The sequence below is a fragment of the Theobroma cacao genome, chromosome 7, assembly GCF_053813885.1.
Source record: "Theobroma cacao isolate CCN51 chromosome 7, ASM5381388v1, whole genome shotgun sequence".
Lineage (NCBI taxonomy): Eukaryota > Viridiplantae > Streptophyta > Magnoliopsida > Malvales > Malvaceae > Theobroma > Theobroma cacao.
In genome coordinates, this window is record NC_142645.1 from 14,898,948 (window position 1) to 14,971,036 (window position 72,089).

A 72,089-nucleotide genomic window follows, 5' to 3' on the forward strand; every position below is an offset into this window, starting at 1 on the left:
AAGCACTGCAAACGAGAATCACAGGCAAGACTAATACCACTTGTCTTGGCTTAGCACCATCTCTGCAAGCACACATAGTCTCAGAGTGTAGGTCTCCATTTGACCTTAAATTAGATCAACATCCAAAATTCTCAACATCAAACGAAACACGAACCCACAATGAGGCCATCATGCCTTATATATCTCACATTCCACAATCCACACCATAGATTACTTTTATGGACTCATAAGCATCTTTTGCTCTATATCTCATATAAGAGTCCATAACTTTTCAAGGTATTGAATATTTCTAACCTTTCATGGGGTTCAATGTCTAAAGTGAGCTACTTTTAAACGTCTATCACATCCACTAGACCTCCTAGTCTAGGCTCAAATAATATAGGGCATTATGTGGCTTACATTAAGGCATACAATACACAACACGCATATTCACATACATTTTTGTTCGCTAGCCTAGGCTAGTTCATCGAAGCATTTATATTCATACAAACTATTCTAGTACCATGGTAGCACATTAACAATGTGATAAACATCACATGCTTTTCAAACAAAACCCACTCACAGTAATAGTTAAAGGTGTGTTCCATTGCCAAGCTCCAATTCTTAGTCTCCAACCATCCTTTAGCTCACCAACGAGTTAGGTAACTCCAATTTCCCCTTAAACACATCAAAGCATCCAAAACATATATATTTCCTAGCTTTCAAAAATATTCAGCTTTTCAAAAATAACACAATTCAATATATGAGCTCAAATCCTTCAATAATGAGCTAATTCTTACCTTAGTGGCTGGGTTGCCCAAATCTCAACTCTAAATCCCTAACAAACCCAAGAGAGAAAATCTCACCAAAGCTAGACCAAATCGATGCTGATCTATTAATTGATTAAATTGAAAATTAATCGTTTTACATCTAGAAGCATTTCTCAAGCTCCAATCTACTCCAAATAGCTCCAAAAATCAGTTTGGGAGGTTTGGGTTTCAGGGGTTTGAGAAAGAGCATTTTTCTTTTGTTTTTAAAATGAATTAATAGCCTTCATCCCCTTATATTTTTGCATTTTTGAGTTGATCTATCAATAGATGGGAGGCATATATCAATAAACCCTTCTAAACATTTTGGGCGTTGACTTTCATCTATCGATAAATTCCTCAAATCTATTAATAGATTTTACCTTAGCCTCTTTTTTATTTTTTTTGTTTGACCATCTATTGATAAATTCCGTAGATCTATCGATAGATGCTTCTGACTTTGGTTTCCTTTAATTTCATATGGCTATCTATTAATAGATTCCGTGAATTTATCAATAGATTTCATCCAAATCACTTCATTTGGTTCCTGGGTGGACATCTATCTAGAGTCTAGGTCAATCTATCGATAGATGTTTGTTCAAATTGCCCTCCCAAGCCTTCTATCTTTCATCTATTGATAGATGTAAAACATCTATCGGTAGATCATACCCAATTTTCAGATTTTTCACTTTTTCAAGTGTCTGAATTCATCCTCAAGGTCTCCAATTCACTTTCCTTCTGTCAAAACACTTCAAATCATTCATATTACTTGAAATCCTTCATACATATACTTAATTATATGATCAAATCTTGATCAAAATATCAAACTTCAAGATTTGCCAAATATATTCATAAAAATTTGCCTAAATGTCATTAGGCATGCTTCCATATACTCAACACATTTAATCTATCATTGGAAGTCTTCAAGACACAATATAGTTCATAAATCATTCTCAGTTAACTTATTTTACACAAAAAATTGAGGGTGCTATATTAATGCTTCCACATTTTGAAGTATTTCTACTTTATGATTCATCAGCATCACTCTATACATACATATGCAAAACTTTATACATGCATGTGCAAAACTTTTTGTGTCTTCACCATTTTAAAAAAATATTTAGTGACTGTGATTTTTGTATTTTACCTTTCTGTTATCTTTATTTTCTTCTTTCAAAGTGTCCTATTTATTCCAATATTTAAGTCTCCTAATGACATTTAACTATATAATTTCTATTTTTTCATAGAAATTATGTCTACTTGCAAAAAAATTAAAAAAAAGCAATATTAACAATAAACTCTTTTGTTGGAATATGGGTGTTCTTCAAACCAACACACTAATAAATCCATAGCTCAATTGTAGACTTTTTGCTCACAATTTGTTCATGAACATGCCACTGAAATTCAATTGCCAGTTACATAACAAAGTACTTTCTCCTTTTTGTTTCAAGGCACCAGCCTCTGCCATACAGTTTAATTATAACTTTTGTATATAACTGCAATGCTGGCAATACATTAGTAAAATCACTTAACTTTGACACTTTTTTTTATAACAAAAGGCACTCTATGGCTACAAAATTAGCTTCAGAGCGTTTGTAGCAACAACACTATATGATACTAATAACAATATACAATAGTCCATATCCTCTTATAAATTTCTTTCCATACCTTCTTCAACCCAAATCTATCTAATAATCAATATAACAACTAATTCCTAAACATATTGATTTTACCCTAACACAACACACGTGCATTCTAGTGTAAATATAAGAAAATGGTTTATGCAATCATATGGATTTTTTGGTAATCCATTTTAATTAAGCTAGTCATGTTAATACCACCTAATACAATTAACATGTTTAAACATAATTAATTGACTCAATGATAAATATGTTAATAATTTAACAGGTCTAAAGAAAATTAGATGTGCTAGAATTATTTAGGTTAACCCAATAAAATCGTTAACTAATTAAACTTGTCAAAACCAAATCATATAAAAGTGAAATGAGTCAACTCATGTCAACATGAAGTTTATCGTGTTACAATCAAGTTAATATTAACAATTACAGAATTATGCAAAATTCAAATTCGAACAAACATAGAATCTATCAAGGGGATTAAAGCACAATAAAATTAAGATATATAAATATAATGTCATCTAATTATTATTAATATCTAGATATATAAATTAATTTAAATTTTATTTCTTTAGGAATTGTTAATTATATTTAATATTTGATGTTTTTATAATAATATGCAAAACAAAAATAATAAACGTGGAAAGAAAGATATGAAGTACAAATATATGCTGCATCGAAGTGGTTACAAGTGTATGTTTCCCCAACAAAAGAAGATTTGCGTATCCATTTCCCCTTCCATCTTCGTGTTGATGGTCAACTCATATGCAGACACAATGTTTTCTTTGACAGTATATATAAAAATTTGTGGTGTTATAATCAAATGACATGATTGCAGCACAATTGTAGACAAAATCTTAATTTGCCAAACTACGTGTTATTTACAACTTTTGCTGTCAACACAAATTAGATATGAAAACTTTTATATTGGACATAACCATTAATGGAACATAAAAGTTTTATTGTTTTAATTGGATTTACATAATTATCGTACAAATTAAATCCAAATTCACTTAATTACATATTGTGTTGCTAATTATCGTATGAATACAGTTACACAAATTAAATCCAAATCCACTTAACTACATACCGCGTTGCTTTGTGAATTATGCAACAAATTGTCAACCTAACCCATCTTGAATTGACAATGAATCTCGTTCAAATTTACATACCCAAAACAGAGCAACGAGGGTGGGTACAAGAGTAGACATGCCAAAATTGGACACTATTAATTCAAAGCATCCACAAGTTTGAGTGTGCATCTTTTCATCGTAACGAATCAGATATAGCTTGAAAAATATATAAATATAGAATAGAAATGGTAAGTGAGCTTGAAATTGGGGCCAACCAAGGGCTGTGAATACCATCTAAGTTTTGACTATGATAGTTGCTTCTATATTAAGTCACTATTTCAGTAGGCAATAAATTCAAAATAAAAGGAAAAACAAAGAGGGCAACTGGAGGTGAAATAAGCTTTTTGAACTTGGGAGAATATGAATGCAGGTGCAATGAATAATTAATTAATATTTGGAATTATAGATATTTAGTAATCCTCCTGGATATCCCTCTATATATTGCTTTCAAAAGGGGATCCCCAATTTCATGGCATGACCCTTGTGGCCTTTCTTGTATTTATATATATAAAGAGAGTAGAATGGTGATTGAAGAATCAGATATCTGAAGGAAAAAAGAAAGAAGAAAACAGAGAGAAGTACTGTTTTTCTCTCTGTTTTTTTGTTTTAGTCCTTGAATTCATCACTAACAAGAGTGAGCGCTCTAAGCAAAAAGTTCAGCTGGAAATCAGATATGGGTAAAGGAAGAGCTCCATGTTGTGATAAGAACCAAGTGAAGAGAGGTCCATGGAGTCCTGCAGAGGACTTGAGGCTTATCACTTTTATTCAGAAACATGGACATGAGAACTGGAGGGCTCTCCCTAAACAAGCTGGTCAGTCTCTTTTGCTCTTCTTCTCCCTCTCTCTCTGTCTCTCTTTCTCTCTCTCTCTCTCTCTCTCTCTCTCTCTCTCTGTGTCAAATCTGGATATCGTTATCATAAAAATATTCCAGGAGTCAATGTTGTTCATAGCTTCAGGCATGGAAACAACATTTTTTGATTTGTTCTTGACTTTGATCTTGGTCATTGAATTAACCAACGGAATTTATATTTTGTTCCATCATCACAAAATTCAGAACCCTACGTTATATTTTATCGATAGTAACCAATTACTCTATTCTGTTAGTCTTTATTCATAACTTTTCTCTCATCCATTTCATTCTCGTCCAGTGGGTACAAGGTGGTGGCGGTGGTCATCGCCATCGTCATGTCTCAGTTTTTAATTTTTGATTATTATATGTATAAATTTTTTTTTTATAATTGAGAGAAAGGAGATTCGAACCCTTCTCTTTAAGCAGGAGATAATACATCAACCAATGAGCCAAATACTCGAATGCATGAATAAAATTTGAAATATATAAATTTATAATTTTTTATAATTCCCTTTAATCACCTTTCATGTAAATCCAAAGTTTGCCACTATTCATATATTTTATTTCTTCCAAACCATGTTTGTTAAACCACCCTGTTGAGAAGAAGGCATTGCAGAGTCTGTAAAAGTGTCGCTGTTTGTTCGAATAAGGTGTGGCTGTTGACTGTTTCATTGTTTATAGGTAATAAATATTCACGAGGCAATGATTGGAAGGCAAGTTTGAAACCTTTGCAGTAATGAAATACTTATTCAAATCCGCAGATACTGCCAATTCTTTGCTACTTCTCAACCATACGCTACATTAAGCTTCTGATACAGTGAATTTCTTCTCTTTTATGGTCACCTTGCAAACTTTGAAATGTCATTTGCAAAAAATAAAAACAAAAATCAACCCAGTCCCTTCTTTAATGTCATTCCATATGAGCATGTATATGTCATTATCCGGGATATTTCTACTTTTCGGAACACCTTCGTATTGGTGAAGGAAAATCTTAATCAACAAAACAATCCATCCGAATTAGTTGAACGAAATGTTTGAACTCTTCATACTTGTTTGTTTTTGAATAAGAAGCTTCCCTTTTTACTATTCTGGCATTAATTTTTTCTACATTAACTTTATTTGGTTGGTGTTTGGCCAGTTTTGTTGAAATGAAAAGGTCAATGCAAAGAACCTACTTTCCCTTTGTTTGTCCTAAACCTTGTCAACCCTCACATCTTTCACGAGTTAGGAAATTTTCTACCTGAAGAATTGAGGGTCAACATCAGATTGTCTCAAGGCCTCTAGTAGCTTATTGTTGCTTCCGTTTTTGTTTAACATTTAACAGAACTTTCATTTTGTTTAGATTCAAAGTGGAAGAACTAATAGAAAGCCAGTGACTTCCACCATATGGAATAAGTTTTTCCAAGCACTTAGTTTTTGATACCAGATAAAAGAATGAATTGATTCTTCCTTTTTTAATGAGAAACCTTTGACATCTTAACAAACTGATGAATTTCTTTTGCTTTCCCTATCTGATATAAACATCCCAACGCACAGAAAGCTATGTTTCTTCCGTTTATCTTCATTAGTTGAAGTCTGAAGGCAAAAACATTGAATTGTCACCATTGATAATGTCATTGTCTCAACAGATAGAGAAACTGACAGGACTTTGGTTATTATTGCTTTAGCACACACGATTTCAGAGTTCACATGCTTTGTTTTCACTATGTTGTAGGGCTATTGAGATGTGGAAAGAGTTGCCGTTTAAGATGGATTAATTACCTGCGGCCAGATGTCAAGCGAGGGAACTTCACCAGAGAGGAAGAGGATACTATTATAAGGTTGCATGAGGGTTTGGGAAACAAGTGAGTTACAATTAGAAATATGCATTAATCTGACTTGATTTGGCATTTTTTCAGTTAGGAAGTACCCTTCCTTTTTTTCTTGTCAAGTTATCTTAATTCCTTATGTTACAATTAAATTAATTTCCAGGTGGTCCAAAATTGCATCACATTTACCAGGAAGGACAGACAATGAGATAAAGAATGTGTGGAACACTCATTTGAAACGGAGATTAGCTTCAAAGAATGGGAATATTCAGCAGACAGATGAATCCAAGGAGTCCTCCATGACCTCATCATCATCATGCTCCTCTATTACGTTTGTGTCATCATCAAGTGGCAAGAGAAATTTAGAGATTGACATTGAGCATCAATGGGATGAAGGATCTGTAAACAAAAAGCCCAGAGAGGCATTTGCTATGTCAGTATCAGACAAAGCACAAGACTTCAAAACAGAGCTGTCAAACCACAGCAGCCCATTCGAGGAGCCAAAAGAATTGTCGAGTTCTTCAATCTCGTCCTACAACTCCAACATCACCAATTCCAGTCAGATTGATGTTTCAAATCCAGAAAATCAAGCAGGTTCCCTGTTCAACTTTGCAGGACTTTATGATGCCAATAACGCATCAGAGGAAGTGAATAAGCCAGAGATCTTGGATACCGCCTTCGATATCCCATTGGAGTCTGATTTGGATTTTTGGGATATGCTGGATAACTTAGGGTCATTCCAGTCTGATGGGATTCAATTACATGAGATGGAGGGCAACCAGAGCTCAAACTTTGGGGAAGGATACGTCAAAGAAGCTGTAAATAAGAAGTGGTTGCATGACTTGGAAAATGAACTCGGGCTGGAAGTAACCAGGGATGAAAACCAAAACGATTTGTCAAATAATGCTGCTGAGCCACTAGTCCCTGAGATGTATGACATGCTGCTGAAGCCAGAAGCTGATATGGGAATGGGTCACTATCACGCCTGGTCCTCTTCACAACACAGTCCTGCAATCTGAAGCAAATTCAATCCAGCAGTTCCTTAGTGATGTTGACTATTTAGTAGGTTTTCCAAACTTAGTTCAGTTAATTAGGTCTTTTAAAAGAGTGGTGGATAATATAAAATATTCATCTCATCTTTATTTAATCATTTCATTGTAGTTTGAACCAAACCTTAAATTTTCTCCAAGCAAATGACTATACAACATCTCTAAGTGGGTAGGTGATGCTCTCCACTTGTTTTCTGATTCATGTCAGTTTAGCTTCTACAAATACAGTGCCTGTGCCTCTTTGTACATAATTGTTTTTTTTTAATGTGAATCCAATATACTATAATTTTCTCAGCCTTTTGACTAAAATCAGTACATGCTCTTATTAGTTATAATTACATTTTATTGCCGTGGTGAAGTCAATCAAATATTTATGAGTACTCATTTAATAAAAATTGGTATACGGGATTGATATAAGTAAAATACTAGTGAAATGGTAAAATATTGTATAGAAAAGTAAGGGAGATACTCATATGTCTCGGTTCAAGTCTTATTATATATAAGTTTGTTTATTTTAAAAATTTTTTAACTAATTCTTTATTTTTATTGTGTTCAATTAAAATCTTATATTTTATTTTAAATCAAATATGCCCTTATGATTAATGGTTAACTAATTGCATAAAACTTAAAAAAAAAAACTCTAAACTATTCATAAAAATTAATTCAAATAAACCTTTAGGATTTTATTATGTTCAATCAAATCCTTATATTTTTATTTTGAATCAAATAAATTCTTATAACTACTGATTAACTAATTATTGTTGGGTAAAATATCACTTATTATTTTATGTCACGTGGTATTGACGTGATATGTTGACATATCATAACACATAATGTAACATGTTGATATGGGATGATGACATAAACATGTGACAAATACGTCGACGTTATGCCAACTTTATATGGTTATAAAATGACAAGTGACATTTTAATTAATTGTCGACTAATGACAATTAGTCAACTGTTAGTTATATGTGATATGTTGACATGTCATAATACATAATGTGATATGCTGATGTGGGATGATGACACAAACATGTAATAGATTACTCTCTACATCAATATCACATCAACGTTATGTCAACTTTATGTGAGTATAAAATGATAAGTAGTGTTTTAATTAATTGTCGACTAATGATAATTAGTTAATTATTAGTTATAAGAGTTTATTTGATTTAAAATAAAAATATATGAATTTGATTAACGTAATGAAAGAATGAACACTTATTTAAATTTTTTAAAAATAGTTTAAGAATTTTTTAAAATATTATACTACAATAATCAAATAACCCAACGACACTTATGACACGTAAGAGTAGAACTGCTAGCTATCAAATAAAACTAACTCAAATAGGAAGACAGCTCAATTGGACCAAATGGAAAGACTGAAGAGAGACAAGTAATAGAATTCTACAGCTAGATTCAGCTCAACTATAACAAAATTACAAATTACAATTAAAAGAAAAATCAGACTACACCAAAACGTTAGGTCTTGTTTTGCTGTCATCATTTAAGATGATGGCTTTTGGTGTTTTGCTTTGAGAGGGAAATTTGGTGTGTTTAGATGTATTGACACTACCACTCATTACATGGAAAGCAAAATGTCAAGTACATCAATCGAAGTTAAAGTTGTGGTGAATTTGCAACAAAACAAAAGAGTAATTTTCTGGCTTTCACATTCAGGAGTCAACCAAGACTTAGAAAATCCATACCTTATGGTGTGAAATGGCCAATTTAAGTTGCACGGATGGGTGCTAACTAAAATATAAGGTGGACTAAAGTGGGAAAGGAGCTGAAAGCAGTCACGCAGGACAGGGAAAGATTAACTGCGTAGCATGCTGTAATGAAGGCCACTAAATTGAAAACAATAAATAAAAACAAAACACAAGACTAATGCTGAGCCATAGCCTGTAGGGAGGGGCCCCAAACATTTAGTCAAACCCCAGAGGCCATATATATCTCAGCCCCAGGTCAAGGACTTAAAGACAATCCCAACAATTGAAGGGTACTCAACAAATGTTCAAACTACCCCTTTTAAAAAGCTTCAAAGAGCCAAGGCAAAGAAGGATCTTTCAAAAGATTAATATGCCCTGTCATTGTTTGATTGAAACCTATACTGCTTGTAGGGGAAAATTGGCACTAGCATTTAAGTGATGGCCAATTTCTGACCAATAGCTCAGGAGCAGGTAAATCTGTATCAAGGACTCTTTGGTACATCTTCTAGCTTTCAATCCCATACAAAAATTAATTTAGTTGGTTTCATTAAAATGATATAAAAAATGTATGTCTACGTATCGTGCAAAAACAAGTATATTTTTGAGAATTTAACACTCTAACTTGCAGGTCTTAAATTCGAATGATAAAAATTGGAGGCAACAAGATTTATGAGAGAAGGGAGGATTACCTCCTATATATTGTGTAATCTAAAATCATATATTTTGTCTCTTGAGACATGAGATGAAATTAAAGCAATCCAAATTCATATATGCCTAAAAGAAAGAGGAGGGATCTACTTATATCAACATAACAGTTTTTTTGCTATATCTTATTTTATCTTTTTTATATAATTTATTTTTTGTGTTCAATTGTTTTATTTACATGCAAGAAAGCACCTTATAGGCTATAGAAATAAAAAATATAAACACGGTGAATTCGGTTAATCAATTTTAAATTTTTTAAATCAAACTGATATGATTTAACTAATTTAATTGAGGTTCTTAACCGAATCAACCATTTTAAAATGATTTAACTAAAGAGAATTAACCGATTTTTGTGGATTAATTCCATTTTAATTGACTTTTGTACACCCCTATTTGATCCTAAACAAAGTTTCAAATCTGAAACAATATAAACCCAAAAATTATGTTGAAATGATTACATCTTATATAAAATCTAAAATGATTATCAACTAACTTGAATTCGAAACAATTCAAGATGGCTTGAACCGCTTAAATGATCGAACTCGTCCGTTTGCCATCTACAAAAATGTACATCAATATATATAATATATGTATGTATGTTTTTCTACCTGTGTCATGGGTCTATGTATGTATTTTATGTATATTGGATTCTTACACCAAAGAGAATCCAAGTGCCCATGCATCGCTTTTTTTTTTCTTTCCCTCATTTCTCTTGAATATGAAATTCGAAACTCGTGTCCCAGCCTCTTCTAGGCCATTTCCATCTCTAAAATTGTTTAGTTTCGAGGGATTGAGGTGATGAAAATCAAATTTCGAAATACAGTGAGGCAAAATAGTATATAAAAGATTGCCACAAACTTTATTCTAACTGAAATCCCAAAATTAAATATATAAATCAAATAGGTAAAGATATTAAAGAAAATTTTAAAAAAAAAAACCTTGCCTAACAATTTTTACCATGAATTATGATTAACTTTTTTTTGGATTGATAAATTGAAATACGTTTAAGAAAAATTTTCTTAACAGTTAAAACATTTTAAAAACTTCAATTGAAGGTCTTATTTATAAATCTTAAATTAGAGATATTAAATTGATAGGGTAGTTTTTAAATTTCACAAGTGAAGTTAAAAAATTAATATGTATCGGACAAAAATATTTTAAAATTTTAATAAATTAATTAGTATTAAATAAATATATAACTCTTGTTTATGAAGTTTAAAAACACCATTGCAGTGTATAGAATACTAATTATTAAATTTATGAGGTAAGATGAGTACTTTTTGTATAATTCAAAACTTTTGTAAATCTTCATGTGTACACAAAAGAATAATGTTCTAATAAATAAATATTTTTGATATTTACACCAAGTAAGAGTAAATATAAAATTTCATTCTTCTTTAAGTACCAGAAAATTTTTTTTCTATCTCACATATCAAATAATTTTTTTTTCATCATGACGTGGCATGATTTGAAATTGATCATCTAAATGATCAAAGCTTGTAATTTTCAGAACGGTGGTCAAAAGAATCATCTACGTCATACTAATAGATTTAGTTGGTATTCCTACCTTACTATTACATGTAAGATGGATTTGATATATTCTCTAGACGTATATAGACGTAAAACCATTGTATATTGAATAAAAAGACATAATTGGTCACTATTCCAACTATGACTATATAACAAACTAAAGTGGGTAGGTGAAGTTCTTCACTATCAACCATTAAAACTTTATAGCATTAGCTTTCAATGGCTTTCAATGTCCCCACAATCTTGATTATTCAAGAAAGTAAAGTCCTATAACTTAAACTACAACCAAAAACCTTAGAGGCTTGAAATGAAAAGCCTTTCAAATCAAACTGATTAATGGCTCAACATAAATATCGTATGAAACATCTTACTTTTAATGACACTAAATTAACGAGTAAATTTAATTGGTACAAAATTTTAAAAAATTCCTAAAATTATTTTAAAAAATTTAAATAAGTCTTTATACTTTTATTACATTCAATCAAATCATTATACTTTTGTTTTGAGCCAAATAATCTCTTATACTTTTATTTTGAGTTAAATAAGCTTTTATAACTAATAATTAACTTAGTCAAAATTTCTATGTAACGTGGCACTAACGCGGTATGCTAACATATCATAATTGATGATAATGTTGCATGCTAACATATCATAATCGATGTTAAACCTCACTTTTTACTTAAGGTTAGATTTGTAACTTAACTTGGTGAGCTCTTAATTTGATGTTTTTGAACATGATTTATAGACCACTATAACTTAGAACGTGTATGTTTTAATAACCAAATATGTTCATTTGAAAGTTTGGACCATTAAAGGGCCAAAAAGAGGTATTTTAAACTTTCAAAATGCATTTTGGACAAAATCTATCAATACATGTTCATCATGTATTGATTGACGAAGCCTAGAAAAGGTTTATGATGAACATCTATCAATATATGATGAAAATGTATTGATAGATTCAACACAGAACAAAATCTATCAATAGATTAGTCGTAGATTTGAAAAAAAATAAGGGTATTTCAAACTTTTCGCACTCATTTAGGAGCCTTAAAACCTTAGACTTTTCCCCATTTGGCTAAAAACGTGTTTTTCAACAAAACCCAACCACCCTCTTCTCTTTTTTCTCTTTACTCTCATCCATATTAAACCTGAAGGATTTCAAGTATTTTAAATATTCTCAAGCTCAGATTTTGAATATAAGGACTTTTGGAGGTAAGGTTTTCTTATTCCAAACATCTAAACTCATGGTTTTAATTTTCTGAACTTATGGATTCCAAGAAATTCATTTTTCTCATAAAAACTTAGGTTTTTAATTAGTTTTGGAACTATCAAGCTCACCAAGGTAAAGTTGCTCTCAATTCTAACTAATAGTAGTTTAATCACTTGGTTAAAGTTAGATTTAGCTGTTGATTTTAGATTAAGGATTTAACGAAGAATGCTTATGGAAGGATAAATGGTTATTAGTCTAAGACATTATTAAAGAACAAGGTATTTACGATGGAAACTTTGTGATAAGTGTTGTTGAAGAAGTTTGAGATCTTGGAGAAGTAGAGCTACCAACGAAAGGTGCTATGAGGAAAGACACACTTTAGCAAGATGGGTAGATACAATGTTTTTAATTTTTTTGATATAATTAAGCTTGCTTATTCTACAACCTTGCATTAAAACATGTTTCGATGATTTGTGATGTGAAAGATGGTTTTAAGTATGTTTTGATGTAGGCTATATTTGCTATTTAAATATGTCTATTACGTATTTAGTTTTGTGCATGAGGAACAAGCACTTTGAACGTTTTGATATCTTAAAACTGAAATATTTGTCTATGATTGTTTGAACGAATTGATGATTTTGAATCTTTGAAATGAGAAATGATTTTCTTGGATGAGACCACGATACTTCAAGATGATGGATTAAGTTGATGACAATGATTTAATCTTGTTCAACCCCTTTGATTTTGTTGTTGAATGGATCCACCCCTTTGTGTTGGAAATGAACATTTGGACAATTGGAAACTTATAAAGATGTTTTAGTGGAGCTTAGTTAAATTAAGGACCCTAGCTAGCTACTGTCTAATTTTTTACTCACGTAAGTATATGTCTCGAGTAGATAATATAATGACAAGTAGAGTGTTGACCCCATAAAGAATTGATCTAAGATTTCACTAATTACTAGAATTAATACAATTCAGTCTTATTCAAACAAACAAAAGCAAGGAACTAAATATATTATAAGTTAACTAAATCTAATTAACAAGAATTTAAACTAAAAAAATCAAAGCAGTAATAAAATTGGATAAAAATAAACTCAAACAAGCCTAAGATTACAATATTCTTCACACTTTATCTAAATCGTACCTTTCTCTTTTAACTTATTTCAATGTGTTGAATTGCTAACTTAAAGTCCTTAATTATTTATAAGGTTCTCTCGAAACTCTTATAAAAATATATTTTAATCAAAACACTATATCATTATATGTATTGAAATTAAAATAGACTCATTAAGTTAAAGCTCTAATACTGGCTACATATGGCATATAGGTATATCTCTATCCTATACACAAATCAATTTATTCATCGAAGCAAATAAATATAAGCATATGCCATTCAAACCTTATCCTACACTAAACTCCTTTTCTCAAGTTATGCTTAAGTTTCCTGATCAATTTAATTGGTGATTAAGCAATTAAAAAAATTAAGAACAAATTGGAATAAACAATTCAATTCCACTGAAAATAAGCAAAAAAGAGATTAAAAATTTAAACTATATGTGAGTTCGATTGCAATCCTAGATAAAAGAAATTAACTACTCATGATGAAAATAAAGAACAAAAATCAATGGAGTTTACCCATCTCAAACAAAAGAAATAAGAAAAATAGAGAGAGAAAGAAAACTAGAGATTGGTGATCTTCAATCTTCCATGGTTGATCTTATTTTTCTACTTAAGTTTTTAGTGGCTAATCTCCGTCCAAAACAACCTAAAACTGATTTCCTCTAGCTTCCCCTTCAATTTGACTTCGTAAAGATGTATTTATAGGGTTCATAGACATAATTTCAGTCTTAATTTGAGCTCTGGTCTTCTAAAAGGCATCTTTGCAATCTTAAGGTGCCGCGACATTGATTTGTAGTGCATTTTTATCCTTCTGCTGAGCAGAACTGGGCAAAGTGGTAAACATGAAAGTTGTAGCTCTGCCTCTTAGCTTTTTAATGGTTTAACAATCATGTCATTTGGACTTTTGTATAGTGGGAGATATACTCTAAAAACCAAAACATGTGTAGAGGAAGTCTGCACTTAGAATGCACTTTCCTAGTCCAATTAAAAGTCTTTCAAAGCACACATTCAAAAGCACAATTTAATTAATAGTAGCTTTTCTTAAGCAATTTAACATTTAACTTAGCCTAAAATAATCTAAATTCAATTGACCCAACATAATTAACTATAATTAAATTAATAACTAAAAACAACTAAAATCTATGCTAAAACTAAAGAACCTAGCAACTTAATAGCTAAAATTAAGACAAAAAAACTCTATATCACAGAGTTATCACACATCCAAACTTAAAATTTGGCCAGTCTTCAAGCAAAACATAAAAAAAATGAAACAAAAGCGAAAGCAATTTAAATGATGAAATCAACATAAATAAACAAACTAACTAGAGACAAATAGTGCCAAATCAATGATATTGATAATTTTCTCAAAAATATATCTATAAACATCCAGATCATTCAAGTTCATATTTCAATTCAATTACGAGCTCATTCTTGAATGGATTTGTGTGTGTGTGTGTGTGAAATCTTTTACAAAAAACATCATACTTATTCGAATGAGTTTATGTTATTGCACAATTTTAAATTAGTGCTAGAACTCCATAGGTTTGTGTTTCTTCTCTCTTTCCACTAATGTAGATGAATACTAAGTTAAGGATCAATAGATATTTATTAAGCTTGTAATGTATGGCTAAGGTGAAGGTAGGATAGAGGATAATAATTTGGCTCAATTCACCCTAAACACACAATCATACTAGGACCTATAAATAGCTCTATTCTCATTCTCCACATACACCTTTTTTTTTTTCATTTTGAACTTTTCTTTTGTTTAACACTTTATTCTTCTTCTTCTTATTTTTTTTAATCACAATTTCACATCTCCAGACTTATTTCTTTTTATTATAGGTAAAGGGGTAATTTTTTTTTGTCAACAACTTCACCTTTTTCTACCTTTTTTCACATTTAGCTTAATGCATTTCCTGAAATGATATACATGCTTAAAAGTAAGGGTTGCCAAATTGGAAATTTTATTTAAAGGCTAGGCTCCTTTATTATGTGGTTAACAAAGAAAGGGGAATTAGGCTTAAAAGGGTATACTAGGGATAAAGATTTAATAAGGTTAGCTTGAAAAGCTAAAATGGTCCAAAAATGGCATAAATCATCTCTCTAACTAAGTATTGTTTAAGATTTCGCCTTGAGAGAGAAGCAAACAAATTCTAGAATTCTTAACATAATATAAAATTTATATCAATCTAAACAATCTCTAGATATGCATAATAATGCAAAGTAAAAGATAAAGTGCTCAATATATGTAGAAATCACATCCTAATAATGATATTAAACAAAAGATTTAACATTAATCAAACAATATCCATATTCACCAAGAGCTAAAGACAGAAGATAACTAAATTCTCATAATTGGATAAGGAAATTATTGAAAATTTTGGCACTATTTTTCTCTAGATCTAGAAATTTTCAAGGAAGCATAAAAAGTAAATGATAAACTAATCCTAATTACTTAAAATCTAAATAAGCATGCAAATAAAATAAAATTTTAAGTTTCCACAGAATATCCATTCGCAGAAAAATAAATTCACCCTCCAAACTTAAACTAAACATAGTCTTCAATATTTGAAAAAAATAAAAGAAAGGTAAAGAATACTCCCCTAGTGGTTGGATGAATTGAAGAAGCTTTAATCTTCCTCCTCATATTCATTTACACCAATGCTTGTGGTAGGCCTTTTTTTCACTGAAAATAAAAAAATAAAATAAAATAAAAATAATTAAAAAGATAACATATGAGTTTTGAAAGCTTGGGTTGCCTCCAAAAAAGTGCTTCTTTGTAGTCACTAGTTTGACTTTGACGGAGGTCTTCATTCACCATTTAAGGAGGTTTGAGTTTACATGGAAAAAGCCTGAGGTGTGAAAGTAGCCTTTTTCTAAGATGAGGTTATAGTGGTTTTAACTCAAGATTTAGTACTTGCTCAATCCAAGGTGGTGGAATAGGTTGACTTATACCCAACTTCTCAAATTGAGTTTTTCTGAAATAATTGCACTTTTGGTATAACCTTCAAAACATGTGTAACATTTGTGAGTTCTTTATTCTTGTCTTTTGTCGTTGCATCTAGTACCAAACAAGCTTAAAGGAGTTTTTTTGGATTTTTCATATCAACAGCCTCCTTAGGTAACTCATTAATTGTATCCAAAAAGGGAATGGGAGGCACATATGTCTTAACTTGTGGTGTTGTATACACTTCCTCCTTTTGCTTTATTTTTTCATCTCGAACTTGATTGCTTGAAGTATTTCCTGTTAAGAAGTTTGAGAATATGGTTCCTTGGAAAGCAAGTATATTCTCATGCTTAATTTCATTAAATTTGTAATGAAAGTACATTTTGATAATAAGACGAAGAGTTTGTTTTAAGTAAGCATTCATTATCTAGTTATTAAGGTACCATGATTCTATTGAGATATTAAAATACATTTGTAAGAAGAGTCATACATAGGAGACATGTATTTTAATTGAACCTAAAAATTGTTCATAGCCATATAATAAAGCTGGTCACTTTATTGTGTTAAGGCTATAGTGTCTAGATTACTTCCAATGAAATGAATGTGATTCACTTCAAGGGAATGATGAGTCTCAAATCATTGAAATGGTGGATTATGAGTATGACACTATAACATGGACTGGAATCATGTGAGAATCAAATTTAAGTTTAACCGTTACTTAAATTTTGATTTCACACTTATGCATTTGCTTATAGTAGAACCGTAATCCTAATGGATAGTGGACCTATGTTTAATCTCCTTAAAATCTTTGATTTGCCATGAGCATGATCATCATAAGTGTTGATCTAGACTTCGTATTTTGAGATTATAATCGAGATGAACATCTGAGAACATATATCCAAATAATGGAGTTCATAGCATTAACATCACTTTTAGTGTTTTTAGGAAGATTGGTTATTAATTTGGGCCCAGTGGATTGATGAATTAGTTACTCATCACATCTAGATTGTCACGACTCGGAACCTCCTCGGGCCCATGACAACCGTCGCAACGTTTCGATTGATACTCATTACCCGGAATACCAATCGAAACGCCGTAAGGCTTACATATCAGTTTTAAACAATTTTCAGTCGTTTTCGGCTCAAGTAAATCAAAAGACAAAAATATAGCATTTTTATATAAAACAATATTTATAGAAACATGTGTAAGTAATCTTTTGTAACTTAGAAGTAAAATAAATTCATACATACAATAATTTACAAAGTTATAATGTACAATAATAATTACAATGACAAGTGGCCCATAAATACACCAAGTGTTAGTGATAGTAACCTACTATCTATATGATAGAGGGGTCAACTGGAATCCTCCACAAAATCAGGTATCTACAAGCTACCACAGGGTTGAAATATTTGGAAAGGAGGTGGGTGAGATTTTGTAATCTCAATGAGTAAACATACATTATCATAAATATCTAAAGGCGAGTAAAATGGAGGCAAGTTTAAACAACAAATTACAAACCATTTCATAAGGTTTTCAATTTATTTCTTAAACCATAAAATATTTGTAATTTACCAAAACAGTTGTTAAGGCTTATAAATTTTATTAAAAACAAGGCTCAAGCCAAAACTAATCCTTGGGGATACCTTGGCCGAGGCATCTAACCGAGTCCGCCAAGGTTGTTAAGATATTTACATGTCAAACACATGTTAGTTTTGAAAACAAGCCGTTCCTTGGCGTTGACCAAGTTACACATTCAGTGGGGGTTCGACGTGAAGTGAGCTCTAACACTACCCCGAGAGTTACCCTCCTCGCCTCTACAATCGGAGTAACTATATAACCGGGTTTACCGTGCCCCTCTAATAGGCAGTCCACGAAAACCTGTCACTGCAGTGACTAAACCCACCAATTTTAATAAAATTTCAACAGTATAACGTGGCTTTTATTTATTTACCCACCCTGCATAGTAAAAGACAGCTTACATAAATTCCCAATGCAATTATAACATATAGCCACATATACTCATATATCATAAGCCATTCATAGGAAAATATATATTTCAAAATAATTGGCAGCCTCCAATTACTCAATTTCATAATCAACACAATATATTTTTATTTGTTACATTTATTTCTAAAATATAAAAAATCTCATTTTAATCTCATTTTCGTTTCATAAAATCCATGAAGAGCATTTAAAAATAAACTCTAGATAATTTATAATAATAATAGGTTTACTCACCATTTGTACAAACTAATTGCTTTTTAGGTGCCCTGATCACTATTCGTCGGGTACGACTTCCTTGCCTTCATCGGAAGGCTCTCCTCCTAAACACATTGCAAAATTTACCCAATTCACCACATTGATGTTAAATCACTATATAATTGACTTAAATTCTATACTAATGCATGGTATGAAATGCAATAGCCTAAAACGGCTTAAACGTGGTATTAACTTATTTTTGGCACTTTACCCGATAAATTGCTAACGCGCTCCATTTTAGCTCTAAATTGTCTCATTTTCTCTCCAACATTTCTAACCATTAAATATCAGCCAATAACCTTCTAAAATCACCAAAATCAGCTCACTTTCCTCCTTGGAAAATTCGGTAAAAAATGGGACATTTACTCGGTTAATTTTTCACTTTGTTTTGCTATCACATTTAACCATTTTTCATCATTTTCTCTTCATTTCTCTTAGAACAAAAATCAGTTCATCATCATTGTACATCAATGCATATTCGGCCAAGGGTGGGTATTGTGAAAATTTCATGCTTTCTTGCCCAATTTGATTTCTATACACATTTAACTAACTAAAACTATCAATTTAACTAAAAATCAAAACCTAAAAAATTCAAAATCTCTCCGCTTGAAATTCGGCCAGCCCTTGGTTTCAATTTTTGATCTCTCTCCTCAAGCATGCTAAATGGCAATAAAGGCATAGGAAAGGTAGAAATCAAGCTAAAGTCAAAAAATCTTATCGTTAGACGCATAAACAGACGAAAAACGCGATTTTCCCTTTAAATTTTCTAGTTTTCCTTTGGTTTTTCTCTTTTCTTCCTTTCCTCTCTATTTTCTCTCTTGTTGTCTCCTTATGGCCGGCCATCACTTAATATGGGGTTTAAATGGGCTGACTTTTCATTAAAATAATATTAAATTATTAAAAAGTGCTAGTGTCACTTTCCCATTGGCCCGTTTTTAAAATTTCATCCATTAAACTTCTATTTTTCACCACTTGAAATACCATAGTTATTCATACCAAAAATAAATAAATCCTATAATTTTGACAAGTTTTGGGTAGTGAAAATTATGGTTTTTACCCCGGGGTGACAAAATTACCGTTTTGCCCCTATGTTTTGAAAATTGCCGAAATTGAAATTTTTCACTTCCTATCATTAAATTATACTCCAAATAGTTAATCTTGATCAAAATTTCACTCCATGATCAAATTGTTATCTTAGGTGGCAAAATGACGATTTTGCCCTTGAACATCAAAATTTTCAATTTTTCCCCAAATGAACCCTCGAACTCCGAACAATCATTTTTAGTCATTTTTGGACTGTAAAATATTAAATTTCATCCTACGATTCCTATTTGAATTAGTTCGAGGTTAAATCAACTTAAGTGTACCGTTAGGTACAATATTGGGTTTCGTATATTCTTAGGAACTTTCCTAGCGTGATAACATGCTACTCAGTGCATGTATGTCATGACATGTGTTTATAGGGTCGGGTTTTACATAGATACTTAAAAGACTAGATCTAAAGTATTGAATCACTAATTGGATGCAATTTGAGACCAAGGGACAAAATTGACCTAAAGGGTAAAACGATAATTTCACCTTTTGTCATTGGATGGTTATGAGGGTTCACAATATAAGGTTTGCAACTAGACAACTAATAATTAATATCAAGTATTGAATTATTTCTTGCAATTATAGTTAATCTAATAGTGCAACCATGAATCTGTGGTGGAGTGATTTTAAGGTTAATAAGCTTGAATTATTTTTAATGAGATTAAGAATATTTCTAAGTTTATTGGAGCTTAGAATATTTATGTCCAAATAGATTCCCCACTTAGCTTCATAGAATTCAACTTGTTTAAGCTGCAATGCATGATTTAATTTGATTAATTAAATTATGTACAAAAATGGCATCTTTAGTATATTTGTTTTAATTTAGACAAGAAAATATGTTTCGTCTTAATTTAGACAAGAAAATATGTTTGTCTTAATTTAAGACAAGAAAAATATTTTTTGTATTAATCTAGACAAGAAAACATATTAGTCTCAATTTAGACAAGATAAAATATTTTTGTCTTAATTAAAGACAAGAGTTGTTTTAAATTAAGATAATGCTAGGAAGATTCTTGTAAAATGAATTTAGACATCCATATTGATGAAATGAGAGGCCATGCTTGACTATCACTCTTTCATTTATTATTAATTCTTTTTAAATAAAGATGGATAATAATAAATTAAGAGTTATTATTCAATAAAGAGTTTTATTTTATCAATAACCCTAAATGATACTAAAAGAATTAAATTATTTATTCTTTAATTTTAATTTTGAGAATTATGGAGCATGTTTGATGCTTCCATAACTCTCAATGGATGGTTAAGATTGATTCAAAGGTATTTGATTTTGATTAAATCTTTGAGGCAAGAGTTTTAATAAAAAAGAAAAGAGATTGGAAGAAAAGAAAGGTACGTACTTTTTTCTTGAAAAAGTTTCAATCGTCACTTCACTTCTCCTCCTCCAAACTTTGCCATATCTTTCTTCCTCTCTCCTATTCTTGGCTGAATTATTTTGAAAGAAAATAGCCATTAATATTTAGGAAGAAGAGAGAGACAAAATCGGTTGCCATCTTATAGTCTAGCATTTCACACTGCGTCCACTTAAGGTTCAAGTTGAAAGCATTCTTGAAGAATAAGTGGTAAATTTGTTTGGTTGAGAAATCATTCATTGGTTTGGTGGCGTCCAAAGATAATAATCTCAAAATAAAAAGTATGTTTTTTCTTACTTAATAGATTCTTACTTTTTTTAGGATGTAATTATGTTACTTGCAATAAGAATGATGAGTATTTCCACTTGTGTAATTGGATTGCTTGCTTTCTTTATAAAAGAAATTTTTTGAAATGCATGCTTTACACAATCACATCAATCTACTAAGATCCTACTCCAACATTTCCTTGATCTACTTTATCTCCACATTCTTGCCATTTACCTCATCAAGATGCTTACCATATTCTTTTCTTCTATGATTAGGCTCAGTGCCACTTGGTAAAGTTTCCTGAAGTCTATTGTTGACGTCATTAATAAGTTGACTCACATGTGTCTCAATATTTCTCATTAAGCTTCATTACTATAAATGATGTAAAGCCCGACCTTATAAAATACTATTCATGACATACATGTGATGATAGCATGATTGCATGCTAGGAGAGTCTCGAAAAATTTACAAAAGTCGGTGTTGTACCTAGAGGTACAACAAAGTTTATTTAATCCTCGAACTAGATCAAATAGGAATTTTAAGGTGAGATTAAGAGTTTCACAGTTTATGGATGACTTAAAATGGTAATTTGGAGTTTGAGGATCAATTTGGAGTCAAATCGGAATTTTCACTAACTAGGGGCAAAATGGTCATTTGCCACCTGGGGACAAAATGGGAATTTTAGAAAAGATTTTTTTTGATCCCATTTGACTTATTAGAGTATAATTTGACTTATTGAAGTATGATTTGAGGTTTAGAAGTGAAAAATTTTAATTTCGGTATAATTTGGAGTATAGGGGTAAAATGGTAATTTTGCCATCTCAGGGGCAAAATTGTAATTTTCCACCACCAGGATATTTTTTCCAGCACATGGTCTTCCTTGTCTTCATCTTTGACCCTTGACTAAACATGTGGTGGAGATAAAATGTTTAAATTTTTAAAATTTTAAAAACGGGCCAATGACATGATGCCATGTGTCATGCCTTTATTAATTTATTATTTTCCTTTTTAAAAGGCACAAAATCAGCCCATCTTCCACCCCATGGCCGGCCAAACCAGCAAGAAGAGAGAGAAAACAAAAACAAAACCCTAGAGAGAGAAAATCAAAGAAAAAGTGTGAATTTTCAAGGAAATTAAGTGAAAAAGGTGAGTTTTTTCTATTAAGCTTGAGTTTTCTTATTCCCAAGCATTTCTCTTTATTTTCCATGATTAAATTACATGTTTTCATGATGAATTAAATTCTGGAAAAATGGGTTAGGAGAGAGAAAGTTGTTGGATTTATTTGATTTTAATTTATGTTAGTGTTTTTAGTTAGTTTAGCATATTTAGAAACAAAACAACAAGAAAAGAATTTATTTTCTCCCCCAACCATTAATGGCTGAATTTACCATGTAGTGAGTGAGGATGAGTTTGATTTTATTCTAGGAGAATTGGTTAAGGAATGATGAATTATGAGCCTAGAAAAATAATGGGAATTTTCGGAGCAAAAATACGAATTTTTACCCACTAGGGGTATTTTCGTAATTTGCTGTTGGGACTGATAATTTGCACCACACTGAGGGACATTAAGTTAATTTGGGTGCAATTGAGGTATAGAAACTGAAAAGAATTAAATTGGAGTTTAAACGGATCCGTTAGGAATTTAATCGGGTGATAAGACGAATTAGGCCAATACCGGGTTTAGATAGTTACCAGTGCATTTTTGCATTCCATATCATGCATTGGTAGTCTAAATTAGTTTAATTTTGATTTAGTACCAACTTGGTAAAACTCTCGATTTTGTACTGTGTCAAGGTGGTGAGTCCTCCGATAAAGGCAAGGAAATTGCATCCGAGGACCAGTAGACAGAGTGCTTCGAAAGTCCGCATTCTAGACATTGTGAGTAAACTTACTGTCATTTTAATTATCTAGGGTGGTTTTTAAATGCTTTCATGAATTCTATGGAAAAAGGAATTTAAAAAGATAAATTTTCATGTTTTATGAATAAATGAGTTTCAATGAAATTAAATTATAAATTGTTTTGAAATTAATAGTGATTTTGAAAAATAGAGTACAGGGAGACTGTTAATTGTGGCAATTTGATTGTTTAAATTAACTGGCTTATGATAAATCGAGCATGATTGGCTAGTTGGCAATTGTATTGAAATGCGAATTGTTTGGTTACCTTGAAAAACTACGAATTACAAAATTGCCATATCATGTTATTGAGTTTTATTATATGGTGGATTATATATTAATTAATCACTGCAGTAGGGGGTTTCTGTGGACCAGCCTTTTAGAGGGGCACGGTAAACCCCATTATATTCTTACCTCGAACGGAGAGGCGCGTAGGGTATCTCCTGGGGTAAAGTTTAGGGTTCACTTCACGCTAAACCACCACGTGAGGGGGAACTCAGCCAACGCCAAGGAACGGCTATGTTTTCAAAACAAAAACATGATTTATGTGAAATGTGAATTTTAATAGCCTTGGCGGTCTCGGTAGGATGCCTCGGCCAAGGTGTCCCCGAGAATGGATTTATGGCACAAGCCTAGATTTTTATGAGATTCATAAGCCTCTTTACGTGTTTTGAACAAAATGTGTTCTAATGCTATAACCCAGTTTATGATGATTTACTTTATTGTCTCCATGTACTCAACTCTAGATGTTTAGGATGATGTTTGTTTACTCATTGAGATTTTATAATCTCACCACCCTCCTTTCCACCCATTTCAGGTTCAGTATAGACTGTAGATAGCTGATCTCATCGAGGATTACAGTGGGATCTGCATTTTCCAAACCGTAGGTTCAAAGTCCTCTTTACTTTTGTTTATTCGGGGGCACTCTTGTTATTGTAAATTAAATTAAATATTTTGGCTTACTGTATTTAAGTATGTATAAATTTATTTAGCTTTTACGTTATAAAAATTATTCACGTATAACTCTATAAATATTGTTTTATAAGAAAATAGAATATTTTACTTAATATTTCTTTTATTTTCTTATTATATTCAAATAACCATAATTTCGTTTTAAATGAAGATTTTAGACTTTTAAACTCATTTTGAATATGAATTGTGTGTTTTGTACTTGTATATTACGTTTTAGCTAGTTTTAAAATTTTTGAGAAAAATGATCAAAATACCCTTGTGAGACGAAAAATTAATATTTTATTTGTTTAAAGTTGGAAACAGCTTAAAATATTTTAGAACACGATATTTGACAATGGTTGCTCACAAGGGAACAGAGAAACTGATAGTAAAGCCTTGCGGGGTTTCGGGTTGACATTCCGGGCAATAAGTGTCTACCGGGACACCGCGGCGGTTGTCACGGGCTCGAGGGGAGTACCGGGTCGTGACAATTCGATTGGTATCAGAGCTTTTGGTTTTCAAGATCAAAGTTTTTAGTTTTAAAGTTGTTTTAAATATTTACAATATCAGTGTGGCCCCGGATTAAGTTAAGTTAGGTTAGGTTGAATAGAATGCATGCATTTGCATATAGAGCCTAAGGTTACCTAAACTTGCTCGTATTTTTTTATAGATTATAATGCCTCCTCGACGCGGACGCCCACCTCTCACTAGATCGGTTGGGAGGGGAAGAGGTCGTTCCCAACGTCATCAGCCAGATATAGTAGAGGAGGAATCAGCTGCATCTACCATTCGGGCAGCACCTGCTGCTGAGCAGGCCGATAGTCCTCCACATCCTCCATCTCCTCAGCCACCTACTGGTATTCCCGCCATGCCTACTGAGGCAACACAGGCATTGGCAGCTTTCTTTGCAGCAATGGCTGGTCAAGCTCAGACTGGTCAAGTTCCACCTGTAGTGCCTCTAGCTACTCATTTAGTTCCACCACCAATACAGGATGTATCCATTTCCAAGAAGCTGAAGGAGGCTAGGCAATTGGGTTGTGTATCTTTCACTGGTGAGTTGGATGCCACTGTGGCAAAGGATTGGATTAATCAGGTGTCCGAGACTCTTTCTGATATGGGATTAGATGATGACATGAAGCTGATGGTGGCTACGAGATTATTAGAGAAGAGGGCTCGTACTTGGTGGAATTCGGTGAAGTCCCGTTCCGCTACTCCTCAGACATGGTCCGATTTTCTCAGGGAATTCGATGGTCAGTATTTCACTTATTTCCATCAAAAAGAAAAGAAGAGAGAATTTCTGAGTTTGAAACAGGGAAATCTAACTGTAGAGGAGTACGAGACTCGTTTTAACGAGTTGATGTTATATGTGCCGGATCTGGTGAAATCTGAGCAGGATCAGGCCAGTTATTTCGAGGAAGGGCTCCGTAATGAGATCAGAGAGCGAATGACAGTGATTGGTAGGGAGCCACATAAGGAGGTGGTACAGATGGCTTTACGGGCTGAGAAGCTCGCAACAGAGAATAGAAGGATTCGGACTGAGTTTGCAAAAAGGAGGAATCCTGGTATGTCTTCTAGTCAGCCAGTAAAAAGAGGCAAGGACTCAGCGACTTCAGGGAGCACTACTTCTGTTTCCGTGACATCTCCTCGACCTCCATTTCCACCATCACAGCAGAGACCTTCGAGGTTTAGCAGATCTGCTATGACTGGTTCTGGGAAGAGTCTCGGAGGTTTTGATAGATGCAGAAATTGTGGGAATTATCATAGTGGGCTATGTAGAGGGCCAACAAGATGTTTCCAATGTGGACAGACGGGTCACATTAGGAGTAATTGCCCACAGTTAGGACGAGCCACTGTAGCTGCATCATCTCCACCAGCTCGCACAGATATACAGAGGAGAGATTCTTTTGGGTTACCACAGAGACAGGGAGTAGCCATACGGTCTGGTGTGGAGAGTAATACCCCGTCACATCCACCTTCGAGACCACAGACTCGTACCGCGACAAGAGTTTTTGCTGTGACAGAAGATGAGGCACGAGTCCGACCTGGAGCAGTGACAGGTACTATGTCTTTATTTGATAAAGATGCTTATGTTTTGATAGATTCTGGCTCAGATAGATCTTATGTGAGTACGACATTTGCATCAATTACTGATAGAAACCTATCACCATTAGAGGAAGAAATTGTAGTGCATACCCCTCTAGGAGAACAGTTGATTAGAAATACTTGTTATAGAGACTGTGGGGTAAGGGTAGGTGAGGAAGAATTTAGGGGTGACTTAATTCCTCTAGAGATCTTGGATTTTGATTTAATATTAGGTATGGACTGGTTAACTGTACATCGGGCGAACGTGGATTGTTTCCGAAAAGAAGTCGTTCTTCGGAATTCGGAGGGAGCAGAGATTGTGTTTGTAGGGGAACGTCGAGTATTACCATCTTGTGTAATCTCGGCCATCAAAGCTTCAAAATTAGTGCAAAAAGGGTATCCGACTTATTTGGCATACGTGATCGATACTTCAAAGGGGGAACCTAAGTTAGAGGATGTCCCAATAGTAAATGAGTTTCCTGATGTATTTCCTGATGATTTACCGGGAATACCTCCTAATCGAGAGCTTGAGTTCCCTATTGATTTACTTTCGGGTACCGCACCTATTTCTATTCCTCCATATAGAATGGCTCCAGTAGAGTTGAAGGAACTGAAAGCCCAGTTGCAAGATTTGGTGGATAAAGGTTTCATTCGCCCTAGCATTTCTCCTTGGAGAGCACCAGTCCTATTTGTAAAGAAGAAAGATGGCACTCTTCGATTGTGTATTGATTACCGTCAGCTGAACCGAGTGACCATCAAGAATAAATACCCTTTACCCCGGATAGATGATCTTTTTGATCAATTACGAGGTGCTATGGTATTCTCTAAGATTGATTTGAGATCTGGGTACTATCAGTTGAGGATTAAGGAGCAGGATGTACCTAAGACTGCCTTCAGGACGCGTTATGGGCATTATGAGTTTCTGGTGATGCCGTTTGGTTTGACTAATGCCCCGGCAGTTTTTATGGATCTTATGAACAGGGTGTTCCATCCATACTTGGATAAGTTTGTGATAGTATTCATCGATGACATCTTGGTTTATTCGAAGAATGATGATGAACATGCTGCCCATTTGCGCATTGTGTTGCAAACTTTGCGCGAGAGACAACTCTATGCCAAGTTCTCTAAATGTGAATTCTGGTTGAAGGAAGTGGTTTTCTTGGGACATGTGGTGTCCGGAGCTGGAATTTATGTCGATCCCAAGAAGATTGAGGCAATCTTGCAATGGGAGCAACCGAGAACGGTAACTGAGATTCGTAGTTTCCTTGGCTTAGCCGGTTATTACCGGAGATTTGTTCAGGGATTTTCTTTGATAGCAGCTCCTTTGACTCGTTTGACTCGTAAAGGAGTTAAGTATGAGTGGGATGATGTTTGTGAGAATCGATTTCAGGAGCTAAAGAACCGGTTAACCTCCGCTCCCGTTTTAACACTTCCTGTTAGTGGAAAAGAATTTGTGGTATACAGCGATGCATCTAAGTTAGGATTAGGGTGTGTGTTGATGCAGGATGAGAAAGTAATAGCTTATGCTTCCCGACAGTTGAAGAAGCACGAGACGAATTACCCTACTCATGACTTGGAGTTAGCAGCAGTAGTATTCGCATTGAAGATTTGGAGACATTATTTATATGGTGAGCGTTGTCGGATTTTTTCTGATCATAAAAGTTTGAAGTATTTGCTCACCCAGAAAGAGCTTAACTTGAGACAGAGACGATGGTTGGAGTTGATTAAGGATTATGACTTAGTGATTGATTATCATCCGGGAAAAGCAAATGTTGTAGCGGATGCTTTAAGTCGTAAATCCTCATCGTCGTTAGCAACACTTCGGAGTTCTTATTTTTCGATGTTACTTGAGATGAAATCTCTAGGGATCCAGTTGAATAATGGTGAGGATGGAACCCTACTTGCTAGTTTCGTCGTGAGACCTTCATTGTTGAATCAGATAAGAGAATTGCAGAAATCTGATGATTGGTTGAAACAGGAAGTTCAAAAGCTGCAAGATGGAGAAGCTAGTGAGTTTAGACTCAGCGATGATGGTACTTTCATGCTTAGAGACCGAATTTGTGTTCCTAAGGATGATCAGTTGAGACGAGCTATTTTGGAGGAAGCTCATTCTTCCGCCTACGCTTTACATCCCGGAAGCACCAAGATGTATCGGACTATTAAAGAAAGTTATTGGTGGCCGGGTATGAAACGAGACATAGCAGAGTTTGTAACGAAATGTCTCACATGCCAACAGATCAAGGCGGAGCATCAAAAACCGTCAGGTACTCTTCAACCTTTACCGATTCCTGAATGGAAGTGGGAACATGTGACTATGGACTTTGTATTGGGTTTGCCGCGGACACAAAGTGGGAAGGATGCTATTTGGGTGATTGTGGATAGATTGACTAAGTCCGCCCATTTCTTGGCTATCCATAGCACGTATTCTATTGAGAGGCTGGCAAGACTTTATATAGATGAGATTGTGAGATTACACGGAGTCCCAGTTTCTATTGTGTCAGATCGAGACCCTCGATTTACTTCTCGATTTTGGCCGAAATTTCAGGAAGCTCTTGGAACTAAATTGAGATTTAGTACTGCCTTTCATCCACAGACAGATGGTCAATCTGAGAGAACTATTCAGACCTTGGAGGATATGTTACGGGCTTGTGTCATTGACTTTATCGGGAGTTGGGACAGACACTTGCCATTGGTGGAGTTTGCTTATAATAACAGTTTTCAGTCTAGTATTGGGATGGCACCATACGAGGCTTTGTATGGAAGGAAATGCCGAACTCCGCTCTGTTGGGATGAAGTAGGTGAGAGGAAATTGGTGAATGTGGAATTGATTGATTTGACAAACGATAAGGTCAAAGTTATCCGAGAGCGATTAAAGACAGCTCAAGATAGGCAGAAGAATTATTCGGATAAACGAAGGAAAGATTTGGAGTTTGAAGTCGACGATAAAGTTTTTCTTAAGGTTTCTCCTTGGAAAGGTAATAATTTGACATTTCCAAGTATTAAATCTTATTTGATTATACTATTATGATAATTTGTGGTATTTATTGGATGATGAAAGGTGTGATTCGATTCGCGAAGAGGGGAAAGCTCAATCCAAGATACATTGGACCTTTTCGTATCATTGAAAGGATTGGGCCAGTGGCTTACAGACTTGAATTACCCCCAGAGTTAGATCGAATTCATAATGTCTTCCATGTCTCGATGTTGAAAAAGTATGTTCCCGATCCCTCTCACATTTTAGAGACACCTCCCATTGAGTTGCATGAGGATTTGAAGTTCGAGGTGCAGCCTGTACGTATTCTAGATCGAAAGGATCGAGTGCTAAGGAACAAGAGCATTCCAATGGTGAAAGTATTGTGGAAGAATGCTCGAATGGAGGAGATGACGTGGGAAGTCGAGAGCCAGATGAGAAACCAATATCCACATCTTTTATTCGAATCAGGTAAGTGAGATTTTGAGGTCAAAATTTTATTTTAAGGGGGGTAGTGCTGTAAAGCCCGACCTTATAAAATACTATTCATGACATACATGTGATGATAGCATGATTGCATGCTAGGAGAGTCTCGAAAAATTTACAAAAGTCGGTGTTGTACCTAGAGGTACAATAAAGTTTATTTAATCCTCGAACTAGATCAAATAGGAATTTTAAGGTGAGATTAAGAGTTTCACAGTTTATGGATGACTTAAAATGGTAATTTGGAGTTTGAGGATCAATTTGGAGTCAAATCGGAATTTTCACTAACTAGGGGCAAAATGGTCATTTGCCACCTGGGGACAAAATGGGAATTTTAGAAAAGATTTTTTTTGATCCCATTTGACTTATTAGAGTATAATTTGACTTATTGAAGTATGATTTGAGGTTTAGAAGTGAAAAATTTTAATTTCGGTATAATTTGGAGTATAGGGGTAAAATGGTAATTTTGCCATCTCAGGGGCAAAATTGTAATTTTCCACCACCAGGATATTTTTTCCAGCACATGGTCTTCCTTGTCTTCATCTTTGACCCTTGACTAAACATGTGGTGGAGATAAAATGTTTAAATTTTTAAAATTTTAAAAACGGGCCAATGACATGATGCCATGTGTCATGCCTTTATTAATTTATTATTTTCCTTTTTAAAAGGCACAAAATCAGCCCATCTTCCACCCCATGGCCGGCCAAACCAGCAAGAAGAGAGAGAAAACAAAAACAAAACCCTAGAGAGAGAAAATCAAAGAAAAAGTGTGAATTTTCAAGGAAATTAAGTGAAAAAGGTGAGTTTTTTCTATTAAGCTTGAGTTTTCTTATTCCCAAGCATTTCTCTTTATTTTCCATGATTAAATTACATGTTTTCATGATGAATTAAATTCTGGAAAAATGGGTTAGGAGAGAGAAAGTTGTTGGATTTATTTGATTTTAATTTATGTTAGTGTTTTTAGTTAGTTTAGCATATTTAGAAACAAAACAACAAGAAAAGAATTTATTTTCTCCCCTAACCATTAATGGCTGAATTTACCATGTAGTGAGTGAGGATGAGTTTGATTTTATTCTAGGAGAATTGGTTAAGGAATGATGAATTATGAGCCTAGAAAAATAATGGGAATTTTCGGAGCAAAAATACGAATTTTTACCCACTAGGGGTATTTTCGTAATTTGCTGTTGGGACTGATAATTTGCACCACACTGAGGGACATTAAGTTAATTTGGGTGCAATTGAGGTATAGAAACTGAAAAGAATTAAATTGGAGTTTAAACGGATCCGTTAGGAATTTAATCGGGTGATAAGACGAATTAGGCCAATACCGGGTTTAGATAGTTACCAGTGCATTTTTGCATTCCATATCATGCATTGGTAGTCTAAATTAGTTTAATTTTGATTTAGTACCAACTTGGTAAAACTCTCGATTTTGTACTGTGTCAAGGTGGTGAGTCCTCCGATAAAGGCAAGGAAATTGCATCCGAGGACCAGTAGACAGAGTGCTTCGAAAGTCCGCATTCTAGACATTGTGAGTAAACTTACTGTCATTTTAATTATCTAGGGTGGTTTTTAAATGCTTTCATGAATTCTATGGAAAAAGGAATTTAAAAAGATAAATTTTCATGTTTTATGAATAAATGAGTTTCAATGAAATTAAATTATAAATTGTTTTGAAATTAATAGTGATTTTGAAAAATAGAGTACAGGGAGACTGTTAATTGTGGCAATTTGATTGTTTAAATTAACTGGCTTATGATAAATCGAGCATGATTGGCTAGTTGGCAATTGTATTGAAATGCGAATTGTTTGGTTACCTTGAAAAACTACGAATTACAAAATTGCCATATCATGTTATTGAGTTTTATTATATGGTGGATTATATATTAATTAATCACTGCAGTAGGGGGTTTCTGTGGACCAGCCTTTTAGAGGGGCACGGTAAACCCCATTATATTCTTACCTCGAACGGAGAGGCGCGTAGGGTATCTCCTGGGGTAAAGTTTAGGGTTCACTTCACGCTAAACCACCACGTGAGGGGGAACTCAGCCAACGCCAAGGAACGGCTATGTTTTCAAAACAAAAACATGATTTATGTGAAATGTGAATTTTAATAGCCTTGGCGGTCTCGGTAGGATGCCTCGGCCAAGGTGTCCCCGAGAATGGATTTATGGCACAAGCCTAGATTTTTATGAGATTCATAAGCCTCTTTACGTGTTTTGAACAAAATGTGTTCTAATGCTATAACCCAGTTTATGATGATTTACTTTATTGTCTCCATGTACTCAACTCTAGATGTTTAGGATGATGTTTGTTTACTCATTGAGATTTTATAATCTCACCACCCTCCTTTCCACCCATTTCAGGTTCAGTATAGACTGTAGATAGCTGATCTCATCGAGGATTACAGTGGGATCTGCATTTTCCAAACCGTAGGTTCAAAGTCCTCTTTACTTTTGTTTATTCGGGGGCACTCTTGTTATTGTAAATTAAATTAAATATTTTGGCTTACTGTATTTAAGTATGTATAAATTTATTTAGCTTTTACGTTATAAAAATTATTCACGTATAACTCTATAAATATTGTTTTATAAGAAAATAGAATATTTTACTTAATATTTCTTTTATTTTCTTATTGTATTCAAATAACCATAATTTCGTTTTAAATGAAGATTTTAGACTTTTAAACTCATTTTGAATATGAATTGTGTGTTTTGTACTTGTATATTACGTTTTAGCCAGTTTTAAAATTTTTGAGAAAAATGATCAAAATACCCTTGTGAGACGAAAAATTAATATTTTATTTGTTTAAAGTTGGAAACAGCTTAAAATATTTTAGAACACGATATTTGACAATGGTTGCTCACAAGGGAACAGAGAAACTGATAGTAAAGCCTTGCGGGGTTTCGGGTTGACATTCCGGGCAATAAGTGTCTACCGGGACACCGCGGCGGTTGTCACGGGCTCGAGGGGAGTACCAGGTCGTGACAAATGACCACATCCATATTTGCCATGTGTTGCATAAACATCTTTTCCAAAGTTGGCTTTGGTTAGTTAAATTTCTACCTACGGAAATATACGTATAAAAAAGATAGTATAATGGTAAGTAGAGTATCGATCCCACAGAGAATTGATCTAAAATTTTACTGAGTACTAAAATTAGAACAATTTAATCTTATTCAAACAATCAAAATTAATTAATTACCTAAAACTAATTGCCCAAAATTTAAACAAAAAAGAAAAATCAAAATAATAATAACTTGAGTAAAAATCAAATCAAACAAGCCTAGGATTACAATATCCTTCACACTTCATCTAAATCTTACCTTTATTCCTTAACTTATTTCAATATGTTTAATTGCTAATTTAGAGTCTTCAATTATTTATAAGGGGCTCCCAACTTGTCTTATAAAAACATCTATTTTAATCAAAACACTATATCCTTATGTGAATTGAAAGTAAATAGACTCATTAAGTTCAAGCTATAATTCTAGCTACCTATTGCATATAGGTATATCCCTATCCTATATACAAATCAATTAATATGATAACATGCTATCCCAATTTTAGTTTTTAAACTCCCTTTCCCAAGTTTGTTAGGTTCCTAGATCAATTTCATTGGTGGCCAATCAATTAAAAAACATTAAGAACAAATTGGAATAAATAATTCAAATCCCATTAAAGATAAGTAAAAAAAAGATTAAAAATTTAGATTACATGTGAGTTCAATTGCAATTGTAGAAAAATAAAATTAGCTACTCATAATTGCAAAGACAAATAACAATATATAATTTCAACCATTGAGAGTAACAAGAAAAATAAAAACGAAGGAAGAAAACAAAACAATTATTTGCAGCCTTGTTTTCCGAGTTTCTACCTCAACTTTCGACTTCTTGAATCTCTAAGAGTTGTCTACCTTAATTTCTCTAAAAACTATCCTATTTATTCTAACAATCTCAACTTAAAATTCCTAAGTTAACCTACTGACTCTAACTTTTGGGCTCAAAAGTGTAATGAGGCTCAAACATCAATCCTTAAAATTGCCATTTCTGTAGCATTACATCTAGTCATCTTCCGATATGATTTTCTCTATCTTCGATGCAGAACTAGGCAAAGTCATCTTCAGGAAAGTTGTAGCTTGTCTCTTAGATTTCCAATGGTGTAAGAATCGCATCATTTGGATGTATGGAGTGTGAGTTATGGTCAAAACACTAAAGTATATGCAAGTAGAATTCTAGATCCTTCAAACACCTTACTTTCCAAAATTAAGGCCTATTCCCTTAAATCCTACAAAAGTATAAAAACTAATAAATAATAGCCCAATTAAAGTGAATAAACATAAAGTTAAAATAATTGACTAAAAATAAACTAATTATAAAAACAACTAAAAATAATTGAATTATTATTAAAACTTAAGGATTTAGCTAATAATTAAGAACAAAATGAGATTAAAATAATTCTATAAAATAGAATTATCATACCTTTAGACTTAAGCTTTTGCTAGTGCTTGAGCAAAAGGAAAGAAAACAAAGAAAATAAAGAAAAAATATTTCAAGAGATAAACATTCACCAAGTCATGATTTTTCATTTTTTCCTCAAAACTTATCTCGTAATTCTAACTTAAGGTAAAATACAGATAATTTTCAAATTCATACATCAATTCAAATGAAAACTTACTCTTGAACAAACTTCCTATATGTGTGAATCATCTCTTATAAAGAATATCATGCAATTTGGAATACTTTATGCCGAGTCTAAGTATAGGTTAGTACTAGAATCCAATAAATTTGTTTTTCATTTCTTTCTCCACTAATATAGAAGAACACTTATTCAAGGATCAATAGGTCTTTATTAAGCTTATAATGTAAGGCTAGGGTCAAGGTATGATAAAAGATATATTTAAGTTCAAATTCACCCCAAACACTTAACCAATCTAGGAACTATAAAAAGCTCAAACAAATATATATATATATATATTTGGGTAAAATACTCTTACTCTCTTAAATTTTAATCGAAATTACTCAAAGGTCCATTAGTTTTCAAAATGGACACCCCTTCCCAAAAAAAATATTTTCTACTAGACTCATAGGTCCAATTGTTAGTCAATTATTAGTATTTCTATCAACTTGCTGATGTGGTAAGGGTAAAAAGATAATTTTACCCTTGATTAATTTTTAAAATTACTATTATATAAATTTATTTTTTTTATTAATTAAAAAAAACTCCCAAGATGGGGAACTTGATATGGGGCTCCCTAAGGGAGCATCGGTGTTCCTGTAAAGCCCGACCTTATAAAATACTAGTCATTACATACATGTGATGATAGCATGATTGCATGCTAGGAGAGTCCTGAAAAATTTACAAAAGTCGGTATTGTACCTAGAGGTACAACAAAGTTGATTGAATCCTCGAACTAGATCAAATAGGAATTTTAAGGTGAGATTAAGAGTATCATAGTCCAAAGATGACTCAAAATGGTAATTCGGAGTTTGAGGATCAATTTGGAGTCAAATCGAAATTTTCACTATCTAGGGGCAAAATGGTCATTTGCCACTTGGGGACAAAATGGGAATTTTAAAAAAGATTTTTTTGGCCCCATTTGACTTATTGGAGTATGATTTGAGGTTTAGAAGTGAAAAATTTTAATTTTGGTATAATTTGGAGTATAGGGGTAAAAAGGTAATTTTGCCACTCCATGGGAAGATTTGTAATTTTCCACCACCAGGATATTTTTTCCAGCACATGGTCTTCCTTTATTCTGATTTTTGACCTTTGACTAATCATGTGGTGGAGATAAAATGTTTAAATTTTTAAAATTTTAAAAATAGACCAATTAGAAAATGCCATGTGTCAAGCTTAAGATATTTTATTATTTAACTTAAAAATCAGCATAAATCAGCCCATTATTCTTCAAATATTCAGCCAAGCAAGGTAGAGAGGGAAAGAAAGGAAAAACAAACCCTAGGTGAGGAATTTCAAGAGAAAAAGTGTGGAAAATCAAGGAAAACAAGTGAAAAAGGTAAGATTTTTCAACTTGAGCTTGAAATCTATTTTTCTTAAGCATTTCTCTTCATTTTCCATGCTTAAGTTACATGTTTTTATGATAAATTGTTGGCTGATCAAAATGGGTTAGGAGAGAGAAAGTTGTTGGATTTATTTGATTTTAATTTATGTTAGTGTTTTTAGTTAGTTTAGCATATTTAGAAACAAAACAACAAGAAAAGAATTTATTTTCTCCCCCAACCATTAATGGCCGAATTTACCATGTAGTGAATGAGGATGAGTTTGATTTTTATTCTAGGAGAATTGGCTAAGGAATGATGAATTATGAGCCTAGAAAAATAATGGGAATTTTCGGAGCAAAAATACGAATTTTTACCCACTAGGGGTATTTTCGTAATTTGCTATTGGGATTGATAATTTGCACCATACTGAGGGACATTGAGTCAATTTGGGTGCAATTGTGGTATAGAGACTGAAAAAAATTAATTTGGAGTTTAAACGGACGCATTAGGAATTTAATCGGGTGATAAGACAAATTAGGCCAATACGGGGTTTAGATAGTTACCAGTGCATTTTTGCATTCCATATCATGCATTGGTAGTCTAAATTAGTTTAATTTCGATTTAATACCAATTTGGTAAATTTCTTGATTTTGTACTGTGTCAAGGTGGTGAGTCCTCCGATAAAGGCAAGGAAATTGCATCCGAGGACTAGTAGACAGAGTACTTTGAAAGTCTGCACTCTAGACATTATAAGTAAACTTACTGTCATTTTAATTATCTAGGGTGGATTTTTAGATGATTTCATGAATTCTATGGAAAAAGGAATTTAAAAAGGTAAATTTTCATGTTTTATGAATAAATGTGTTTCAATGAAATTAATTTGTAAACGGTTTTGGAATTAATAATGATTTTGAAAAATAGAGTACACAGAGACTGTGAATTGTTGCAATTCGATTGTTTAAATTGATTGGCTTATGTTAAATTAGGCATGATTGGCTAGTTGGCAATTGTTTTGAAATGTGAATTACAAAAGTTGCCATATCATGTTATTGAGTTTTATTGTATGGTGGATTATATATTAATTAATCACTGTAGTAGGGGGTTTCTGTGGACCAGCCTATTAGAGGGCCACGGTAAACCCCATTATATTCTTACCTCGAACGGAGAGGCACTTAGGGTATCTCCTGGGGTAAAGCTTAGGGTTCACTTCACGCTAAACCACCACGTGAGGGGGAGCTCAGCCAACGCCAAGGAACGGCTATGTTTTCAAAACAAAAACATGATTTATGTGAAATGTGAATTTTAATAGCCTTGGCGGTCTCGGTAGGATGCCTCGGCCAAGGTGTCCCCGAGAATGGATTTATGGCACAAGCATAGTTTTTATGAGATTCATAAGCCTCTTTACGTGTTTTGAACGAAATGTGTTCTAATGCTATAACCCAGTTTATGATGATTTACTTTATTATCTCAATGTACTCAACTCTAGATGTTTATGATGATGTCTGTTTACTCATTGGGATTTTATAATCTCATCACCGTCCTTTTCACCCATTTCAGGTTCAGTATAGACTGTAGATAGCTGATCTCATCGAGGACTACAGTGGGATCTGCATTTTCTAAACCGTAGGTTCACAGTCCTCTTTACTTTTGTTTATTCGGGGGCCCTCTTGTTATTGTAAATTAAATTAAATATTTTGGCTTACTGTATTTCAGCATGTATAAATTTATTTAGCTTTTACGCTACAAAAATTATTTACGTATAACTCTATAAATATTGTTTTATAAGAAAATAGAATATTTTACTTAATATTTCTTTTATTTTCTTATTATATTCAAACAACCATAATTTTGTTTTAAATGAAGATTTTAGACTTTTAAACTCATTTTGATTATGAATTATGTCTTTTGTACTTGTATATTACATTTTAGCCAGTTTCAAAATTTTTGAGAAAAATGACCAAAATATCCCTGTGAGACGAAAATTAATATTTTATTTGTTTTAAGTGGGAAACAGCTTAAAATCTTTTAGAACACGATATTTGACAATGGTTGCTCACAAGGGAACAGAGAAACTGATAATAAAGCCTTGCGGGGTTTCGGGTTGACATTTCGAGCAATGAGTGTCTACCGGGACACCGCGACAGTTGTTACGAGCTCGAGGGGAGTACCGGGTCGTGACAATTCGATTGGTATCAAAGCTTTTGGTTTTAAAGATCAAAGTTTTTAGTTTTAAAGTTGTTTTAAAATTTACAGTATCAGTGTGACCCCGGATTAAGTTAGGTTAGGTTGAATAGAATGCATGCATCTGCATATAGAGCCTAAGGGTACCTAAACTTGCTCGTATTTTTTTTATAGATTATAATGCCTCCTCGACGCGGACACCCACCTCTCACTAGATCAGTTAGGAGGGGAAGAGGTCGTTCCCAACGTCATCAGCCAGATACAGTAGAGGAGGAATCGGCTGCGTCTACCATTCGGGCAGCATCTGTTGTTGAGCAGGCCGATAGTCCTCCATATCCTCCATCTCCTCAGCCTCCTACTAGTATTCCCGCCATGCCTACTGAGGCAGCACAGGCATTGGCAACTTTCTTTGCCGTAATGGCTGGTCAAGCTCAGACTGGTCAAGTTTCACCTGTAGTGCCTCCAGCTACTCCTTTAGTTCCATCATCAGTACAGGATGTATCCATTTCCAAGAAGCTGAAGGAGGCTAGGCAATTGGGTTGTGTGCCTTTCGCGAGTGAGTTGTTGCTACTGTGGCAAAAGACTGGATAAATCAGGTTTCAGAGACTCTCTCTGATATGGGATTAGACGACGACATGAAGCTGATGGTGGCTACGAGATTATTAGATAAGAGGGCTCGTACTTGGTGGAATTCGGTGAAGTCCCGTTCCACTACTCCTCAAACATGGTCCGATTTTCTCAGGGAATTCAATGGTCAGTATTTCACTTATTTCCATCAGAAAGAAAAGAAGAGAGAATTTCTGAGTTTGAAACAGGAGAATCTAACTGTAGAGGAGTACGAGACTCGTTTTAATGAGTTGATGTTATATGTGTCGGATCTGGTGAAATCTGAGCAGGATCAAGCCAGTTATTTCAAGGAAGGGCTCCGTAATGAGATTAGAGAGCGGATGACAGTGACTGGTAGGGAGCCACATAAGGAGGTCCTACAGATGGCTTTACGGGCTGAGAAGCTCGCGATTGAGAATAAGAAGATTCGGACTGAGTTTGCAAAAAAGAGGAATCCTGGTATGTCTTCTAGTCAGCCAGTAAAAAGAGGTAAGGACTCAGCGACTTCAGAGAGCACTACTTCTATTTTCGTGACATCTCCTCGACCTTCATTTCCATCATCACAGCAGAGACCTTCGAGGTTTAGCAGATCTGCTATGACTGGTTTTGGGAAGAGTTTCGGAGGTTTTGACAGATGCAGAAATTATGAGAATTATCATGTTGGGCTGTGTAGGGGGCCTGCATGATGTTTTTATTGTGGTCAGTCGGGTCATATTAGGAGTAATTGCCCACGGTTAGGACGAACCAATGTAACTGCATCATCTCCACCAGTTCGCACTAATATGCAGAGGAGAGATTCTTCTGGGTCGCCATCGAGACAGGGAGTAGCCATACGGTTCGGTGTGGAGAGTAATACCCCGACGCATCCACCTTCGAGACCACAAACTCGTACTTCGACAAGAGTTTTCGCAGTGACAGAAGAAAAGGCACGGGTCTGACCTAGAGCGATGACAGGTACTATGTCTTTATTTGATAAAGATGCTTACGTTTTGATAGATTCTGGCTCAGATAGATCTTATGTGAGTACGACATTTGCATCAATTGCTGATAGAAACCCATCACCATTAGAGAGAAAAATTGTAGTGCATACCCCTCAAGGAGAACAGTTGATTAGAAATACTTGCTATAGAGACTGTAGGGTAAGGGTAAGTGAGGAAGAATTTAGGGGTGACTTAATTCCTCTAGAGATCTTGGATTTTGATTTAATATTGGGTATGGACTGGTTAACTGCACATCGGGCGAATGTGGATTGTTTCCGAAAAGAAGTTGTTCTTTGAAATTCGGAGGGAGCAGAGATTGTGTTTATAGGGGAACGCCGAGTATTACCATCCTGTGTAATCTCGGCCATCAAAGCTTCGAAATTAGTGCAAAAAGGGTATCCAGCTTATTTGGCACACGAGATTGATACTTCAAAGGGGGAACCTAAGTTAAAGGATGTCCCAATAGTAAATGAGTTTCCTGATGTATTTCCTGATGATTTACCGGGATTACCTCATGATCGAGAGCTTGAGTTCCCTATTGATTTACTTCTTGGTACCGCAGCTATTTCTATTCCTCCATATAGAATGGCTCCAGCAGAGTTAAAGGAACCGAAAGTCCAGTTGCAAGATTTGGTGGATAAAGGTTTCATTCGCCCTAGCATTTCTCCTTGGGGAGGACCAGTCCTATTTGTCAAGAAGAAGGATGGCACTCTTCGATTGTGTATTGATTACCGTCAGCTAAACCGAGTGACCATCAAGAATGAATACCCTTTACCCCGAATTGATGATCTTTTTGATTAATTACGAGGTGCTATGGTGTTCTCTAAGATTGATTTGAGATCTGGGTACTATCAGTTGAGGATTAAGGAGCAGGATGTACCCAAGACTACCTTCAGGACGCGTTATGGGCATTATGAGTTTCTGGTGATGCCGTTCGGTTTGACTAATGCCCCGACAGTTTTTATGGATCTTATGAACAGGGTGTTCCATCCATACTTGGATAAGTTTGTGATAGTATTCATAGATAACATCCTGGTTTATTCGAAGAATGATGATGAACATGCTACCCATTTGCGCATTGTGTTGCAAACTTTGCGCGAGAGACAACTCTATGCCAAGTTCTCTAAATGTGAATTCTGGTTGAAAGAAGTGGTTTTCTTGGGACATGTTGTGTCCGGAGCTGGAATTTATGTTGATCCCAAAAAGATTAAGGCAATCTTGCAATGGGAGCAACCGAGAACGGTAACAGAGATTCATAGTTTCCTTGGCTTAGCCGGTTATTATCGGAGATTTGTTCAGGGATTTTCATTGATAGCAGCTCTTTTGACTCGTTTGACTCGTAAAGGAGTTAAGTATGAATGGGATGATGTTTGTGAGAATCGATTTCAGGAGCTAAAGAACCGGTTAACCTCCGCTCCCGTTTTAACACTTCCTGTTAATGGAAAAGAATTTATGGTATACAGTGATGCATCTAAGTTGGGGTTAGGGTGTGTGTTGATGTAGGACAAGAAGGTAATAGCTTATGCTTCCCGGCAGTTGAAGAAGCACGAGACGAATTACCCTACTCATGACTTGGAGTTAGCAGCAGTAGTCTTCGCATTAAAGATTTGGAGACATTATTTATATGGTGAGCATTGTCAGATTTTTACAGATCATAAGAGTTTGAAGTATTTGCTCATCCAGAAAGAGCTTAACTTGAGATAGAGACGATGGTCGGAGTTGATGAAGGATTATGACTTAGTGATTGATTATCATCTGGGAAAAGCAAATGTGGTAACGGATGCCTTAAGTTGTAAATCCTCATCGTCGTTAGCAACATTTCGGAGCTCTTATTTTTTGATGTTACTTGAGATGAAATCTCTAGGGATCCAGTTGAATAATAGTGAGGATGGAACCCTACTTGCTAGTTTCGTTGTGAGACCTTCATTGTTGAATCAGATCAGAGAATTGTAGAAATCTGATGATTGGTTGAAACAGGAAGTTTAAAAGCTGCAAGATGGAGAAACTAGTGAGTTTAGACTCAGCGATGATGGTACTTTGATGCTTAGAGACCGAATTTGTGTCCCTAAGGATGATCAGTTGAGACGAGCTATTTTGGAGGAAGCTCATTCTTCCGCCTATGCTTTACATCCCGGAAGCACCAAGATGTATCGAACTATTAAAGAAAGTTATTGATGGCCGGGTATGAAAGGAGACATAGCAGCGTTTGTAGCGAAATGTCTCACATGTCAACAGATCAAGGTGGAGCATCAAAAACCGTCAGGTACTTTTCAACCTTTACCGATTCCTGAATGGAAGTGGGAACACGTGACTATAGACTTTGTATTGGGTTTGCCACGGACACAAAGTGGGAAGGATGCTATTTGGGTGATTGTGGATAGACTGACTAAGTCCGCTGATTTCTTGGCTATCCTTAGCACGTATCCTATTGAGAATTTGGCGAAACTTTATATAGATGAGATTATGAGATTACACGGAGTTCCAGTTTCTATTGTGTCAGATCGAGACCCTCGATTTACTTCTCCATTTTGGCCGAAATTTCAGGAAGCTCTCGGAACTAAATTGAGATTTAGTATTGCCTTTCATCCACAGACAGATGGTCAATCTGAGAGAACTATTCAGACCTTAGAGGATATGTTACGGGCTTGTGTCATTGACTTTATTGGGAGTTGGGACAAACACTTGCCATTGGTGGAGTTTGCTTATAATAACAGCTTTCAGTCTAGTATTGGGATGGCACCATACAAGGCTTTGTATGGAAGGAAGTGCCGAACTTCGCTCTGTTAGGGTGAAGTAGGTGAGAGGAAATTGGTGAATGTGGAATTTGTCATGACCCGAAACTCCCCATCGAGCCCGTGACAACCGTCGCGAAGCCTCGACAAACATTCTTCACCCCGAATGTCGATCGAAACCTCGCAAGGCTCTCGTATCAGCTTTCGCACTTCCTCGGTGAGCAATAGTTATCAAATAATCAAAATACGAAGGATTACAAATCATTTCCAAATCATAACATAACATATTTTTTTTTGGCTCACAAGGGCATTTTCGTCATTTTTTTCGAAAACCTCGAAACTTGCTAAAAATGTAGTAGGTAAGCCGAAAATATATATTTAATGATTTAAAAAAAATTAAGTATCTAAAACGTTCATTTGAAGTGAAAATTTGACTATTTGAATATAATAAAAATATTCAATAAAATAAACTATTTTCTTGTAAAATAATTTTCATAAAACTATCGGTACATAATTCTTATAGCGTAAAAGATAATTATATTCATATATACTATAAAGCAAATAACCAAAGCATAAAATTTCTTTTACAGTGACACGTGGGCCCACATCTATCCAAAATGCATCGAAAGCTGGAAACCTACAGCTTTTACCGATTCGAGTCCAAATGAAGGTCCTTGTCAAAGTCAGCTAACTATGGAATTCCCCCAGCTTGAAATGTGAGGAAATGAGGGTGGTGAGATTATAAAATCCCAATGAGTAAACAGATACCATCTAAACTATCTAAAGTCGAGTAAATGGAGACAATTAAAATAAATCATCATACTGTAATTTCATTACCTTTCAACTCATTTCAACCAAATAAAATCAATCTATAAAAATCGAGTAATAAACTTGGCTTATGAATTTCTTAAAACTTTGGCTCCTGCCAAAACTCATACTCGGTGATACCTTGCGCAGGGCATCTAACTGAGTCCGCCAAGGCTGTTAAAATTTTGTATACACTTAAAATATATTTTAGTTTAAGAAAAATACAGTCGTTCCCTGGCGTTGGCTGAGTTCCCCTTCACGTGGTGGTTTGGCGTGAAGTGAACCCTAAGCTTTACCCCAGGAGATACCCTACGCGCCTCTCTGTTTGAGGTAATAATATAATGGAGTTTACCGTGCCCCTCTAATAGGCTGGTCCATGGAACCCCCTCTGCAGTAAATAATTAATATATAATATACCAATCAATAAAATTCATTCTAGCATGACATGGCAATTTATCGTAACCTAGCTTCTTAAGGCTGAATACACAGTATAAATAATTCTAACACCAAAATCAGTTTAGCCATTCATGCTCATTTATTATCATAAGCCATTCAATTCAAAACCATAAATTTGCAACACAAACTAGCAGTCTCCAATTACTCTATTTTCAAAACCAATATTCGATTTTTCAGAAAATTTATAAAATCATTTTATAAAATTACAATTTCTCTTAAAACATAGCAATTTACCATTTAAACCCATTTTCCATGAAATCACACAGTTGTATAAAACTACTTTAGATAATTAAGACGATAATAAGTTCACTCACTGTTCTAGGAGTCAATGTACTCCTAATCCCAGTTTCCAAGCACAATTTTTGTATTTTTACCAGTGTATTTTGCTCACCACCTATCCACAATGTACAATACATAATTCACCACATCAATACTTGACCATTATAAAATCAATTCAGGCTCGATATATATGCATGATATAATATACAACTTATCCGACTACCGTTTAAATGCGGTGCTGACCTAATTCGGCCTATTATCTCCAATTTAACTCCAAATCAATCTTCTCACTTTCTACACTCCAATTATACTTAAATTACCTTAGTGACTATGAATGAGATTCAATTTATCAGTCCCGGTAGCAAATTACGAAAATATCCCTAGTGGGTAAAAATTTGTATTTTTGCTTCAAAAATTTCCATTATTTTTCTAGGCTCATAATTCATCATTATTCATCATAATTCCTCAAATAAACATCAAGATCATCAGCCAATATTCCCCTAGAAAATTCGGCCAATAATGGTAATGGAGGAAAATAAATTCTTTTCTTGTTGTTTTGTTCCTAAATATGCTAAACTAACTAAAAACACTAACATAACTTAAAATCAAATTAATCTAACAACTTTCTCTCTCCTAACCCATTTGATCAGCCATCAATTCATCATGAAAACATGTAATTTAATCATAAAAAATAAAGAGAAATGCTTGGGAATAAGAAAACTCAAGCTTAATAGAAAAAATCTCACCTTTTTCACTTAATTTCCTTGAAAATTCACACTTTTTCTTTGATTTTCTCTTTCTAGGGTTTTGTTTTTATTTTCTCTCTCTTCTTGCTGGTTTGGCCGGCCATGGGGTGGAAGATGAGCTGATTTTTGTGCCTTTTAAAAAGGGAAATAATAAATTAATAAAGGCATGACATGTGGCATCATGTCATTGGCCCGTTTTTAAAACTTTAAAAATTTTAATCCTTTTTATCTCCACCACACAATTAGTCAATGGTCAAAATGAGGATAAGAGATGACCATGTGCTGAAAAAATTACTGTTTTGCCCCTGGGGTGGTAAAATTACCATTTTACCCTTGTACTCTAAATTATACCGAAATTAAAATTTTTCACTTCTAAACCTCAAATCTTACTCCAATAAGTCAAATTACACTCCAATAAGTCAAATGGGGCCAAAAGAATCTCTTCTAAAATTCCCATTTTGTCCCAAGTGGTAAATGACCATTTTGCCCCTAGATAGCAAAAATTCCTGTTTGTCTCCAAATTGATCTTCGAACTCCGAATTACCATATTAAACCATTCTGGGACTTTAAAATTCTTAATTTCATCGTAAATTCTCTATTTAATCTAGTTCGAGGCTTAAATCAACTTTGTTGTACCTCTAGGTACAATTCCGACTTTTGTAAATTTTTCGGGACTTTCCTAGCATGCAAACATGCTATCCATCACATGTATGTCATGATAAATATTTTTATAGAGTCGGGCTTGTCATCTTCTCCCCCACTTGGATCAACCATATGATCCTTCTTCTTAACTAATTTCGACATCAAGCTAAATATTAATATTTTAATATTATTTCATTAATAAAATATTATTTTATTCTAAAAATTTTATCTTGTCTCGTTGGTACCCAAAATACCTTATTATGCCTCACTTGACTTCTGAATCGCCTTTTATCTCACAAATTCTCCTCCGATAAAATTATTATTATTTTATTGTTATTTTCTCACTTTCAGAATATTTTATCCTAAACTACTCCTTTCATCTTTTATCACTTTTAAACATTTTAATTGATCTCAATTTGCATTCGATCAACTTTATTTATCACCATATCAAAGTATGGGGTATTTTAGAATTGATTGATTCGACAAACGATAAGGTCAAGGTTATTCGAGAGCGATTAAAGACAGCTCAAGATAGGCAGAAGAATTATTCGGATAAATGAAGGAAAGATTTGGAGTTTGAAGTCGACGATAAAGTTTTTCTTAAGTTTTCTCCTTGGAAAGGTAAGAATTTGAAATTTCCAAGTATTAAATCTTATTTGATTATACTATTGTGATAATTTATGGTATTTATTGGATAATGAAAGATGTGATTCGATTCGCAAAGAGGGGAAAGCTCAATCCAAGATACATTGGACCCTTTTGTATCATTGAAAGGATTGGGCCAGTGGCTTACAGACTTGAATTACCCCCAGAGTTAGATCGGATTCATAATGTCTTCCACGTCTCGATGTTGAAAAAGTATGTTCCCGATCCCTCTCACATTTTGGAGACATCTCCCATTGAGTTGCATGAGGATTTGAAGTTCGAGGTGCAACCTGTACGTATTCTAGATCAAAAGGATCGAGTGCTAAGGAACAAGAGCATTCCAATGGTGAAAGTATTGTGGAAGAATGCTCGAATGGAGGAGATGACGTGGGAAGTAGAGAGCCAGATGAGAAACCAATATCCACATCTTTTCCTCGAATCCGGTAAGTGAAATTTTGAGGTCAAAATTTTATTTTAAGGGGGGTAGTGCTATAAAGCCCGACCTTATAAAATACTAGTCATTACATACATGTGATGATAGCATGATTGCATGCTAGGAGAGTCTCGAAAAATTTACAAAAGTCGGTATTGTACCTAGAGGTACAACAAAGTTGATTGAATCCTCGAACTAGATCAAATAGGAATTTTAAGGTGAGATTAAGAGCGTCATAGTCCAAAGATGACTCGAAATGGTAATTCGGAGTTTGGGGATCAATTTGGAGTCAAATAGGAATTTTCACTATCCAGGGGTAAAATGGTCATTTGCCACTTGAGGACAAAATGAAAATTTTAGGAAAGATTTTTTTGGCCCCATTTGACTTATTGGAGTATGATTTGAGGTTTAGAAGTGAAAAATTTTAATTTTGGTATAATTTAGAATATAGGGGTAAAAAGGTAATTTTGCCACCCCAAGGGCAAAATTGTAATTTTCCACCACCAGGATATTTTTTCCAGCACATGGTCTTCCTTTATTCTGATTTTTGACCTTTGACTAATCATGTGGTGGAGATAAAATGTTTAAATTTTAAAAATTTTAAAAATGGATCAATTAGAAAATGCCATGTGTCAAGCTTAGGATATTTTATTATTTAACTTAAAAATCAGCATAAATCGGCGCATTATTCCTCAAATATTTGGCCAAGCAAGGAAGAGAGGGAAAGAAAGGAAAAACAAACCCTAGGTGAGGAATTTCAAGAGAAAAAGTGTGGAAAATCAAGGAAAACAAGTGAAAAAGGTAGGATTTTTCAACTTAAGCTTGAAATCTATTTTCCTTAAGCATTTCTCTTCATTTTCCATGCTTAAATTACATGTTTTTATGATAAATTGTTGGCTGATCAAAATGGGTTAGGAGAGAGAAAGTTGTTGGATTTATTTGATTTTAATTTATTTTAGTGTTTTTAGTTAGTTTAGCATATTTAGAAACAAAACAACAAGAAAAGAATTTATTTTCTCCCCCAACCATTAATGGCCGAATTTACCATGTAGTGAATGAGGATGAGTTTGATTTTTATTCTAGGAGAATTGGTTAAGGAATGATGAATTATGAGCCTAGAAAAATAATGAGAATTTTGGGAGCAAAAATATGAATTTTTACCCACTAGGGGTATTTTCGTAATTTGTTATTGGAACTGATAATTTGCACCATACTGAGGGACATTGAGTCAATTTGGGTGCAATTGTGGTATAGAAACTGAAAAAAATTAATTTGGAGTTTAAATGGACGCATTAGGAATTTAATCGGGTGATAAGACGAATTAGGCCAATACGGGGTTTAGATAGTTACCATTGCATTTTTGCATTCCATATCATGCATTGGTAGTCTAAATTAGTTTAATTTCGATTTAATACCAATTTGGTAAATTTTTCGATTTTGTACTGTGTCAAGGTGGTGAGTCCTCCGATAAAGGCAAGGAAATTGCATCCGAGGACCAGTAGACAGAGTACTTCGAAAGTCTGCACTCTAGACATTGTGAGTAAACTTACTGTCGTTTTAATTATCTAGGGTGGATTTTTAGATGATTTCATGAATTCTATGGAAAAAGGAATTTAAAAAGGTAAATTTTCATGTTTTATAAATAAATGTGTTTCAATGAAATTAATTTATAAATGGTTTTGGAATTAATAATGATTTTGAAAAATAGAGTACACGGAGACTATGAATTGTTGCAATTCAATTGTTTAAATTGATTGGCTTATGGTAAATTAGGCATGATTGGCTAGTTGGCAATTGTTTTGAAATGTGAATTACAAAAGTTGCCATATCATGTTATTGAGTTTTATTGTATGGTGGATTATATATTAATTAATCACTGCAGCAGAGGGTTTCTGTGGACCAACCTTTTAGAGGGCCACGGTAAACCCCATTATATTCTTACCTCGAACGGAGAGGCGCGTAGGGTATCTCCTGGGGTAAAGCTTAGGGTTCACTTCACGCTAAACCATCACGTGAGGGGGAGCTCAGCCAACGCCAAGGAACGACTATGTTTTCAAAACAAAAACATGATTTATGTGAAATGTGAATTTTAATAGCCTTGGCGGTCTCGGTAGGATGCCTCAGCCAAGGTGTCCCCGAGAATGGATTTATGGCACAAGCCTAGTTTTTATGAGATTCATAAGCCTCTTTACGTGTTTTGAACGAAATGTGTTCTAATGCTATAACCCAGTTTATGATGATTTACTTTATTGTCTCCACGTACTCAAGTCTAGATGTTTATGATGATGTCTGTTTACTCATTGGGATTTTATAATCTCACCACCCTCCTTTCCACCCATTTCAAGTTTAGTATAGACTGTAGATAGCTGATCTCATCGAGGACTACCGTGGGATCTGCATTTTCCAAACCGTAGGTTCATAGTCCTCTTTACTTTTGTTTATTTGGGGGCCTTCTTGTTATTGTAAATTAAATTAAATATTTTGGCTTACTGTATTTCAGCATGTATAACTTTATTTAGCTTTTACGCTACAAAAATTATTTACGTATAACTCTATAAATATTGTTTTAGAAGAAAATAAAATATTTTACTTAATATTTCTTTTATTTTCTTATTATATTCAAATAACCATAATTTCGTTTTAAATGAAGATTTTAGACTTTAAACTCATTTTGATTATGAATTATGTCTTTTGTACTTGTATATTACATTTTAGCCAGTTTCAAAAAGTTTGAGAAAAATGACCAAAATATCCTTGTGAGACGAAAATTAATATTTTATTTGTTTTAAGTGGGAAACGGCTTAAAATCTTTTAGAACACGATATTTGGCAATGGTTGCTCACAAGGGAACAGAGAAACTGATAGTAAAGCCTTACGGGGTTTCGAGTTGACATTTCGAGCAATGAGTGTCTACCAGGACACCGCGGCTGTTGTCAAAGGCTCGAGGGGAGTACCGAGTCATGACAGTTCCCTTCTACCACTCCTTTGGGGAGCACTTGTTAAGCCCTACTCTATTATATACTTGTCATGTCATTCATGTACTTGATAGCATATCTACATGCTAGGATGCCTCAAAGAATCGTTAAAAGTCGGTATCATACCTAGTGGTACAATTAAGTCGATTAAAACCTTGAACTAGTTTGAATAGAGATTTTAGGATATATTTGAGAGTTATTGAATTGTAAAATTTCTTAATATGGTGATTCAGAGCTTGAGGATTAATTTGGAGTCAAATTAAAAATTTTCATAACGTAGGGGTAAAATGGGAATGTTGGACGAAATTTTTTAACAAGTTTGCCTAATTGGAGCATGATTTGAATTTGAGAAATGAAAAATTTTAATTTCGATTTTTTTTCGAACATAAGGGCAAAACAATCATTTTACGTGTCCACGAGGACGTAATTGGAATTTTTGAAATTTTACACCACCATAACACTTGTCAAGCCCATGAATTTCACCTATTATTATTTTATACTTTGGATAATTAAGAGATTACATGTGGGTGGTGAGAAAATGCTTAATTGTTAAGTTTTAACAATGGACCAATCACATGGTAACACATATCAAGCTTTAATATTTTTATAATTTCCTTTATAAACTCAACATAAACTCTCCCATTTCACTCTTCATGGTCGGCCAAAGCAAAGAACAAAGAGAAAAGAATAGAAACAAACCCTAGAGAGGAAAATTCAAGAGAAATTTGTTGAATTTCAAAGAACAAAGCAATCAAAGGTAAGATTTTTCAATTTTAGCTTAAGATCTACCTTTTCCATGCTTTTTTTTTCATTTTCTATGGATGAAACACAAGTTTCCATGAGGGAATACTTGCTGGCCGAACATAGGGAGAGAGGTTTTGATGATGGATTTTGCTAGATTTCATGATATCTTAGTGTTTTTAGTTGTTTGATGATGTTTGGCATGAAAAATAAGCAAGAAAATCACATGCCCTTCAACAACCCTCTTTGGCCGAATGTTATAGGTGACATGTTGATCATGGATTTTGTTGTATTTCATGTTATTTAGCTCATAATTGATGATTTATGGTATCAGATATCGAAAATGATTATCGAAAAGTATAGTTCCTTTAGTAAACGACATGAACAATAATGAGAAAATCATAGTGAATGGACTTGGATTTGATTCTTAATGATATAGATGGATTTATTGGACTGTGTTAACACTAATTAGCACATTAGTTCGGAATCGAAAAGAATTTCGGTTACGATAAATTAAGTCACAATCAAGCTCATTGAGGTACTTTGGTGTATTTGAAATATTGGAAGTGTAATGAATATATTTGAAGTTGAATCGGATGTTTTGGTTAATTCAATAGTGTATAGTTCGAGTTAGGTCAAACACAAATTTAGTCTGCTCATAATTGAACCCATGTAGAAATACCATCTTTAAGTGATTATTCGAACAATTCTCATTCAATTTCATGCATTCATATAGAGCCTGAAATAGTTTTATAACAGTTTGGCACAAATATATTGAATTACGTGTCGTGTATTATGTATAGGTGGTGAGTCCTCTGATAAGGGTAAAGATATCTTACCCAAGGACCAAGAATAGGAGTACTCCAAACTCCTGTTATTGTGAGTAAACAAATGTTCACCTTAACTATCTAAAATAGTTTATACTCGTTTTTATGATTTTAAAGAATAATGAACTTAAATTGTAGATTTTTATTTTTTATAAGTTAAGTGTTGGTTAAATGAATGAGATTTATAAATTATTTTGCAATTCAATGACGATTTTGGAAATTGAGTAGGTGGAGACTATATACTTGTGTTATCTATATATATGGCTTGAATTGATTGCTTATGACAATGTGATGGCATGAATGGCTGTATTTGTGGTTTGTGGATTATACAAACTATTTTATTTTACCTTGACAGGCTGGATAATATTATATTAGCCATGTCATGCTGTCGAAATTTTTATTGATTTGGTGGGTTATTTGATTAGCTTACTGTAGTGAGCGGGTTTTCGTGGACCAGCCTATTGAGGGGTATGGTAAACCCCGTTACATTTTATCTTAGTATGAGAGGCATGGAGGGTATCTCCTAAGGTAAGTTTAGAGTTCACTTCACGCCAAACCAACACGTGAGGATGAAACTCAACCAATGCCAATGAATGGCTATATTTTAAAAGTAAAAACATATTTTATGGGTATATGTCGTTTTAACATCCTTGATGAACTCGGTTGGATGCCCGGGCCAAGGTGTCATCGAGTATGAGTTTTGGCACAAGCCAAGTTTTTAAGAGAATCATAAGCCTTGTTGATTATTTCAATGAAATGTAATTATTTTATATGAATTGAAATGAGTTTTAAATGTTATGAATCATATTATGATGGGATCATTTAACTGTCTCCATTTACTCGGCTTTAGATGTTGTAGATGAACCATGCTTACTCATTAGGTTTATAAAAACTCACCTTTTTTTTTTACCCATTTCAGGCTCAGGACAATTTGTAGACAGCTGATTTTGTCGAGGGTTGCTTTTGGATTTGCATCCCTAGAAATCCAAGGTCTACAATTTTGTATATTTTCAGTTATTTTGGGGCCCACATATGATTGTAGAATATTTTTGTATACCTGGTTTAGTGTACTATTATATATATGAATTTATTTTACTCTTACGCTACAAAAATTATTTATGCAAGATTCTATAAATATTGTTTTATAAGAAAATGGGATATTTTATTTAATATTTTTATTTAGTTTGATTAGCCATAATTTCATTTTAAATGGATGATTTAGATTACTAAAATTATTTTTAGATAAGAAATGTATATTTTTCGATCGTATGCTGTATTTTCACCTAGTTTCAAAATTTTTGGATAAAAATGACCAAAATACCCTTGTATGGCAGAAATTACTTTTTGTTTGTTTTTGATTTAAAAATAGTTTATATTCCCTTAAAACATGATATTTAGTAACTGTTGCTCACATGGGAGACGTAAAATTGATGCAAGAGCCTTACGAGGTTTCGGTTGATATTTCGGGTAATGAATGTCTATCGAGACATTGCAGCGGTTGTCACAGGCTCGAAGGGAGTACCGGGTCGTGACAACACTGATAAGTGCTCCTTTCTTTTTTTTTATTTTTTAAATTATAAAAAAAAGAAAAGACATTTTAGTCTTTTTTTAATCTCTGTTAATAGTGTTTGCATTTAGGGAGGAAGTGTCCATTTCGAAAATTAATGGACCCGCTTGAAATTTCAACTAAAACTTCAGGGGTTGGGGAATTTTACCCTATATTTTTTATAGCATCCACAAACTTGAAATAAAATTTCCTTTGTATAATACACTTTTATTTTTTTTTTGTTTCTCTTTTTTTACACCTTAAAACTTATTTGTGACAATTATAAACAAGGGATAAATTTCTAGCATGCAACATTTGTTTTCTCACCTTTCTCCCCCAATTTCTAGAAAGATCAAAATATTTAAGAGTGAAAGTTTCAAACTGTTGGAATTAAATAAAAAAGCTAATGTTAATATAGTTGTGTATATACAAAGAAAAGGTAACTTAAGCTAAAGAAGGGGTGACTAGGGATAATTATCTAACTAGATAAGCTTAAAAAAGCTCAAATGTTCCAAAGATGGCTTAAATCACTTCCTATCTTAAGTGTTATATAAGATTTTGTCTCAAGAGATAATCAAACAAATTATAGAACCCTTAACTTCATTATAGTTTTATTAACTTAAACTTTTCCCAAATCACGTGACAATTCTAAGTAAAAAATATAGTACTTAAATTACTGAAAGTCACATTTTACAATGAAGCTATCACAAGAATATCAACACAAACTTAAATCATACCCATATTTTTCCCAAAAGCTAAAATCATAAAATAATCAAAATATCATCCTAGAATAGGGAAAAATTATAAACAAGGTGTTAAAATATCTCTAATTTTTTTTAGAATTGACACTAAAAATTAAAGCTAACACAACATGCAAAAGAAATGACAAATTTTGAACAAATAAAATAAAGATAAACAAGTAAAAATAAATAAAGACACACAAATAAAAATGTCACGACTCGGAACTCCCCATCGAGCCCGTGACAACCGCCGCGAAGCCTTGACAGACATTTTTCACCCAGAATGCCGATCGAAACCTCGCAAGGCTCTCGTATCAGCTTTCGCACTTCCCCGGTGAGCAATAGTTATCAAATATCATAATTCGAAGGATTACGAGTCATTTCCAAATCAGAACATAACATATTGTTTTTTGGCTCACAGGGGTATTTTCGTCATTTTTCATTAAAAATCTCAAAACTTGCTAAAAATGTAGTAGGTAAGCAGAAAATATATATTTAGTGATTTAAAAACAGATTTAGTATCTAAAACATTCATTTGAAGTGAAAATTTGACCATTTGAATATAATAAAAATATTCAATAAAATAAACTATTTTCTTGTAAAATAATTTTTATAAAGCTATTGGTAAATAATTCTTATAGCATAAAAGTTAATTATATTCATATATACTATAAAGCAAATAACCAAAGCATAAAGTTTCTTTTACAATGACACGTGGGCCCACATCTAACCAAAATGCATCGGAAGCTGAAAACCTACAGCTTTTGCAGATTCAAGTCCAAATGAAGGTCCTTGTCAAAGTCAGCTAACTATGGAATTCCCTGAGCCTGAAATGTGAGGAAATGAGGGTGGTGAGATTATAAAATCCCAGTGAGTAAACAGACACCATCTAAACTATCTAAAGGCGAGTAAGTGGAGACAGATAAAACAGTTTAACATACTGAAATTCATCACTTTTCAACTTATTTCAACCAAATAAAATCAATTCATATAAATCGAGTAATTAACATGGCTTATGAATTTCTTCAAACTTTGGCTCATGCTAAAAATTATTCTCATCCTCAGTTATCAGGGATACCTTGGCCGAGGGCTATGTCACGACCCGGAACCTCCCTCAGGCCCATGACAATAGCCGCGACGTCCCGATTGACACTCATTATCCGGAATGCCAACCGAAACCCCGCAAGGCTTACATATCAGTTTCTTTCCTTTCCTGTGAACAATCATTGTTCAATATCGAGTTTTTAGAGAATATATACTATTTTAGATCAAAAACAATCAAAATAAAATTTTCGCCACACAGGGGTATTTTGGTAATTTTTTTCTCAAAAATTTCAAAACTGGCTAAAACGTAATATACAAGTACAAAATACATAATTCATATTCAAAATGAGTTTAAAAGTCTAAAATCTTCATTTTAAAACGAAATTACGGTTATTTGAATATAATAAGAAAATAAAAGAAATATTAAGGGAAATATTCTATTTTCTTATAAAACAATATTTATAGAATTATACGTGAATAATTTTTATAGCGTAAAAGCTAAATAAATTTATACATACTTAAATACAGTAAGCCAAAATATTTAATTTAATTTACAATAACAAGAGGGCCCCCGAATAAACAAAAGTAAAGAGGACTGTGAACCTACGGTTTGGAAAATGCAGATCCAATGGTAGTCCTCGATGAGATCAGCTATCTACAGTCTATACTGAACCTGAAATGGGTGGAAAGGAGTTGGGTGAGATTTTGCAATCCCAATGAGTAAACAGACATTATCATAAATATCTAAAGGCGAGTAAAATGGAGGCAAGTTTAAACAACAAATTTCAACCCATTTCATAATGTTTTCAATTTATTTCTTAAACCATAAAATATTTGTAATTTACCAAAACAATTGTTAAGGCTTATGTCTTTTATTAAAATAAGGCTCAAGCCAAAACTAATCCTCGGGGATACCTTGGCCGAGGCATCTAACCGAGTCTACCAAGGGTGTTAAAATATTCACACGTGAAACACATTTTTATTTTTAAAAATCAGCCGTTCCTTGGCGTTGGCCGAGTTACACATTCACGTGGGGGTTCGACGTGAAGTGAGCTCTAATACTACCCCAGGAGTTACCCTCCTCGCCTCTACAATCGGAGTAACTATATAACTGGGTTTACCGTGCCCCTCTAATAGGCAGTCCACGGAAACCCATCACTACAGTGACTAACCCACCAATTTTAATAAAATTTCGACAGTATAACGTGGCTTTTATTTATTTATCCAGCCTGCATAGTAAAACAACTTACATAAATTTCCCAATGCATTCACAAAATATAGCCACATATACTCATTTCTCATAAGCCATTCCTAGGAAAATATATATTTTTCAAGTCAATTTGTAGCCTCCAATTACTCAATTTCATAATCAATACAATATATTTTTATTTGTCACATTTATTCCTAAAACATCAAAAATCCCGTTTTAATCTCGTTCTCATTTCATAAAATACATAAATGGCATTTAAAATAAACTCTAGATAATTTACAATAATAATAAGTTTACTAACCGTTTGAACAAACTAAAAGCTTTCTAAGCACCCCGATCACTACTCGTCGGGTACGACTTCTTTGCCTTTTCCGAAAGGCTCTCCTCCTAGACACATTACAAAAATTTACACAATTCATCACATTGATGCTAAATCACTATATAATTAACTTAAATCTTATACTAATGCATGGTATGAAATGCAATAGCCTAAAACGGCTTAAACGCGGTATTAACCTATTTTTGTCACTTTGCTCGATAAATTGCTAACGCGCTCCATTTTAGCTCTAAATCATCCCATTCTCTCTCCAACATTTCTAACCATTAAATATCAGCCAATAACCTTCTAAAAACAACAAAATCAGCTCACTCCCTTCCCTGGAAAATTCGGCCAAAAATGGGACATTAAGTCGGTTAATTTTCTACTTTGTTTTTCTATCACGTTTAATCGTTTTTCATCATTTTCTCTTCATTTTCCTTAGAATAAAATCAATTCATCATCATTGTACAGCATTGAGCATCCAGCCAAGAGTGGGTATTGTGAAAATTTAATGATTTCTTGCCCAATTTAATTTCTAAACACATTTAACTAACTAAAACTATCAATTTAACTAAAAATCAAAACCTAAAAATTTCAATTTCTCTCCCCTAGAATTTCGTCCAGCCCTTGATATCACTTTTTGATCTCTCTCCTCAAGCATGCTAAATGGAAATAAAGGCATAGGAAAGGTAGAAATCAAGCTAAAATCGAAAAATCTTACTGTTAGACACGTAAACGGTCGAAAATCGCGAATTTCCCTTTGAATTTTCTTGTTTCTCTTTGGTTTTTCTTTTTTTTCTTCCTTTCCTCTCTATTTCCTCTCTTGTTCTTCCTTATGGCCGGCCAGCACTCAAAATTTGGGTTTAAATGGGCTGACTTTTCATTAAAATAATATTATATCATTAAAAAATGCCACATGTCACTTTCCCATTGGCCCATTTTTAAAATTTCATCCATTTGTTTCCAAATTTTCACCATACACTTGTCTCATATATTCATAGCTTAGATAAAATTCTCAGACTCATCCAAAGTCTCGTTGGAGTAATTTTTGAAATTTACACTTTTGCCCCCGTAAAAGTGAAAAATTACATTTTTGCCCAAAAAACTGAAAAATTGCCCATAGACATATTTTTCATCCCTTATACTCATACCATTCTCCAATTTGTCAAATTTGATCTAAATTCTCTCAAAATCTCAAATTTTGTCCGTGGGTGGCAAAATTACGATTTTGCCCCTACACTCCAGAAATCACCAGAATTAAACTTTTTCACTTCCTATCATTAAATTATACTCCAAATAGTTAATCTTGGTAAAAAATTTCACTCCATGATCAAATTATTATCTTAGGTGGCAAAATGACGATTTTGCCCTTGAATATCAAAATTTCCAATTTTACCCCAAATGAACCCTCGAACTCCGAACAATAATTTTTAGTCATTCTTGGACTATAAAATATTAAATTTCATCCTACAATTCCTATTTGAACTAGTTCGAGGTTAAATCAACTTAAGTGTATCGTTAGGTACGATATCGGGTTTCGTCTTTTCTTAGGTGCTTTCCTAGCATAATAACATGCTACTCAGTGCATGTATGTCATGACATGTATTTATAGGGTCAGGTTTTACAGGCTATCCCAAACTGAGTCCGCCAAGGCTATTAAAAAGTTATATACTCATAAATCATGTTTTTATTTAGAAAACACAACCGTTCCTTGGTGTTGGTTGAGTGCCCCGTCATGTGGTGGTTTAGTGTGAAGTGAACTCTAAAGTTATACCTCGAGAGTTACCCTACTCGCCTCTCCAATCAAGGTAAAATATGTCAGGATTCCATGCCCCTCTAATAGGCTAGTCCACAGAACCCAGCCCACTGCAGCAAGCAATACCTACCATACAATACAATTTTGACAGCATGACAAGGTTAATATTTTACTACCCAACCTGCAAAGGTAAAATAAAACAATTCATACAATTCATAAAACACAGCCCAACCAGTCATGCCAACATAATAACAATATAACATAAGCCATCAATTTCCAATCATAAATTTACAACATACCGATGGTCTCCAATTACTCTTTTTCAAAATTGTTATTTCGTTTCAAGACAATTTATAAAATCTTTTCATTTAAACACATTTTTGTTTATAAAACCTAAAATTTGCCATTTAACTCATTTTCATAAAATTTCACCAAAACCGAGCTAAAACATACTTTAGATAATTAAAATGATGATAAGGTTACTCACAGTTCTAGGAGTCGATGTACTCCTAATCCCAGTCTTCAAGTATAATCTCTGTACTTTTATCAGTGTAATTTGCTCACCACCTATCCACAATGTACAATACATAATTCACCACATTAATGCTTCACCATTATAAAATCAATTCAGGCTCGGTGTATATGCATGATATGATATGTAACTTATCCGACTACCTCTTAAATGTGGTGTTGACCTAATTCGGCCTATTACCCGATTAAATGACAATTGTGTTCGATTTGGCTCCAAATTTCTCCATTTCATTTCTAATATTTCAATTCACTAAATACAATTCCAATAATCTAAAATTCAGCCTAACAACCCTCACAATTCTTCTTGAAAGTTTTGGCCATTGTGGTGCATTATCACTAAAAATTTTCCCATTCCATTTTGTCACCCTAAATCATCATTTCATCCATTTTTCAACCAATTCACTTGATCATAAAATCTATTCATTACTTCTACACTTCACATAGGGTTTGGCCATTGAAGGTTCATGGGGAAAATGGATTATTTTCTTGTTGTTTTGTTTCTAAACATGCTTAACTAACTCTAAACACCAACATAACTCAAAATCAAATCAATCTAACATCATTCTCTCTCCATACCCATTTCGATCAGCCATGAATTCATCATGAAAACATGTAATTTAACCATGAAAAATGAGGAGAAATGCATGGGAAAGAAAGATCTTTAGCTTAATTGAAAAATTTTACCTTTTTTTCATTTGTTTCCTTGAATTTTCACACTTTTCCCTTGAATTTTTCCACCTAGGTTTTGTTCTCTTCCTTTTCTTCTTTTGTTCTTCTTTGGTCTTGGTTTGGTCGGCCATATGAAAGAAAATAGGCTGATTTTATACTTATTTTAAAGCTAAATAATTAATGGCTATAAACTTGACACATGTCACCATATTATTGGTCCATTTGTAATTTCTTAACTATTAAGCTTTTTCTCTCCACCACTTAAATTCCTTCAATTATCCATGATAATATTGGGTAAAATTCATGTGCTGGACAAGTGTCAAGTGGTGTAAAATTACAATTTTGCCACTAGGGTGGCAAAATTACCATTTTACCTTTATGTTTCGAAAAATACCGGGATTACAATTTTTCACTTCTCAACCTCAAATCATACTCCAATAAGTCAAATGTGATCAAAATCTTTGAAAAAAATTTTCCATTTTGTCCTCGAGTGGCAAAATTACTATTTTGCCCCTAAATAGTGAAATTTTTGGTTTGACTCCAAATTGATCCTCGAACTCTGAATCACCATATTAAATCATTCTTGGACTGTAAAATTTTCAATTTCACTCTAAAATCTCTATTCGATCTAGTTCAAGGCTTAAATCAACTTTGTTGTACCTCTAGATACAATACCAACTTTTTGTAAATTTTTCGAGACTTTCCTAGCATGCAAACATACTATCCATCACATGTATGTCATGACAAGTATTTTATAAGGTCGGGTTTTACAAAAAATAAATAAAGGCACACAATAATCTATTACATACTTAATCATCTTGCCACATTTCAATTTCCTTATTTTACTATGTGGCAGCTTATAGAGTGATCATGTTTTCAAGTTGGTAGTTTTAGTTCTCTATCAGACTTTGCAAAAGAAAAAAACAAATTGCCATTGAGTGAGTCAAACAAAAACAATGAAGAATACTCTTAAAGGATACCACGCCCAACCTTGAGGAAAAAGGTTTTAAATGGGGTTTTAAATTTGTGGTAGGGCTTTTAAAAGAAAATCTAAATTGCAGGAGGAGAATGGTTGCTAAGCAGAAAGAGAGGAAACTGGTGGTAGAAGGAAGGGGAATAAAAGAAAAGAGGACAAGAAAAGAAAAAGGAAGCCGTTGTTGGAAAGGCTTAGGCCAACGAGGGCGATGACGTCAGGGATTGAGTTGTTGGTCCCTATAATATGTGCTAGAGGGGGGGTGAATAGCACACTTTGGCTCTTGACAAGATTGGAAATTAATTTTCAGAACTTAAGAAAACAAAAACAAAGTATAAAATGCATAACAATTTAGAGTGGTTTAGTCCAAGACCTACATACACTGCCTTGATTATCTAACCAAGGATTTTCTCACAAACTCACTAACAACAGGTGAAATTCACAAGCTTCCACCAAGCTTTTACAATGGCTTTTATCAGGCTCAGCCACAACCTTTTGCACTAGTTTTTCAGGGGTTTAACTAAAACCCAAAGTGGCTTTCCAAGGCTCAACCACAACCTTCAACAATCAAGCTATCCCAAGCTTGAACAACCCCTTAGAGTGACTCCCTCACTCTAAAAATACAAGAGAAGTAATAAAAAAGTACCTATGATCACTTACTTTGATCTAGATGGTACAAGATAAAGTGCTGAACTCTATTACAAAGATTGACGTTTGAGTGAAGTCAAGTGCAGTGAAGCTTTTCTGGTTTTTCTACTTTCTATAACTCAAATCTCATTCAAAGCTTCAAAAAAACTTGTTTCTTATTGTTGAAAGATCCTTTTATACTTGAAGATGCAACTCTGATGGCAGTTTGGCAGTTTATATCCATTGGAAACAGTTGAGGATGAGTTCTAGTCGTTAATCTGTCTTGTAGTGCTCTGGTTCAATTTGCAGACAGAAAGCTCTTAGTCAACTAACTTGGTTGACTAAGTTGATTCTGTTTCTAGTTTACAGATTCTAGCAGAGAGTACTTAGTCAACTGACTTGGTTGATTAAATTGATTCTGTTTCTTAAACTCTTCAGTCTGCTATTTCTCCAATATGAAATTTGGTCAACTAATGTTCTTCCTTGTTTCACCAATAAGCTTCCTCCTTTGTTATTTAGTTACATGTTGATGATTTTATCCCTCTTTTTCTTTCAAAAAATACTCTTTGAAGAGTCAATAAATTGATTTCATATATTAATTTCCTGCACACTCAAGTAAAGGTATTAGACACAAATAAATGAGAATGTTTTATTATCATCAAAAACTAATAGAGCCAACATGAGTAAGGGAGAAAGGGTTTAGAGAAAAAGGTTGGTTGCCGCTGCTAGTAGAAGAAGAAGAAAAGAGCAAAAATGAAGAAACGAGAAAGGGTTGGAAACTAGGGTTAGGTTAAAATTAAAATCACGTGGTTTTATGATGGATACAAAAAAGAAAAGAGGTGGGTTGGATTCAACCAAGTCCAACGTGGTTCAAGTTTAGTCAATTTATTTTTTTTATTTTTAATTTTTATACATGAATTAAATTTACGAAATTAGGATAAGAATAAAAAGCGAAACAATGTTTTTGATAAATAATAAAAAAATGAACAATTAATTGAATAAAGTTAATAATGACTTATCAAGATTATTGAAGGATCCCAAAATTATTTTCACAAGGTGGATTAATTCTAAATAATTATAAAAGCACAAGATAAGAAAGTAATAATTAAAATTGAAGATAATTTAGAAAAGTTCATCATTAAAACTAAAAATTTTAATAAGTGTAATTAATATTCATTTTATTTTGACTTTCAAAAAATATTCATTTTATTTTAATAATTTTATTGTATAAGTTATGTAGTTTACCAATAATTACTTTATAAATATTACATTTTTTGAACATTTATTTTATTTTTCTATTAAAATCATGTAATTAACAAAATATGATTATATCAATATTAGAATATATTAAAATATAAAAAAAATAAAATGTTTTTCAACAAATTTATTTAAATAAAAAATTTTGCTTAGTAAGACATCAGAAAATATTTTTAAAATATTGATTTTTTAAAAGAATTATCTTTAATCTATTATTATTACTATTATTTATAATATTTTTAAATTTAAAATTATTTCTCTTTTATCATTATTTTTGTTTATAATATTATATAATTTAAAATTACTTTTAATAAAAAATCAACACCCATGTGAAGCGAGGCACCACTTTCGTAAAATCTAAAGACACCCCCCAAACTTAAACTTCAACATCGACCTCAATGTTTTTTTTTTTTTGAAAGTCTTCTTGAATTTTTTTATAAGGGAGGACACTTGCAAGAAGAAAGAAAAAAATCAGTAATTACTGATAATACATAAGAAATGAAGAAAAAAATAAATTAAAGTAAGTAAATTAGGTTAGAAAGCTTGGGTTGGCTCCCAAGAAGTGCTTGTTTATAGTCATTAGCTTGGCTATAGTAGCCCTTTTTGTAGTTTTTCATCCTTCAAATACTACCTCAAGCGATGCCCATTAACCATGAATGTGTCCGTATCCTCACTATCAATCTCAATTATTCCGCAAGGATAAATTTTGACCACATTGAAAGGACCCAACCATATTTCCTTGTGTTTTCATGGAAAAAGCTTGGAGTATGATCAGGAAAGTAACATTACTTGCTGCCTAACTTCAAAAAGACAATTAGATGGTGGTGGAAGATGCTCCTTCGATGACTGCTTGGGTTTAATAGGAGGAAGTGGTGGCTTAAACTCAAGAATTGGTGTTTTCTTACTACTAGGTGAAGAAACAGACTTACCCTTGCCTTCATCAACTAAATCCACTTTATAACAACTATTTGTATATGAATACTTGATTGCATTGAAAATATTAAACTCCACTACCACTTCTCTAACTTTAAAAGTTATCTTACCTTCCCTCACATCAATGATGGCACCAATAGTAGCCAAGAATGGTCATCCTAAGATTAAAGAAATTTCCACATCTTCTCCATCTCAAGCACAATGAAGTCCACTGCAATGTAGAGATGCCCAACTTTAAGCAACACATCCTCAATAATCCCAACAGGATACCTGATTGTTTTGTCAGCTAATTGAAAAGAAACTGTTGTAGGTTGTACTAATCAAGTCCAATTTTCTTAGCAATTAACAAAGGCATAATTGAAACACTAGCCCCAAAATCACACAAAGCTTTAGAAAATTCAAATTTACCAATAGTGCAAGTGATAAAAACACTCCTTGGATGCTTAAGCTTTGGTGGAAGCTTGTTTTTGTGAAACCTCAACTCCCATAGATGCGTAACTAGAGGTAGACTGATGACTGCATCAAATTCACATATCTAATGGGAGATTAAATACCTAATTAGTCCAAGTTGGACTATATTTAGGATCGAATTTAGGTATTCTTATTTATTTTATTATTTTAGTTTAATTTATGTTTAAATGTTTATTTTAAGTTAATAATGTTAGTTTTATGTTATTTATTATTGTTTTATATTTTTATAGGAGAAGGATTAAAAATAATTTCAATTGGTGAAGAAAGGTGCATAATGGACTGTTGCTCTATTTGCATATATTTTAGTTTTTCAAGCATATCTCCCACTACAGAAGTCCAAATGACATGAGTTTTTGACCATTAGAAAGCTAAGAGGCAGGAATACAACTTTAGTGTTTGCCACTTTGCCAATTTCTGATTAGAAAGTGGTCAAATCTTTGTCAAAGTGAAAGTACTACACTAAAAGAACAAAAAGGGGAATTTTTGTAAATTACGTGAAACTTTGATTGACTTTAGAGATAAATATCTAAAGTTCCTGCACCTTCTTCATCTTCCTCTCGTTTCTTCTTTTTTTTTTGCAGAACTTTTTATCCTCCATGGAAAAGAAACCTTAAAACCTCCATAACCTTCTCATACTAACTCCAAAATTCATGTTTTTGCACACTTTTTTATAGGGTTTTTCTTTCTCTTTCACTTTTTCACCTCAAAACCCTTAAAAAAAGTTTTCTTCTGTAATTTCTCTCATAGCTGAACATTTTTAGAGAGGGAAACTCTTGAAATTAGCTTGAAAACTCTTGAAGGAGTTTTCCCCTTTTTAGCCTCACTAAGAAAATTCAACTACAAGTCCACCAAGGTGAGAAATGAGTTAGAGTTGATTTTAAGTTATTAAAGATGGCTAATAATTATATTTGTGGGCTGTTATATTTTTTATGGTTATATTGTGTGTGATAGGTTCAACGAGGCCCCGCATGTCACGACCCGAAAGTCCCCATCGGGCTCATGACAACCGCCGCGAGGCCTCGACAAACATTTTTCACCCCGAATGCCGATCGAAATCCCGCAAGGCTCTCGTATCAGCTTTTGCATTTCCCCGATGAGCAATAGTTATCAAATAATCAAAATACGAAGGATTACAAATCATTTCCAAATCATAACATAACATATTTTTTTTGGCTCACAGGGGCATTTTCGTCATTTTTGTCGAAAACCTCGAAACTTGCTAAAAATGTAGTAGGTAAGCTGAAAATATATATTTAATGATTTAAAAAAAATTAAGTATCTAAAACGTTTATTTGAAGTGAAAATTTGACCATTTGAATATAATAAAAATATTCAATAAAATAAACTATTTTCTTGTAAAATAATTTTCATAAAACTATCGGTACATAATTCTTATAGCGTAAAAGATAATTATATTGATATATACTATAAAGCAAATAACCAAAGCATAAAATTTCTTTTACAGTGACACATGGGCCCACATCTATCCAAAATGCATCGGAAGCTGGAAACTTACAGCTTTTATCGATTCGGGTCCAAATGAAGGTCCTTGTCAAAGTCAGCTAACTATGGAATTCCCCGAGCCTGAAATGTGAGGAAATGAGGGTGGTGAGATTATAAAATCCTAGTGAGTAAGCAGATACCATCTAAACTATCTAAAGTCGAGTAAATGGAGACAATTAAAATAAATCATCATATTGTAATTTCATTACCTTTCAACTCATTTCAACCAAATAAAATAAATCCATAAAAATCGAGTAATCAACTTGGCTTATGAATTTCTTAAAACTTTGGCTCATGCCAAAACTCATACTCGGTGATACCTTGCGCAGGGCATCCAACCGAGTCCGCCAAGGCTGTTAAAATTTTGTATACACTTAAAATATATTTTAGTTTGAGAAAAATACAGCCGTTCCTTGGCATTGGCTGAGTTCCCCTTCACGTGGTGGTTTGGCGTGATGTGAACCCTAAGCTATACCCCAAGAGATACCCTACGCGCCTCTCCGTTCGAGGTAATAATATAATGGAGTTTACCGTGCCCCTCTAATAGGCTGGTCCACGGAACCCCCTCTGCAGTAAATAATTAATATATAATCCACCAATCAATAAAATTCATTCTAGCATGACATGGCAATTTATCGCAACCTAGCCTCTCAAGGCTGAATACACAGTATAAATAATTCTAACACCAAAATCAGTTTAGCCATTCATGTTCATTATTATCATAAGCCATTCAATTCAAAACTATAAATTTGCAACACAAACTAGCAGTCTCCAATTACTCTATTTTCAAAACAAATATTCGATTTTTCAAAAAATTTATAAAATTTCAATTTCTCTTAAAACATAGTAATTTACCATTTAAACCCATTTTTCATAAAATCACACAGTTGTATAAAACTGCTCTAGATAATTAAGACGATAATAAGTTCACTCACTATTCTAGGAGTCGATGTACTCCTAATCCCAATCTCCAAGCACAATCTCTGTACTTTTACCAGTGTACTTTGCTCACCACCTATCCACAATGTACAATACATAATTCACCACATCAATACTTGACCATTATAAAATCGATTCAGGCTCGGTATATATGCATATATATGCATGATATGATATACAATTTATCTGACTACTGCTTAAATGCGGTGTTGACCTAATTCGGCCTATTATCTCCAATTTAACTCCAAATCAATTTTTCTCACTTTCTACACTCCAATTATACCTAAATTACCTTAATGACTGTGAATGAGATTCAATTTATCAGTCTCGATAGCAAATTACAAAAATACCCCTAGTGGGTAAAAATTCATATTTTTGCTCTGAAAATTCCCATTATTTTTCTAGGCTCATAATTCATCATTTCTTAACCAATTCTCCTAGAATGAAAATCAAATTCATCCTCACTCAACACATGGTAAATTCGACCATTAAGGGTTGTGGGAGAAAATAAATTCTTTTCTTATTGTTTTGTTTCTAAATATGCTAAACTAACTTAAAACACTAACATAATTTAAAATCAAATTAATCTAGCAAGTTTCTCTCTCCTAACCCATTTTTTCAGAATTGAATTCATCATGAAAACATGTAATTTAATCATGAAAAATAAAGAGAAATGCTTGGAAATAAGAAAACTCAAGCTTAATAGAAAAAATCTCACCTTTTTCACTTAATTTCCTTTAAAATTCACACTTTTTCTTTGATTCTCTCTCTCTAGGGTTTTGTTTTTATTTTTTCTCTCTTCTTGCTGGTTTGGCCGACCATGGGGTGGAAGATGAGCTGATTTTTGTGCCTTTTAAAAAGGAAAATAATAAATTAATAAAGGCATGACACGTGGCATCATGTCATTGGCCCGTTTTTAAAACTTTAAAAATTTTAATCCTTTTTATCTCCACCACACAATTAGTCAATGGTCAAAATGAGGATAAAGGAAGACCATGTGATGGAAAAATGTCCTGGTGGTGGAAAATTACAATTTTGCCCCTGGGATGGTAAAATTATCATTTTACCCTTTTATTCTAAATTATACCGAAATTAAAATTTTTCACTTCTAAACCTCAAATCTTACTCCAATAAGTCAAATTATACTCCAATAAGTCAAATGGGGCCAAAAAAATCTTTTCTAAAATTCCCATTTTGTCCCCAGGTGGCAAATGACCATTTTGCCCCTAGATAGCGAAAATTTCGGTTTGACTCCAAATTGATCCTCGAACTCCGAATCACCATATTAAACCATTTTGGGACTTTAAAATTCTTAATTTCATCGTAAATTCTCTATTTGATCTAGTTCGAAGCTTAAATCAACTTTATTGTACCTCTAGGTACAATACCGACTTTTGTAAATTTTTCGGGACTCTCCTAGCATGCAAACATGCTATCCATCACATGCATGTCATGATAAATATTTTTATAGAGTCGGGCTTGTCATCTTCTCCCCTACTTGGATCAACCATATGATCCTTCTTCTTGATTGACTTCGACATCCGGCTAAATATTAATATTTAATATTATTTTATTAATAAAATATTATTTTATTCTAAAAATTTTATCTTGTCTCCTTGGTACCCAAAATACCTTATTATGCCTCACTTGACTTTCAAATCGCCCTTTTATCTCACAAATTCTCCTCCGATAAAATTATTATTATTTTATTATTATTTTCTCACTTGCGAAATATTTTATCCTAAACTACTCTCGTCTTTTATCACTTCTAAACATTTTAATTGACCTCAATTTGCATTCGATCAACTTTATTTATCACCATATCAAAGTATGGGGTATTTCACCGCATGTCCATTTGGAGCATTAGTTAAAGTTAGAGTTGATCAAAAGAATCAACAAGGACAAGTGAGTAAACTTGCATTAAATTATTTTTGAGAAATACATATAGGTTGAGATGAAGCACTTAAATGATTATATTTTACCTTTTTTCTCTAAATCATGCTTGGGAACAAGCCCTCGATGAAACATTTTATGTTATAAAATGTGTAATGTGATGAACCCATGTGTTCCTATATTCTGATGATATATATATATTATGCTTTGAATGATAATATTGTGTGATAATTGTAATTGCGCGTGTACGGTGTGGGGGTGCACATGCTGGTGATGACGAATGATTCCAGCTATGTGAGTTGTGGGAGTGCACATGAGCTGATGCTCGGTGGATGATGATTCCAACTATGTGCGGTGTGAGAGTGCACATGAGCTGATGTCTGGTGGATGATGATTCTAGCTATGTGCAGTGTGGGAGTGCACATGAGCTGATGACTGGTGGATGATTACATGTTTACACATACCATAGAAATGCTAGAGAAAATATTATGTGATTGCAATGAATGTTGAATGTTGAAATTGTTAATTGCTTCCAAAATGATTTTCAATGCAACGAGAAATTCTCTGTCTTGCTTGTCTTCCTTGGATATTTGCTGTAGTTTTCACTCTTTTCAACTTCGTTGTTGATCATAGATCCTTCATTCTAAGGGATTAAATAACCAAAGGTTGAATTAAGGGGCTTTACAAGAAATTAAGCTAAATTGCATTGTTTTTAACATAAGTGCATCATGTTTTCTGCAACTTTCCATATCGTTTGCTTGTTCCCTTCCTATGTTTACTCACTAGGTTTATACTCACTCTTTTAAACTTCATGTTTGCAGAGTCGAAGGCAGTTGGGACCTAGATTGAGGTGTCCATGTATATTCATCTTTTTGGTAGGTACCATGGCATTCAGTAGTTGTACCTTCACCCAAAGTCACTTCGCTGATAGTCAAGAGTCTTTTGCCTGTGTATGCGTACACGTGCTATAAATCACTAAGATTCATAGTATAAACAATATATGTATATTTTGATTGATGATGCCAATATGAGTTGATAATGGGTGATATTATGTTGGATGATCTAAATACAAGTAGTTGATTGCCATAGTATATCACTGAATAATTTTATAGTTGAGAATTACGAAATGTGACTTTAAGAATGATTGTTGAAATGACGATCGGGATTACATAAAGAGGCTTGCTTGGGCTTAGTGGGTTATTTCCATTAGGCCCATGGATCGACCATGGGCTTAAAATTGGCCTGTGACAAAGTTTGTATGAGAGCCCTGGGTTGTTTAGGCCCTAAGATTTTCATTATTGATCCAATGAAGTATTGAGGTCTTTATGTGGAAACTTCAATCGTAAATTGTGAACCGCGACACATTTTACAACCAAGAAACCGCATAGATTCTTTATTCTAGAAACCACATTTCCCCTTAAGTATAATTATAACTTGTGTTTAATAACAGGTGTTTTCTCTTGTCTAGGTAAGAATGCCGCCTAAGACACAAGCCACCTCGAGAAGGACGAGGGAGCAAGATGCTCCTAACGAGATGATGGTAAGCCACGGGCTCCCACCCTTAGGGGGAGAGGCAGACGTGGCAGGACCACTAGGTCGATGATGGTAGATATGCTTATGAGTAGACATGAGGAAGAATAGTCTTTAGGTGATTAGATAGACATCCAATTGGGGGCATTACTATCGAAGACTTCGTTGCAGGTTTGCAAGGAGTTAATAAGGTTGTGGAGATGATGGCAACTCGTATGGATGACATACAAAGAATAGTAGAGAGGAGACATGTAACACAAAAGTCCCTTAGTTTACAAGGACAAGTTGATTGCCATCATCTAGAGGTTGAGAAGGTCATGTGGAGGTTTCATTTCCTGATTTCCTGAAGCTTAAGCCTCTATCGTTTACAGGGTCTGATGCATTGAAAAAAGCCCAGGTTTTCTTATACAGTATGGAAAAAATTTGTGATACCTTGGGATGCTCTAGTACCAGATCAGTTAAATTAGTCACTTTTCGATTTAAGGATGTGGCACAAGAGTGGTATGGTTCCCTGCATAGAGGTAGGCCAACTGGTGCGACCTCGTTGAGTTGGGATGAGTTTAGTACAGTGTTCTTGGATTGATTCTTACCAATCAGTGTGCGTAATGCAAGAGCTAGGGAGTTTGAGGCCTTAGTACAAACCCCGGGTATGATGGTGTCGGAATACGACATCAAATTCACATAGTTGGCACAATATACGCCTTGTCTAGTTTCTACTGAAAAGATAAAGATTCAAAGATTTGTGGATGGGCTAGTGGAGCCATTGTTTAGGGCTGTAGCATCTAAGGATTTTGATAGCTACTCTGCAACTATGGATTGCGTGTAAAACCCGACCCTATAAACACATATCATGACATACATGCACTGAGTAGCATGTTATTACGCTAGGAAAGTTCCTAAGAATAGATGAAACCCGGTATTGTACCTAACGGTACACTTAAGTTGATTTAACTTTGAACTAGTTCAAATAGAAATCGTAGGATGAAATTTAATATTTTACAGTCTAGGAATGACTAAAAATGATTGTTCGGAGTTCGAGGGTTCATTTGGGGAAAAATTGAAAATTTTGATGTTTAGGGGCAAAATCATCATTTTGACACCTAAGATAATAATTTGATCATGGAGTGAAATTTTTGATCAAGATTAACTATTTGGAGTATAATTTAATGATAGGAAGTGAAAATTTTCAATTCCGGCATTTTTCGAAACATAGGGGCAAAACGATAATTTTGTCACCTTGGGGTAAAAACCGTAATTATCACCACCCAAAACTTGTCAAAATTATAGTATTTATTTATTTTTGGTATGAATAACTATGGTATTTCAAGTGGTGAAGAGTAGAAGTTTAATGGATGAAATTTTAAAAACGGGCCAATGGGAAAGTGACACATAGCACTTTTTAATGATTTAATATTTTTTTAAAGAAAAGTCAACCCATTTAAACCCCACATCAGGTGATGGCTGGCCATAAGGAAAGAACAAGAGAGAAAATAGAGAGGAAAGGAAGAAAAGAGAAAAACCAAAGGAAAACTAGAAAATTCAAAGGGAAAATCGCGTTTTTCGACCGTTTACCCGTCTAACGGTAAGATTTTTCGACTTTAGCTTGATTTCTACCTTTCTTATGCCTTTGTTTCCATTTAGCATGCTTGAGGAGTGAGATCAAAAAGTGATACCAAGGGCTGGCCGAATTTCAAGGGAGAGGAATTTGAAATTCTTATGTTTTGATTTTTAGTTAAATTGATAGTTTTAGTTAGTTAAATGTGTATAGAAATCAAATTGGGCAAGAAAACATGAAATTTTCACAATTCCCACCCTTGGCCAAAACTTCAATGATGTACAATGATGAAGAACTGATTTTTATTCTAAAAGAAATGAAGAGAAAATGATGAAAAATGGTTAAATGTGATAGAAAAACAAAGTGAAAAATTTACCTAGTTAATGTCCCATTTTTGGCCGAATTTTCCAAAGAGAAAAGTGAGCTGATTTTGGTGATTTTAGAGGATTATTGGATGATATTTAATGTTTAGAAATGTTGGAGAGAAAATGGGACAATTTAGAGCTAAAATAGAGTGCGTTAGCAATTTATCGGGTAAAGTGCCAAAAATGGGTTAATACCGCGTTTAAGCCGTTTTAGGCTATTGCATTTCATACCATGCATTAGTATAGGATTTAAGTCAATTATATAGTGATTTAGCATCAATGTGGTGAATTATGAAATTTTTGCAATGTGTCTAGGAGGAGAGCCTTCCGGTAAAGGCAAGGAAGTCATACCCGATGAACAGTGATCGGGGCACCTAGAAAGCATTTAATTTGTACAAACGGTGAGTAAACTATTATTATTGTAAATTATCTAGAGTTTATTTTTAAATGCTCTTCATGGATTTTATGAAACGAAAATGAGATTAAAATGGGATTTTTGATGTTTTAGAAATAAATGTGACAAATAAATATATTGTCTTGATTTTCTGAAATAAGAAACTATTGATTATAAAATTGAGTAATTGGAGGCTGTCAATTGTATTGAAAAATATATTTTCCTATGAATGGCTTATGATATATGAGTATATGTGGCTATATTTTATAATTGCATTGGGAATTTATGTAACTGTCTTTTACTATGCAGGCTGGGTAAATAAATAAAAGCCACGTTATACTGTCGAAATTTTATTAAAATTGGTGGGTTTAGTCACTACAGTGACGGGTTTTCGTGGACTGCCTATTAGAGGGGTACGGTAAACTCGGTTATATAGTTACTTCGATTGTAGAGGCGAGGAGGTTAACTCTTGGAGTAGTGTTAGAGCTCACTTCACGTCGAACCCCCATGTGAATGTGTAACTCGACCAACGCCAAGGAACGACTTGTTTTCAAAACTAACATGTGTTTAACATGTAAATATCTTAACAACCTTGGCAGACTTGGTTAGATGCCTCGGCCAAGGTATCCCCGAGGACTAGTTTTTGCTTGAGCCCTATTTTTAATAAAAGTTATAAGCCTTAACAACTGTTTTGGTATATTACAAATATTTTATGGTTTAAGAAATAAATTGAAACCTTATGAAATGGTTTGTAATTTGTTGTTTAAACTTGCCTCCATTTTACTCGCCTTTAGATATTTATGAAAATGTCTGTTTACCCATTGGGATTGCAAAATCTCACCCACCTCCTTTCCAAATATTTCAAGCTTGTGGTAGCTTGTAGATACCCGATTTTGTTGAGGATTCTAGTTGACCCC

The 72,089-nt window shown here is 33.6% G+C and overlaps 2 protein-coding genes and 2 long non-coding RNA genes across 5 annotated transcripts; all 4 read left to right on the plus strand.

Annotated features, from left to right (window-relative positions):
- Nucleotides 1–3,914: 3,914 nt before the first annotated feature.
- On the plus strand, nt 3,915–7,556 carry LOC18594753 (transcription factor MYB63-like). Its single transcript, XM_007022385.3, has 3 exons — nt 3,915–4,367; nt 6,120–6,249; nt 6,377–7,556. Exons 1-3 carry the CDS (start codon nt 4,229–4,231, stop codon nt 7,230–7,232), a joined length of 1,125 nt encoding a protein of 374 aa, XP_007022447.3. The 5' UTR covers nt 3,915–4,228; the 3' UTR covers nt 7,233–7,556.
- A 4,749-nt stretch (nt 7,557–12,305) lies between these two features.
- On the plus strand, nt 12,306–37,609 carry LOC148761728 (uncharacterized). Its single transcript, XR_016027590.1, has 3 exons — nt 12,306–12,424; nt 35,785–35,881; nt 37,425–37,609. It is a non-coding gene; the product is annotated as an uncharacterized LOC148761728 (long non-coding RNA).
- Nucleotides 22,523–24,386, plus strand: LOC148761729 (uncharacterized). Its single transcript, XR_016027589.1, has 3 exons — nt 22,523–22,625; nt 23,274–23,357; nt 24,193–24,386. It is a non-coding gene; the product is annotated as an uncharacterized LOC148761729 (long non-coding RNA).
- Nucleotides 37,610–38,231: 622 nt separating the features above from the next.
- On the plus strand, nt 38,232–52,016 carry LOC148761730 (uncharacterized). 2 transcript variants are annotated; one of them, XM_088808458.1, is made up of 3 exons: nt 38,232–39,608; nt 47,827–47,910; nt 51,837–52,016. In XM_088808458.1, the coding sequence occupies exon 1, from the start codon at nt 38,666–38,668 to the stop codon at nt 39,338–39,340; it is 675 nt and encodes a 224-aa protein (XP_088664584.1). In that variant the 5' UTR covers nt 38,232–38,665; the 3' UTR covers nt 39,341–39,608; nt 47,827–47,910; nt 51,837–52,016. The 2 variants fall into 2 exon arrangements, 1 of the variants encoding a protein (XP_088664584.1); XR_016027548.1 differs by lacking the exon at nt 38,232–39,608 and adding an exon at nt 47,046–47,175.
- Nucleotides 52,017–72,089: the final 20,073 nt, after the last annotated feature.

What these genes read in the sequence shown, in the direction of transcription:
- LOC18594753 (XM_007022385.3), top strand. Translation starts at nt 4,229, where the DNA reads ATGGGTAAAGGAAGAGCTCCATGTTGTGATAAGAACCAAGTGAAGAGA. An exon ending in GGCTCTCCCTAAACAAGCTG is followed by an intron (nt 4,368 to 6,119) that starts GTCAGTCTCTTT and finishes ACTATGTTGTAG; the next exon opens with GGCTATTGAGATGTGGAAAG. An exon ending in CATGAGGGTTTGGGAAACAA is followed by an intron (nt 6,250 to 6,376) that starts GTGAGTTACAAT and finishes ATTAATTTCCAG; the next exon opens with GTGGTCCAAAATTGCATCAC.
- LOC148761730 (XM_088808458.1), top strand. Translation starts at nt 38,666, where the DNA reads ATGGGATTAGACGACGACATGAAGCTGATGGTGGCTACGAGATTATTA.